This window comes from Gossypium hirsutum, chromosome D07, assembly GCF_007990345.1.
Source record: "Gossypium hirsutum isolate 1008001.06 chromosome D07, Gossypium_hirsutum_v2.1, whole genome shotgun sequence".
Lineage (NCBI taxonomy): Eukaryota > Viridiplantae > Streptophyta > Magnoliopsida > Malvales > Malvaceae > Gossypium > Gossypium hirsutum.
This window is the reverse complement of record NC_053443.1, coordinates 57033662-57105382: the sequence shown is the minus strand read 5'-3', so window position 1 is coordinate 57105382 and position 71721 is coordinate 57033662. Positions and strand designations below refer to the sequence as shown.

General features: G+C 32.9%; 6 protein-coding genes, 1 long non-coding RNA gene and 1 other non-coding gene across 13 annotated transcripts; 6 read left to right on the top strand and 2 right to left on the bottom strand.

The window, feature by feature from the left end:
* The first annotated feature begins 6134 nt into the window (after positions 1-6134).
* On the top strand, positions 6135-6241 carry LOC121219674 (small nucleolar RNA R71). The gene has a single exon (XR_005916564.1). It is a non-coding gene; the product is annotated as a small nucleolar RNA R71 (small nucleolar RNA).
* A 23444-nt stretch (positions 6242-29685) lies between these two features.
* On the top strand, positions 29686-34490 carry LOC107960786 (cingulin). 2 transcript variants are annotated; one of them, XM_041098007.1, is made up of 10 exons: positions 29686-29785; positions 29968-30137; positions 30215-30277; positions 30398-30417; positions 30499-30543; positions 30936-30997; positions 31627-31760; positions 31912-32695; positions 33572-33691; positions 33898-34490. In XM_041098007.1, the coding sequence occupies exons 1-8, from the start codon at positions 29713-29715 to the stop codon at positions 32017-32019; spliced, it is 675 nt and encodes a 224-aa protein (XP_040953941.1). In that variant the 5' UTR covers positions 29686-29712; the 3' UTR covers positions 32020-32695; positions 33572-33691; positions 33898-34490. The 2 variants fall into 2 exon arrangements, with proteins under 2 accessions (XP_040953941.1, XP_040953942.1); XM_041098008.1 differs by lacking the exon at positions 33572-33691.
* Positions 33031-36638, bottom strand: LOC107958600 (type I inositol polyphosphate 5-phosphatase 1). Of its 2 annotated transcripts, none has more exons than XM_016894416.2 (7): positions 35999-36638; positions 35825-35912; positions 35625-35735; positions 34899-35516; positions 33921-34184; positions 33471-33660; positions 33031-33322 (listed from the first exon to the last, which is right to left on the bottom strand). In XM_016894416.2, exons 1-7 carry the CDS (start codon positions 36117-36119, stop codon positions 33218-33220), a joined length of 1497 nt encoding a protein of 498 aa, XP_016749905.2. In that variant the 5' UTR covers positions 36120-36638; the 3' UTR covers positions 33031-33217. The 2 variants fall into 2 exon arrangements, with proteins under 2 accessions (XP_016749905.2, XP_016749906.2); XM_016894417.2 differs by having other exon boundaries at positions 35991-36118.
* Positions 35383-38655, top strand: LOC121219586 (uncharacterized). The gene is made up of 3 exons (XR_005916454.1): positions 35383-35522; positions 35637-35754; positions 38243-38655. It is a non-coding gene; the product is annotated as an uncharacterized lncRNA (long non-coding RNA).
* A 4178-nt stretch (positions 38656-42833) lies between these two features.
* Positions 42834-44834, bottom strand: LOC107958601 (AAA-ATPase At3g28580). Its single transcript, XM_016894418.2, has one exon. The coding sequence runs from the start codon at positions 44643-44645 to the stop codon at positions 43074-43076; it is 1572 nt and encodes a 523-aa protein (XP_016749907.2). The 5' UTR covers positions 44646-44834; the 3' UTR covers positions 42834-43073.
* A 5714-nt stretch (positions 44835-50548) lies between these two features.
* LOC107960787 (secreted RxLR effector protein 161-like) lies at positions 50549-51181 on the top strand. The gene has a single exon (XM_016897066.1). The coding sequence runs from the start codon at positions 50549-50551 to the stop codon at positions 51179-51181; it is 633 nt and encodes a 210-aa protein (XP_016752555.1).
* Positions 51182-58522: 7341 nt separating this feature from the next.
* Positions 58523-62032, top strand: LOC107958602 (putative rRNA methyltransferase YlbH). 4 transcript variants are annotated; one of them, XR_001700669.2, is made up of 10 exons: positions 58543-58809; positions 58892-58980; positions 59076-59174; positions 59562-59666; positions 59844-59948; positions 60140-60278; positions 60600-60712; positions 60798-60854; positions 61020-61213; positions 61680-62032. XR_001700669.2 is itself a non-coding variant. In XM_016894419.2 (9 exons), the coding sequence occupies exons 1-9, from the start codon at positions 58638-58640 to the stop codon at positions 61119-61121; spliced, it is 981 nt and encodes a 326-aa protein (XP_016749908.2). In that variant the 5' UTR covers positions 58523-58637; the 3' UTR covers positions 61122-61436. The 4 variants fall into 4 exon arrangements, 2 of the variants coding, with proteins under 2 accessions (XP_016749908.2, XP_016749909.2); XR_001700670.2 differs by having other exon boundaries at positions 61746-62010; XM_016894419.2 differs by lacking the exon at positions 61680-62032 and having other exon boundaries at positions 58523-58809; positions 61020-61436.
* A 7859-nt stretch (positions 62033-69891) lies between these two features.
* Positions 69892-71203, top strand: LOC107961332 (CLAVATA3/ESR (CLE)-related protein 25). Its single transcript, XM_016897492.2, has 2 exons — positions 69892-70273; positions 70655-71203. The coding sequence occupies exons 1-2, from the start codon at positions 69993-69995 to the stop codon at positions 70692-70694; spliced, it is 321 nt and encodes a 106-aa protein (XP_016752981.2). The 5' UTR covers positions 69892-69992; the 3' UTR covers positions 70695-71203.
* Positions 71204-71721: the final 518 nt, after the last annotated feature.

Genomic DNA, 71721 nt, shown 5'->3' with positions numbered 1-71721 from the left:
AAACATGTAAGTACCCCACTTGCTTCTCATTTAAAACTTAGTGCTCAATTATCTCCGAAGACTAAAGATGAAAGAGAATATATGGCGAAAGTCCCATATGCTAATGTAGTTGGGAGTTTGATGTATGCGATGGTGTGTACGAGGCCTGACATTTCACAAGCTGTTGGAGTTGTGAGCAGGTATATGCATGATCCTAGAAAAGGACATTGGCAAGCTGTGAAATGGATTCTACGGTATCTTCGAAAAACCGTAGATGTTGGTTTAATTTTTGAACAGGATAAAGCACTTGGTCAGTTTGTAGTTGGATATGTTGATTCCGACTTTGCTGGTGATTTAGATAAACGTCGTTCAACTACGGGGTATCTGTTTACTCTTGCGAAAGCCCCAGTGAGTTGGAAGTCTACCTTACAGTCTACAATAGCTGTGTCTACTACAGAGGTAGAATATATGGCAGTTACAGAAGCTGTTAAGGAGGCTATTTGGCTTAATGGACTGTTGAAAGACTTAGGAGTTGTTCAAAGTCACATAAGTTTATATTGTGACAGTCAGAGCGCTATTCATTTAGCGAAAAATCAAGTCTATCATTCAAGAACCAAGCATATCGACGTAAGATATCACTTTGTGCGGGAAGTCTTTGAAAAAGGAAAAATTCTACTTCAGAAGATTCCGACAGCAGATAATCCCGCAGATATGATGACCAAGGTGGTAACAACAATCAAGTTTAATCATTGTTTGAACTTGATTAACATCCTGAGAATTTGAGCACCTTTAGGTGTATGGCGCTCGAGAGCGCATTTGGAGGCACTACAAAAGATAGCTTTATCGAATTTGGGGAGTTGAAGGAAGTGTGTGAAGATGTGATTATCCTAATCAAATCTTCAAGGTGGAGATTGTTGAAAAGTCAAAAATGGGAGGTGCAAGTGGCACCGAAAGAAAAAAAGTGATAGGCAAGTTGTTTAAAGTTGAATGGGATAATTGCAATTTTGGTCCCTAATTTTTTAGGCCATTTGCAAGTTAGTCCCTGAACCTCAACTATAAATAGGCCTAACCATTTCTCATTTCAACCATCCCAACCAATCTTTCTCTCTTAGTTTTCTCTCTTCTCCCATTTGAGAATTCTTAAGGAATTCTATTTGTTTGTAATATTTTGGAGATAGTAAAGTTATCATCTGGTGTTAGTGCCCGAGGATGTAGGTATAATTTACCGAACCTCGTTAAATCTCTTGTGTTCTTTCTTGTCCTATTTTTCTTTCAATATTTGAGGGTATAATAGTAGTATTTAATTGTGCTATTAAATTACTATAGAAGGGATATTCTGTCTAAGGAAAGACTTGGTATTTAAGAGATCCATGTGATCCACCTCTCTTCCCTGGGAATTGAACTTTGTGTGATTTTTTAGTACAATAATTTACACGCTTCCGACCCTATTGGAACAACACAGCTGACACATGTGCAAACTATATAACAAAGATAAATATATTTGCCACTAAGTCGACATTTTCAAAGTATATTACATGTAATAAGCTGATACATATATTGTGATAAGACAAACTATAGGAGGAAGTACAAAATATATTATATTTTTCCTCGGATATAGGCTGCTAACAAGAACACCCGTTGCCTTAAATTTGTAATGGAGTATTTTGGGTAAATTATGTTGTTACTCATTTTAAATAGGGGCGTTTTTTTTTTCTTTTTTTTCTTTTTTAGTCATTTCATTGTCAAATAATAACAAAAAAAACTAATGATAACAAATTTTGAATGAGTATTTATATATTTTACCTCTGTTTATCCCCCTAATGTATTGACTTATAAATTAAGTTATAGAAGGACTTTTTTAAATATACCATTAAAAAAACAGAATTTTTGCATTGGAAACATGTATGATCATAAATTAACTTGCAATTGGACATTCTAATCAAAGATTATAATTTAAAGGTAAATTAAAATATTAGTATTTTTATACAATTTTTAGAACTATTCATAATCCCTATGCAATCTTTACATAGAAAGATAAACGCAATTGAACCCATGTCCTCCTCCACTTAGCATATTTTGTCGGTTGTTAAAATTAAATTTATGCTAATTATTTAGAGACAATTATAGATATTAAATTAGCTTGTGAGCCAATGTGTCGACCATAAAAGGTTAAATAATTAACTTTAAATAAATTCAAAATAAATTTAAATTTATTCAATAATCATTTTAAATAACTTAAAAATACTATACAAATACACGAACCTATGAAAATAACATGAATACCATACAAAAATCTATATAAAAAATATTAATGTGTAAAAATTTATATTAAAATTTATGAACACAAACATATGGATATTTTGTATATTTTTTCTTAATGTAACATAGGAAAACAATTTAAATACAATTTGAATGCAAAAATTATTAACGTATTAACATTTATTATAAGTGTTGCATAGGCTGAGAAAAAAAAATAAGATAAAAAATTAATTTGACTTATTTGGGTATAATCATTTACTTGGACCCTTTTAACTTTAAAAATTAAAAATTATTAAACAGTTAATTGTTTGTTAACTTTGCTGGTATGGCATTCCTGTGATAGTCTACATGTATGCCACGTTAACAATTATTTTTTTATTAAAATATGAAAATATATTAAAAATAATTTTTATAGTTTTTTGAATTTTTTAAGTCTAAAAAATTTAATCATTGCATCTACTTGTATGTCATGTTAATTAAGTTAACATATGTTAATTTTGTTTATCCATTTTAAAAGTGATTTGACAAACAATACAAGTTCAAGGGTCAAAAAAGACGAAAAATTAAATGAAAAACTAAAATAATTTTGTTTTATAAAATTGGAAAGCCAAACGAGTAATTATAATTTTAATTTGACGTGGTTTGGAGTGATAATTAAGCATATTTAATTTAACTTGATTTGATATTAAATTGTAAAAATTTTAAAATTACTTTAAAAATGTTAATACGAATAAACTAAGTTAAATTCCTCTGGATCTATTTTTAGTTACTTACTTTGGTTTATAGTTTATTGAAAAAATAATTTGATAAATAAAATTGTTGAGGGGTTGAATCCTTCAGAAAAAGTTTTTAAAATGCCATTTGTCAGATAATTGATCTTGGACCCCAACAATTAAAGATATTGTCCCCATGTCAAGATTTTGCCTCCAACCTCCACAAAAAATCATATACAATTCAAGGAAGGGGCACCTCGATTTGTAGCACCTACAAAACTTGGAAAAGGTATCAATATAGGGTAGGTGCCCATGGGCCGGGCTAAGCCAAGACCTGATTCCAAAAAAAATTCAAGCTTAGGCCCGTTTTCGAGCCAACTCGACCTGCCCAAAAAACCCATTATACTATTTTAAAAATAATAAATTTTAAAAATTATATTTTTAATTGATATTTTATATAATTTTTACTATTTAAATAGTAAAAATATTTTTTACAATTTAATTTAATTTTACGTATATTATATAAATAAAAAGGTGAAAACTTATTTAACTTATTTAAATAAAATAATAAAATATAGAAAATTTTTAAAAATATTTTAACCTACACAAATTATATTCGAACATGAGATAAGATTAGAGATTATAATAAAAAATTTGATCATCCCAACAAACAATTTTACGTATGGCATGACGTTAATGATCTACATGACATATGTATGTATATGTTGTGTATATATATAGTACATATACATATATAAACATTATTAATTGAAAAATAAATTGAGTTTTATAATCAATAATAAAATAGGTGTAGACAATAATGAAGGACATACATAGATATCAACTTTATAAAAATAGTACGTGGTATAAAGTTGATTTATTAGTGAGATTTATTCTTATAAAGAATTATTTGAAAAAAAAATGATGTGATAACGTACCGATAATGATTTTATTCTGCTAAATAATTATAGATTTTCATTTTCATATAATTGATTGATTTGGAAGTTTAGCAAATAGCTAATATTTGACTTTGGGAGGTTTGTTGTTTAGTGTAAACTTCTATCACACTTTACAATACCACAAAATTAACCATTATTGTAATATAGTAGTGATATGATGATATTGTGAATTTTGATGTTGATATCAAATAAAGGATTTGATTTGTAATGGAAAATTAATATTCAATTATTAGATAAATCGATTAACTTATCAAAAATATTTAACTAAACCCAATTGATTTCTTGTCAAAATCGAATAAATCGAATCGAAATTTTTCTAGTTCGGTTCGATTTTTCATTTTTTTAACCTTTTAAGAGTTATTTATTTATAAAAGAAAAAAGTTACCATTAAATAAGATTTAAAATTTTATTTTGTTGAGGCATTTTTTAAAGAGTGCTTACACTAGTGTCTAAACGAGTACCAACCGGTAGTAACAACAGTGACCACTTAGAAAAACTGCTATGTTTGTGTTGACAAATTTTGGTAATAAAGTTGTTTGGGCTATGATTTCTTTAGTTGATTGGGATATCGGTTCATTCTGGATATCCAAACTATACTGAGTAAATTATCTTGGAGATCTGTTTGGTTAGCAATTATCATCCCTTGGTTCATGAATCGAATCGAATTGGGCCATAGAAACATATCTGGATGATTTAAGCCTTATCAAATGTTGTTTAGAAGATATCATTTGTGCAAGTAGGGGTGAGCAAAATTTGATTCGACTCGATTTTTTTTAATTTCTAATTATTCAAATCGAATTAATCGAGTTAATCGGATCAACATGATTTTTTTTCTAATTTTGAGTTCAAATTCGGTTGAATTTTCGAATTTGAATAACTCAAATAATTTGAATAAACCAAATATTAAACCCTTTTACTTCCCTTTTCCCTCAACACCCCTCAAATCCTTTTACTTTTTCCCTAAAAAATTTACTTCCCCCAAATCCCCAAAAACTTTTTTTCTTTTTGATTTCCCTCAAAAGTTTTACTTCCCCCAAACCCCTAAAAATTTTTCCTTTTACTTTCTCCCTAAAACTTTTACTTCCCCAAACTCCCAAATTTTTTTTCCTTTTGCTTTCTCCCAAAACTTTTACTTCCTCCGAACCCCAAAAACTTTTTTTTCAAATTTATGTCTACTATTTATATTATTAAATTAAATTTCACATTGTGTACTATTTATATTATTGAATTGTTTAATCATGTTGACATCTGTGAAACAGGTTCAACAAAAGGTAAGTTAATATGCAATTTTTTCAAAAGTTCAAGAAATTTACCTTATATGTTTTTTATGCATTCTTTATTCAATGCTGCTTATGGAATTCGTGGTTTATATTCTCTAACCACCGACTTATGCTCTTTCTTACTTTCTTCAACCCCATCATTTTTCTTAATAACTTCTAGACTCAACTTCTTTTCAGGCTCGACTAACCTTTCCACACTTCAAATAATGATTGTGTGGACTTGCTCCTTTAGGTTAGTTTCAATGTTACTAGGTAAGCTACCTTGCTGTCTTTCTAAAACCAATTTAGTGAGCTGTCCAATCTGATTTTCAAGCCCTTGAATCGATGCTTGTTAATTTTTCAGGGCTATCTCAGTGTTTTGAAATCGAGTTTTAGACACCGAAATAAATTTAACTAACATCTCCTCAAGGTTCAATTTCTTTTCTTACTGATAAGATTGCTGAAAACCCGAAGGTGGTTGTGACCTTTGATTACCTTGTCCACCCCAAGAGAACTTTGGATGATTCTTCCATCTTGGATTATAATTATTACTATAAAAGTTGTTCTGAGGTCTAGAATTGTTACCCATAAAGTTGACTTGCTCATGCTCCATGTTAGAACCGAAGGGTAAACATTTCAGATTGATCATCCCCGCTCCAGTCGCATTACATTTCATTATAGGATTCACCTATTTAGCCAAACTTAAACCATCAATTTTCTTACCAAGAGCTTCAACCTGACTCACTAACATAGAAACTGCATCAATATAAAAAACTCCACCTGCCATGGCAGGTTTTACTCTCGTAACTTGCCATTAAAAATTGTTTAATGTCATCTCCTCAATAAAATCTTGGGCTACCTTACGTGTTTTGTTATTCAATGTTCCGCCAGCTGTTGCATCAATCATCTGTCTAGTCGAGGGGTTCAAACCATTGTAAAAAGTTTGAACTTGGAGCCATAAAAGTAGTCCATGGTGAGAACACCTTCTCACCAAATCCTTAAATCTCTCCCATGTATCATAAAGAGTCTCAATATCAATTTGAACAAAAGAAGAGATATCATTCCTGAACTTAGTTGTTTTAGTTGGTGAAAATTATTTCAACAAAAACTTCTCAGTCATCTGAGCTTAAGTAGTGATGGAACCTTATGGAAGTAAATTCAACTACTGTTTTGCTTTGCTCCTCAAAGAGGTTGGGAGCAACCGTAAGCGTATGACATCATTAGTAACACCATTAATCTTAAACGTATCACAAATATCTAGAAAGTCAGCCAAATGAGCATTCAGATCTTCATCTTGAAACTCATCAAACTGAACATATTGTTGAATCATTTGAATTGTGTTCGACTTAATCTCAAAATTGATTACAGCAATAGTCGGTCTGACGATACTTGATTCAGCCCCAATCAAAGTGAGCTTAGCATAATCATACATAGTTCGAGGAGCAGGAGCTGCTATTATTTGATTATTTTCCATCTCCACAGTAATATCCTTTTCCTCTTGATCATCTATTAAAATCTGTTGACTTTGCATTGCTTCTCTAACTTCTCTCCAATTTCTACGAGCAGTTTTCTTGATCTCACTATCATAAACTAACGGTTCCAACATGTTTCCTCTAGTCATAAGCCAAAAGAATCTATTAGAATCAAAGAAACGAAAAATTAGAATGTAAAAATTAAATTAAAAAATATTAAAATAAAAATAGATAAATTAATAGAAATAAAATTTTCCTAATTTTTTAGTCCCCGACAACAACGCCAAAAACTTGATATCCACGAAACCAACTAAAAATCTAACTAAGGCAAATGCAGATATCAGTTAATAGTATAGTTACGGTGAACACAAATATCATTCCCACAAAGACTAAAAGTACTAGTAATTACCGTATTTTTATTATTTAACCAATAGATTCGAGCGATTGATTGAAAGCTGAAATTAACTAAATTAATTAACTAACGAACATGACAAAGAACAAAACAGAAAAATAATCGATTAATAACCAAGAAGCAAAAAATTACCCAGGAAAGAATTCCTTTTGCTCCCAAATACTCTTCTAAGTATAAGAACATGAATTTAAATGATTAGGAGCATAAAATTCACCATTAACATCGAATAATCACCCAAACAGAATTAAGAATGAGATTAAAATATGTTACTTTTAGCACCTATCAATACCATACATAGGTCATATACCCAATATATAAGCTTTCAAATTTGATGCCAATTGAGCTCAAGCTTCCACTATATTAAAATATATGAGTTGCATACACATAGTTAGTTACTTAAGATTAAGGTAAGTCACACAATGAATGTCACAAGTGAATAAATCGATAAACAAATTCAAGATGAATTCAACTTAGGTCCTTCCAATGCATTATCAATCTAGACAATCACATCTATGTCTCTAGCTTATTGGGAGTCATCCATTCCGATACTCAAGACAATGTATCTCCCTAACTGGGCTTAATAAACAACATAATAGTCCTTTGCATCAATTTGCTTTATTCTAATTCTTCAGGCTATGGACCATTTGGATTTCCTACTAATATAAGTTGTCTTCTGTATCACGATTTGACCACATGATGCAACTTGATAGTAGTTAACGTTAGGTAATCAGGAACCAAATATTTACTTATACATTTTACTTTTCATGCAAAAATCATTGAGAACAAATATATAAAAGATAATAATTTTAACAATAGAATTTTATTAATCAATCTATTCTAAAATTACAAACATTAATGACGAAACAACTACACTAAATGCACCAGATCCTAACATATTACCTCATTTAGACTATTTAATGGTTTAGTTTTTTGGGTTTTGTCATTTTCTCCTTAACCCTTTTTCATTTCAACCTAACGCCTCTAGCACTGCCATTTTTGGCCTTTTTTTTATAAAAAAAATAGAATCCCGAAATAAAATGATTATGTGGCATGCTCGATTATATTTTTGTTTAGGAGAAAATAATACAGTGGCCATTTTGAGCAAATTAATTAACGTTAGTGACTAAATTGATAAAATTCTTTTGAAGTGACTAAAATAGAAAGGAGTATATTTTAAGGTGACTAACAAAATAATTTACCTTAATTAATTATAGATTAACTACTTAATGATATTTATGATTTAACTCTTAATATTTAGATTTACCCGCCAAAGATTAATTCAACTGATAAAAAGAAACAAATTAAACCCAAATAGAAGCATAGAATATTTACCCTATTTAACACATGAGCTAAATGACAATTTTCATCATATATTTCACAAAAAGATAACTGTTGTACTCTTTAAATTCCATGTGATGGCTTGATGATTATGATATTTATCACTCTAAGTGTGATCTAAATTCGTATTTATTGTTAAAAAAAATATTGTACTCTTTATACTTTTAATCAGCAAATGAGCATATGCAAGAAAAGCATCCTTCCAAGCACTTTGCCAGCTACCTAATAAAGTGTCGAGATTTTAAGGCCTCTATCAAATTATTTGAAAAGAAAAAAGAAAATTCAATCAATCAATTTTTTTTTTGTGTGTGTGTTACATAAAATCAATCTATTCTTTAACATACTTATGATCTTGACCGGGAAAGGAATATCATAAATAGCAACCACTTTGGAAATCACAAATATCTCCACTTAGTTTTTATTTAAGGGAGTTAGTATGAGAAAGCATAAATGATAATTTTGATTTTTGATATTTATTTATTTTTGTCAATTTTATTTATTTTAAATTAAATTTAGTTTTCAATCTTTTATAAATAGTTAAATTTGACAATTAATTTTTTAAAAAAGAGTCAATCTGTTATTTTTTAACGGAATATTGGCTAAAATGTTAGATTTTTAAACATGACAATCCGCATGTTAATCCATGTGTGCTCCATATTCATTTTGTGTATTTTTTTGAAATATTTTTATGATTATTAAAGTATTATTGATGTGGCATACAGACAAATAGTGTCGTATCAACATGAAGCACACATAGACTGCCACAACAACATTGTTAAAAAATTAATGTTTTAATCGGCATGCCCGTTAAAAAAACAATTTAACTACTTTTTGAAAGGTTAATAATCAAATTTAACTCTAGAATAAGGGCTAAATTGAGATTAATGACTAAATTTATCATCATGTCATATGAAAATAAAAATAAAACTCGTAGCCATTAACGCTTATAGGTAGGACTAGATTGAATTTTGGTCTGAAAATTTTGAAACTTCTTTACTCAAGTATGGTTCAAATTGGGTAAACTCGGAATCACTTTTTTATACATTAATAAAATGTTTAAAAATATTTTTATACTAATAATTTTATATTTTTAAAATTTAAGTTTCAATAAAAATATTTTTAATTTTAAATAATATTTTTGGTCGGACTAGTTTGCCTCTAGAAAAAAATATATCCAAGTTAATATAAGTATTTTCTTTTTCTTTTTCAAGTTTTTTTTTCCACATATTTGAAAAATGATAACATTGTACAGCAAAGCTGCTCCCATGGTGGTACAGATTTATGAACAAATATCCTCAATTGGAGAAGTTGATTAGGCTTATTGCTTTTATGACACCATCTGCACTTTGTTTGTTTAAAAGAATTAGAGGTCTTTGAAGTAATGATAATAAATGTCGAAAAAATTATTATGTGACAAATGTAAAATTATATTAGTTGTTTTTTAAAAAAATAGTTTAACAAATTATCCATTCAATGTAGTCATATAACTGTACTTGTTATATATGTAAAATTTATAATCAATTCGATTTTTCTATCATGTTTGCCAATAAAATTATTTTCTATCAATATAAATTAAACATTTGAAAGTTTTTTAAACTGATTAAATAGTTACTCAAAATTTGAAATATACAATGTACGTAAATAAAAATGAAATGTGCCAGTTCGATTGTTGAAATCTTAATTATTCAAAAGATTGTAAGTGTACAAAACTACTTAAGTTTTAGGGTAAACTACACTATTAATCACTAAACTATGGGTAAGTTTTTGTCTTGGTCAACTAAAAAACGTTACAATTTGGTCAATGAACTATTCAAAAGTTTTTAATTATCTAAGTCACTGGGATGTTAATTTTTTTTTTTTTTTAAAAAGTTTCACCATTGAGCTCCAAGCAACGACTTGATGATTGGTACGATGGATCAATACCTATCAATGAGTAGAAGAACATACCTTAGATCCAAGTTAATCTGACAGTTGGTGTCGAAGATCAAAGAAAAAAGTTGTTTAAATTTTGGTTCGCAGATTTGTGACATCTAAAATTGTTTTATGAAAAATAAAATTGAACTGTAAAAAAAAACAAAGAGAGAGAGGAAAGAAAACTTTCAATTGGTGAAGACAACGCTAACATAGAAAGCCATATAGCATCAATTTTAAGCTTTTAATAGCTCAATGACTTAAATAAAATTTTTTGAATAGTTCAGTGTCTAAATTATATATATTTTTAATTAAACAACTAAAGCAAAAACTTACCTATAATTTATTGATTAATAATGTAGATTACCTTTAATTTTATATAAAATTCAAGGGAAATTATTCCTCTCACACATTATTTATACATATAAAAGTTTAAACAGAAAAAGTAGAGGTCCTTGCTGGAGTATAGATGTTTGCCAGTTGGGGTTGTCTAATCTCAACTATGAGAAATCTTTGTTGAAGGAAGTTGGAGGGATTTTTATGCGTACAAGATTGATTTCATTGGAGAAAAAAGGGTGTCCTTTCCGGGGAAAATCATTAGCAGATTGATTAGGTTTTCCCTCATCTTTTTCTGTCTTGGTTGATGGCAATTTTTTAGTTGGTATCAGCCAGGATTCCCAATAAAAAGCAGCACCACTCCATCAATTTCAATGTGCTTTTATCAAGTGGTTGTAATTAACAGTGCAAATGATGTAAGCCAGAAAAATATTTTAGTAAAGTAGGAAAAAATAAATTTTGGGTAAAATGTAAATTAACCATTATAATAATTTTTTATTACCTAAAAGTTAGAAGGATTATATGATAAATTTTGCAATTTGGGGTCAAAACCATTGCGAGCCTCTCTCTCCACCTTTGTGAGTTCATGTAGTTGACCAATTGAATCGACTGAATTTGAGTGTACTAATACTTCATTGAGTAGATTGCTCAGCTAAAGTAATTTGAGCTCAAGTTTAAAGAAATCAAACATGAGAATTTATAATAAACTAATTAAAAGAATTCAATTTTTATCTTAAATCGAGCTAAGATTCAAACAAACTCATGTCTCAAAGTTTGAGTCAACTAAAGCATTTCACTGGCTCAATCACACCCTTGTAAATCTCAAAAGGCAAAAGAAAGGAGAGCAAATTGCAAAGGGATAATGTTTCACCCTTGAAATTTTTGAAGGACTATTGCATAAATAGCTGCAAAATTGTTCCATACTTTTTATGTAAGGGTTATTTGAATTTGGGTGTGAATATCGTTTACAGATATGTTCAAAATTTATATGTTATTTCATGTATCTAGAGGATCCTTAAAGACCATATCCTTATATTTACATGTCAGGCACAATTATTGAATACATGAAAATAAAATGTAAGGGTAAAAATATTATGAAGACTTTTATATTGGGAGCTAGATTGCATTTTGTCCCATTTACTATAAAAATAAGCAAATTAGTTCATGTATATTATATCAAAGAGCAAACAGATCCTTTTTGTAAAAAATTCCATCCATTTTTACTGTTAAAAACTAGTGTGGTTAACCGAATAAGATAGTTACACGCGGCATCCACATGTACTTTATTCTAAGTATAAGGAATAATTTTTAACGGTAGAAATGAATAAAATTTTAAAAGAAAGATCAATTTACTTTTTTATTTAATGTATATAAATTAACTTGCCTATTTTTATAGTAGAAGAATTAAAATGTAATCTAACTCTTTTTACGATAATTCTACCAAATGGAGGCAACATAGAATCTTAGTTTGGTTTAGTCCAGAAGAGAAACCATTATTTGGTGGGTCATTGGGGCACGTTCCTGCAAGAAAAAACTTTCTTTTATTTTTCTGATAAGGTCAAACTCTCTGCATGAATAATGGACAGGAATGTGAAAGTACTACTATCTATGTTATACCTTCTTTTTTTGTTTTAGAAACTGATGATGGTGGTGTGGTGATGGTGGGGAATGGGAATGGGAAAGAGTGGTGGTTGTGATATATATATATATATCTTGAAAGCTCAACAATCAAAAGCTAAAATTAAAAAATTAAAAATGATAGGTTTTCCTGAAAATGGGAAAAGATTCGGCCAAAATCTATGGAAGCTGTTCTTATGGATATCAGAAATCGTGATAAGAAAAAGCTGTGGTAGAGCTTTATATTTGCTTCACAATGGCCTAGCCTACTCTTGTCCCGTTCTTTTGCTTGTTGTAAAGGACCCCTACCACCACATTAACTTAATCTGGATGAATATCGATCTATCATATCGATTGTCTAATCATCACTTGAATTTTATTGGTGGAACTTTAAAAAAAAAATTTAACAACTCAATAACTTAAATAAAAACAATTTTTGAATAGTTTAGTGACTTAAATAAAAATTTTTAAATAATTCAGTGATCAAAATATAATTTTTTTTATTAAGTGATCAAAATAAAAATATATCTATAATTTAATAACTAATGTGTAGCTTACTCTTTCTTTATTTCGAATCTCTCCATGTTTAATAGTAATGAAGTATCAATTATATAAAAGTTGAGTTGGTTTTAATATAAAAGAAAGAAAAATTCTTTAAACTATGGATGACAATTTTGAACTGTTTGGATTCCGAAATGATTTGCTTTAAATGGAGCAAATTTTCTTTTTTGAAAAGTTGACGTGGGGTAATACATGATTAGTTTTTTTGGGACAGTGGGCATGGATTATAATCATTGTTTACCTCGTCTCGCACCTTTTCATTATATAAAATTATTATTTTATTTTTATATATAAACTAATAAAAGGGTAAAAATTTAATAATGTATTATTTAAAAATATATACATTTAATGTTTAAATAATTTTTGAAGAATTATATTTAAATTTTTATTTCCTTTTTAAAAGATTGAAAATAATAAAGAAAAGCAGTAAAAATAAATTGAAACAGAGCATGCTGGGTTGGAGATGGAAACGTCGAAATCCATGGAAGTGATAGTAATTTTCAAAATTATATATCCATAATGGAGCGAAGCGGGTAAAGGTGATCATGGGCTAGGCCCAAGTAAAAATTTAAGCTCATTTACTAGGCCCATGTCTGGTCCAGCCCGAAAAATGGGCCTAAAAATTTGCCCAAGCCCACCCTAGATAAAAATGCTAAAACCTGGGCCTGATCCGATCCGCCCATATTAAATTTTTTTATTATATTATTTTTATATAATTTTTAAATATATATAATACATCAAAAATATTAAAATAAATATTTTCGAACATATTAAAAATAAATTTTAAAAAATATTTATAATTAAATAATACTAAAATAAATGCAACTTAACAAGAAAATATCTCTAAAATAATAAAAAAAATTAACAATAAAACAAGTGTCATACAATATTCAAACAATAACAAAATAGTAGCAACATAATAGTGATATGGTAGCAAAATAGGGAGAAAATAACAAGAAAATATCATTAAAATAATAATAATAGATTTTTTTGTCATTTAGTGAAATCGGGTCGAGCTGGGCCAGGCTCAGGCAAAAAATGTCTTACCTAAGGCCTGATCCATTTTTAAAACTGGCATTATTTTTTTGCCCAAGCCTATTTTTCTGGTCTATATTTTTGCCCAAACCCTTTCACTTTTCGGGCGGGCCTTCGGGATGGCCGAGTGGCCCGGCCCATTAGCAGGTCTAGAGGCGGGGACTGAAGCTAAACATATGAACTATGAAACGATGGTGGATTTAAGAAAATCCACCTTGCCTTGTAAGTTTACTTCTTTTTTTCACTTATAAAATTTAAAATCGAGATCATACTTTAAAAAATGGAATTTTTATCAATAATTGGAGAGTTAATATTGTTTGAATGGGACCGAACTAGTCGATTGAACTGGTTGAATCAGGAACTGACTAAGGTGTCAGTTCGAAAAGTGGTTTTGAACCGGTTAGATTGAGAACCAGTATAGACCCATTGAATTGACTAAAAAATTGATTAACCTGATTTTTTATTTAAATTTTTAATAATTTTTAATTGAATCAAACTAACCAATTTAACTACTGGTCCGATTTGTTGTGAAGAGTAGATAATAAATTTATTTTTATAAATCGGTAAATCAGCAAAGTTGAAATGCTAAAAAAAAAAAGGGTCAACAATTTGTCAAGTGTCATAGTTATGCTAAATATGTGAATTAAAACTATGGACTTTTTAATGAGTTAGTACTTAAGAGAGAAAAAAGAAAATCATAATCAAAATACTTGAAATCTATGGGTACATTACCTAATGGACTAACGCCATTATATAAATATGTATTTGATTAATGATATTGTTAAAATAATGTAGAATTAATTATGAGTTTATATATCAACCTAATATCTAATATCTAGCAACACTTTCATTCTTTGTGACTTAATGTTCAGAACTACTCTTAGTCCCTCCCCAACTTATAAATAGGAGGATAATGCACTTTAGCGCACTCGAACCCACGTCCTCTTGCATTGGCAACAATGTCCGTGCCAATTGAGCTAATACTTAATCGACCACCACTCTTGTTTTTTTTTTAATTTTTTTTCTAGTATTTTAATTTTCATTTTTAATGTCTTTTCATCGAGGATTTTTAATTAATTGAAAGATGGAAAAATAAAAATATGAAAAATATAATTTTTCTTTCTATTACTTGTTAAAGTTGAAAAACGAAAAGAAAGGAAATAAAAAAAATTAGAAAAATGCATAATTTTGAACTAACATACACCTCTATCTCATTTTATCTCTTCTCATCATTTCAATTTGGAACAATTCATTTCTCTTATTTTCTTCCTCTCACTTTTCTTCCCAATCAACTACACTCAATTTATTTTCTTTCCACTTTTTCACTCCCTCCTCCTAGAGACATTTTTTATTTACAACTTGACCCAAAAGTTTAGAGAAATTACAAAATTACCCCACTGGTAATATTGTGGAAAATTTTCTAATTCGAAACGAGCCCAAACTCGGCAGCATGAGTTTGAAGATAGCGGAGAAGACTACTCGGTCGAAGTGTTTATCCTAGACAAATTGAAAATGTACATTTTTTATTAAGTGTTTATTACTTTAGATATCACAACCAAGTTCTAGTTTTGGAAAAACTTTTAAAACTCTATTTTTCTTTAAACTTAATTTTTGTTGCGCTTTCTAAACTCAATTTTCGAACACGGTGCTACATACCGTTTTGGTTTAAAGAACCATCAGTGAAATGGTGCAAATTGGTTCATATGTAAGGACGTTTAGAAATTATGTGTTTTGATTGTTAAGTTCAATTAAGTAAAACAATGCAGATTGGAGGAAGGCCACAGTTGTTGAGTAACAACTTGAGTAACCAACCTCCTAACCATTGTTCCATATGATATTTGAGTAAGAAATGGTTGTAGGGAATAATTATGAAAAGAAAGGAATTGAATTTGTTTTCCTCATCTTTCTCTCTCGATTTTCTTGCTCTATCTCCTTTCTCTCTTCTATTCATTTCTCATTGCTAGCTTGCTCGTATCAAAGGTATTAGATCCTCTCGATCCCCATAGCCAGTGAAGGGTTGACCATGCAACTACAAAAAGAGAAAGGCCATCTTCAAAAAGAGGTCACTCAACTCCAGGTAGAGCTCTCTCAGTAGGACACCAAGACTCTCATCTCAAGAAGCTCAAAGAAGAGTTCAGAGGGGAAATCAAATTTGAACTACAGACCTTATTTAAGCAATATCTGGGTCATCCACAATTTATGTTCACTATGACTGAATGATTTATTTTTATTTTTATTTTTGGGCTTCAAAACAGTCAAAAAATGTAAACTTATTCTTCTGATGATTTTTAAGTAATAAATATAGGATTATAAATGGATCATTTCCATTCCCATTTCTATTTCCTTTTTTGGAAACCTACATTTATTTTCAAATCATTTCATTTCTCCATTTCAGAGAGAACCATAATCATTCTTAAATGTTTTCATTTTTTCCCTATTGATTATATTCATTTCTATTCAAACGCGCAATTCATTTCTAGTTTCTACAAGCTAACAGAAGGACCGATTGGACATATGTAGTTAAGGCTCAAATAATTTATAATTAAGTTTTGGCTTTTTGCATATTAATTATAAACTCATTTAGTCATAAAGTCATTCCACTATAGTATCATGATTGAGCTTTCCCCAACGACATACCATTATGAAAATAACTACTTAGTGCTCGTCCAATGACCTTGTCATGAGTGTGTTACCTTAATAAGATATCATTGTTCTATTTGGTATAATATTCGTTCTCCCAATACGATCCTATTTTATCTCATGGTAACCATTACATCTTCCTTCATGAAAAGTCAATTACTATCAAATAGTGATCAAGTCATCCATCATAAAGATGGACGACCTGTAGCCATGTTTACTTTTCATCAACCATGTAATGCCAATGAAAGGATTTTATTTACCCATGTTTTGGGCTATGAATTTCACTGTTGTGAATTACGCTACATACTACAGAAGTCGTACACCCAACGCACCATCTTTTGGTTCATTCAAGCTTTTACTCACATCAAAGTGTATGAGTCACGCATACATAGTCTGCCATCCACTCAGAATTTAGGTATGTCACATTATGAACGTCAAAAGTGAATAAATCCATAAATGAATTTAGGATCTATTCTGATTGGGTCTTGTCCGATGTACAATCAATCCAATCAGTCACATCTACGTCTTTATCTTCTAGGAGTCATCCACTCTAATACCCAAGACAAGACATCTTCCCAATTAGACTTAATATATGTCATTTTAGTCTTTTAATCAGTTTGTTTATTTCCAACTAGACTAAGGACATGTTTAGGTTCGTCTACTAATAAAATTTGTCTTTGCATACTACGATCCGACCATGTAATATCACTTAGTATTAGTTAAACATTTAGACAACCAATGAGTAACATTTTCTTCCATTTTGCTTTGCGAACAAAAACCATGTGAGGACAATTATACAAAGTATATTAATGTAATCACTAAATTTTGTTTTATTAACTAGTTTGTTCAAAAATATTTCAAGTTTACAAACGAATATACTACACTCAAGGCACTAGATATAACAGTCAACCACTTTCCCTAGTAAAGTAGATGAGTCATATTCCACATTCTCATGCTCTCTACGTGTTTCTCAAAACTCGTAACTAGTAGAGTCTTGGTAAACGGGTTCGCAAGGTTGTCCTCCTATACGACCTTGGCTATATCCACGATTTCATCTGCAACTGCCTCCCTTATGATATGTTACTTTTAATTGATATGTTTCGTCCTCTTGCCGTTTCTCACCTTATTGATAGTAGTTATTGCCGCACTATTGTCACAATACAGTGTGATAGTTTTTGCCATACTAGGAAAGACTTCAAGATTCATGAGGAACTTTTGAAGCCATATTTCTTCATTGGTAGCCTCAGAAGCAGCCACATATCCGGCCTCCATAATGGAGTCAGCAATATAAGTTTGTTTTACATTTTTCCACACAATGAACTCGCCGCCAAAGACAAAAATACAGCCCGACACTGATTTCCTCGAACCCCAACACGTTTGGGAGTTAGAATTAGTATATCCGATAGGAGTGAGGTCTCCTCTAGAATACATAAACATATAATCCCTCGTTCTCTATAAATACTTAAGTATATGCTTAACTGCTTGCCAGTGCCTTGGTCTTGGATTTCGTTTGATATCAACTTATCAACCCCATTACAAAACAAATATCTGGGCATGTGCATAGCATAGCAAAACATACATGAAACTTCCTACTGCCGAAGGATAAGAAATATTTCTCATGTTCTCTCTTTCTTTTACTGTCTTTAGGTAGCCCTCTAAAGAGAAATGAATCCCGATACAGAGGGTTGATTTCCCTTATTCGAATCGGTCATTGCATAACGCTCCAATATCTTGTCTATGTATGAAGCCTGAGACAACGTTATCACTTTATTCTTTTGATCCCTTAGGATTTGAATACCTAGAACAAAATTAGCTTCTCCCAAGTCCTTTATGCTAAACTGTTGGGTTAGCCATAGTTTATCTGATTACAATATCCCTACATCATTCCCAATAAGTAGAATATCATCGACATATAGAACGAGAAAGACCACTTTCTCATCCCCTAAATATTTATAAACACAAGGTTCATCTATGTTTTACTCAAATCCAAAAGTCTTGATCACTTGATCGAATCTTTGATTCCATAAGCGGGACGCTTGCTTAAGCCCATATATGGATCTAAGCAGTTTGCAAACTTTATGCTCATTTCCTTTAATTATATATCTGGCGGGTTGGATCATGTAGATGCTCTTTTCAAGATAGTCATTAAAAAATAATGTCTTGACATCTATTTGCCAGATCTCGTAATCGAGAGTTGCCGCAATGGATAGTACTATGTGGTTTGACTTGGGCATGGTAACCAGAAAGAAGGTTTTTTTTTGTAATTGATGCTTTTTTTCTGAGTATAAACTTTTGCTACAAGTCTAGCCTTATAAGTTTCCAATTTTTCATCTACATTTCTTTTCCTCTTGTAGATCCACTTACACCCTATGGGTTTTATCCCTTCTGGTAAGTCTACAAGTTCCCACATTGAGTTGGAATACATAGAGTTCATCTCAACTTTCATAGTCATTTTTTAGAACTTGGAATCAACACTCTCCATTGCTTCGTCATATGTGAGTGGGTCATGATCTTCTTATTCGGTAGACTCAGTATTAAAAACACTTATGCTGGATTGAAAGAACTCATGCTGGATTGAAAGAACTCATGCCTACGAGAGACCTTCCCACTGCGACGAGGCTCTATATGTTGTTGATTGTTTGTAGGTATATTGTTAGGAGTCAGTTCTGGAACTGTTTTTGTAAGGTTTCCCGAAAGCTTCTCGAGTACCTCTTTTCTCTAAGGTTTTAAGTCATTCATGTAACTTTCTTCAAAGAAAGTAGCGTAAGCTGAGATTATAACAATTTGCTCTTTTAGGTTATAAAACAAACCACCATTTGTTCCCTTTAGATATCGTACAAACATGCACAATTCTATCCGTGAGTCCAACTTCTTTGCATCTTTATCCAATATGTGGGTCGGATATCCTCAAATTTTAAAATGATAAAGACTTGGCTTCCTGCCATGCCACAATTCGTATGGGGTTTTTGATGCTGCCTTAGTTGACACATCATTCAGAATATAGCAAGTCATTTGTACAGCATATCCAAAAAAAAAAGATTGGCAGTTTCAAATAACTTAACATCGAATGTACCATATCTAATAACGTTCAATTTCTTCTCTCTACCATACTATTCTGCTGTGGAGTGCCCAGTGTGATTAATTGGGATAAAATTTTAATCTCTATGAGGTACCCTAAGACTCATCAGATAAATATTCCCTACCTCGATCAGACTTAAGTGTCTTTATTGGTAAACCTAGTTGTTTCTCCACTTCTATACGAAACACTTTGAATTTATCAAAGGTTTCACTTTTGCAGTGTATTAGGTATACATACCCATATCTAGAATAGTCATCAATAAATGTTACATAATACTTGTAACCACCTCTTCCACTAACGTTGTAACACCCTTTAGCCTATTAGAAAGACATGACGTATATCAATCAGCCAAATAAACTACCCATCGAACCGAGGCATTACTAATAGACTCGAATCCTTTGGCTTAATTTAAGTATTTGAGAAATCAATTGTAAGGATTCTCCTTTTAGTTAAAGACCATTATTCTTGCCTTATTTAGTAACGCACCCTTAGATAAAGTAATAGGAATTAATAAAGACAATCTTTAATCATACACTATCATGTATGGAAAATACACTTAATAGAAAATGCAAGTTCGTAAAGTGCAATTCAAGGGAGTTTGGGGTGCACATGTATAATAGTAGGCAATTCCACTCTAAGACAAAACAATACGACTATGGGGTAAGAACAAAAGTTAAGTACAAAATGTATATATACACCGTCGTCCAACTAGCCATACATGATACGAATAGACAAGTGGCTCACTCGCAGATGTAACTCTGGCGTAGTCTCCTTCTACTGATCTTCTTTTACTATTCAAAAGCCTAAAAAAAAGTAACAGGGTAAGTTTAATTGAACTTAGTGAGTTCCAAATAAAAGCAGAATGATTATCAGGATACTGATAGTAATCCAAAAATAAAGACAATTTCGAGACTCAGCCATATAGACACATTATACCAAGTTGCCAGTAAAGTTGTTTAGCCATAACACTTCGCCAATATAATGCATACAATACCCCTGGCGAATACATACCGCCAACTTATACATACTTCTCTTCATCATTTATGCTTACCTATGACACAACTTGTACTAGCCTTGGACCCATATTTCAAAAATCAGAATCGCATATCAGCTATAATCATATTAGTATTCATATTTCTTGTTAAATTGAACATGTGTTCTCCCGCAAAGTTGGACCGTGATCTGCCAATCTAGTTTCTAATAAAGCTGCCATGCTAGAGGAATCACGAATAATACTTCTTTTTATATTTTCACATGTCACAGATAGTCTGGTACTGGGCTCACACACAAGGTAGGTATTTTTACCTCAACCATGGCTATGTTCATACACCCAACACTGATTTAATACACATATGTCAATACACACCACATCGACTTATCTCCAGCAAAGATAACTTACCTCACATAACCACATATCATAGAGCTTTATAACTCAAAGGAAGTAAGAAGAAACTCACCAAATACTTCAAGACAGAATCTACTCTGCTAGTCCTTTTCCTCGATTGCTTGAACCTTCACCAACTTATTGAGCTAAATAAGAAACAATCAAAATTATCAGACCATTTATCTACTAAAATTAGATTATGCATGCATAAATACAAATACATAAATTCCCTCGTCATCAACCTAAGGGTTCCCACAAATTACCAGTCAACTGGTACTTATCAATGGCATTTTGGCAAGCTTTTGGAAACCTTCATCATCTCCTCTAGTAAAGATAACTAAAAAAAATTAGAGAGGTATGGAAGAACAAAAAGTAAAAAAAGGTGAAACATGCTGGCTATAGGTATCTTTTTATAACACAGACAACAGAAAATAAGCTTAGTGTGAAGGTCAGAAATCCCACTATCACCATTGAAATCTGAGACTAAACTTGCCTAACAAAATCTGAGGTCTAATCTTTTACCAAACGCAATTACTACCATTAATCAGTGTGATAAAACATTGCATGTGCACTCAAGCAACAAACTAAATAGGTTATTCAGCTACCTAAACATATTAAATAGTCCTCTCAGTATCAAGTTCAATTCCAACTAGGTTTTAACTAGACTCTAACGATACTCATTAAGCTATCGCTTCCACATAAAGCAATTTTATAGCTCTACGAACTAGCAAGTTTGCCCAGAACATCTGGGGTTGGCGGATTATCTCATAAAAGAGTTTGCCAAACAGCAAATTTCAGCAAGGCATCGTCTAAAATGGTGTACTATCGAATTCACACAATACGCCAACTAAACATTTTAACAGATAATTTGCTAATCTAACCCTTTTACTACCCTTGGCTTAATCAATTATACGCCAATAATTTATTGGTATAATCTACGCCCGACGAGTCGTTACAACTCTCCCTCACTTAGAAAATTTCATCCTCGAAATTCTTACCTACAAATAGCTGAGGAAGTTGCTTTTTCATTAGGCTCTCTCTGTTCTAAGTGGCTTCCTCCGTATTGTGGTTCCTCTACAATACTTTTGCCAGTGGAATTATTTTATTTCTCAAATCTTTTACTTTTCTTGCCAAAATTTGAACAGACTCTTCCTCATAAGATAAGTTGGGCTCCACCTCTAGAGTTTCTATTTGTATCACATTATTTGAATTTAATCGACATCTCTTCAACATGGATACGTAGAACACGTTATGGATCTTTGACAGTTCTGGCAGTAGTGCTAATCTATACGCCACTCGACCAACTCGCTCCAATACTTCGTATGGTCCTATAAAATGCAGACTTAACTTTCCTTTTTGTCCTAATCTTATAACCTTTTTCCATGGAGAAACTTACAAAAATACATTGTCTCCTACTTCAAATGAAATATCCTTCCTTTTTTTGCTAGCATAAACCTTCTGATGATCTTGAGCAGCTTTTAAATGAGTTCGAATGACTGAAACCTTCTTTTCCATTTCTTGCACCAAGTTAGTACCAATTATTTTTCTCTCACTAAGTTCCAACCAATAGGTGGGTGATTTACACCTTCTTATTTACAGTGCCTCGAAAAGTGACATTCCCAGGCTAGCATGATGATTGTTGTTGTATGCAAACTCTGCCAAAGGAAGACATTTTTCCCAGTTAATTCCAAAACCTCGACTTGAACCTTGGATGTTGGTCTGACACTATAGACGTCGGTATACCGTGGAGGCGCACAATTTCATATATGTAGAGTTTCGCCAATCTTTCCAACCAATAGTTATGCGTAAGGAAAGAAATGGGTTGACTTAGTGAGTCGATCTACAATCACCCAGGTTGCATTCTTTTTAGTCGGATTGAGAGAAAAACCCAAAATAGAATCCATGGCAATCTTGTCCCACTTCCATTCAGGAATATCTAAAGGATATAGCTTCCCCGAGGGAACTTGATGTTCTGCCTTCACTTGCTGGCATGTCAAACAACTCAAGACATACTCTGATATCTCCTTTTTCATTTTAGGCCACCAATATAAACTTTTTAAATCGCGATACATCTTAACACTTCCTGGTTAAAGTGAGAAGGGTCCTTGATAAGCCTCATTTAATAATACTTGCCTTAAATCATTTCCTACTGGAACATACATCCTTCCCATAAATCGAAGTTTGCCATCCTTTCCCAAAATAAAGTTTGTAGTATCTCTATATGCCATTCGCCTCTCATAATCATCACGCTTTGCATCTTTTAATTGTTCCTCCAAAATCTGAGAAAGAAAGGAAGGTTGGGCAGTCAATTTTACAAGCAGCGATCTATTGTCTGTCATGCGAACACTCACTCAAAGAGATGCCAACACTGTTACAGTCTTCCTACTTAAAGCATCTGCCGCTACGTTAGCCTTTCCAATGTGGTACTTGATTGTTAAGTCATAGTCTTTCAGTAACTTCATCTAACGCCCCTTTTGTGTCATTAGGTACTTCAAGCTCTTGTGGTCCAAGAACACGCAACACTTCTCCCATAGAGATATTGTCCCTAGATCTTTACTTTTAGCACCACAGTTGCTAGCTCCAAGTTATGTGTTAGATAATTCTTCTCGCGCCGCTTGAGTTGGCGATATGCATATGCCATAACCTCACCTCTTTGCATGAGCACACATCCTAGCCCGTTTAGGGATGCGTCAATGAACAAAGTGTACTCTATGCCAGACTCTGGTTGAGCTAAAATTGAGGCCACCATTAAAACTGCTTTCAGCTTGTCAAAGCTCTTCTAACATGTCTCTGTCCACTTGAACTTTTCTTTCTTTCTTAACACACGCGTGAGAGGTGCCGCCATCATGGCAAACCCTTTTACAAACTGTCTATAGTAACCTGCCAATCCTAGGAAACTATGTACCTCAGTGACATTTATTGGCAGATTCCAATTAAGCACAACGCTGATCTTATCAAGGTCTACCTTTATGCCTTCTGCAAAAATAACATGACCTAGGAAATGAACTTCTCTTAGCCGAAATTCACATTTATTGAATTTGGTGTATAACTTGTTCTCTCACAGAGTCCTTAGCATAATTTCTAAGTGTTCTTCATGATCTTTTACGCTTTCAGAGTAGACTAAAATATCATTGATAAAGACGACTACAAAATAGTCCAAGTAGGGGTGGAAAATCCATTCATCATATCCATGAATACTGTTGGCGCATTCGTTAATCCGAACGACATTACTAAGAACTCATAATGTCTATAACATGAACGAGACGCATTTTTTGGAACATCATCACCCTTGATCTTTACTTGGTAGTAACCAGACCGCAAGTCGATCTTGGAGAAAATGGTAGCTCCACTTAGCTGGTCAAACAAGTCTTTTATCCGATGTAGCGGATATTTATTCTTCATGGTTACTTTGTTCAGTTGGCGGTAATTGATGCATAAGCGGAAAGTCTCATCTTTTTTCACGAACAAGATTGGTGCTCCCCAAGGTGAGACACTTGGTCAAATAAATAATTTATCCAAAAGATCTTGTAGTTGCTTCTTCAGTTCTTTTAACTTCAATGGCATCATCCCATACAGGGCATAAGATATGGGCGCAGCACCAGATGATACTTCAATCGAAAACTATTTAACAAAAGTTAACGAACGGATGAACAAAATGTAACAATTCAATAATGTTAATAATTATTATGTAACTTTTAAAAATTAAATGATTGAAACATAATTTTAAACAAAATTTAACAACAAGTAATGTAATATATCTATATTTAGAATCAATTTTAAATGAAGCCGAGCCCGAGGTTTAATTTTGAAATAGTTTTATCTTTTTCTAGTATAATAAGTATCACAATATCAAGATTAGAAAAAAGATTACAAAAGTTGGAAAAAAATCATAAATTTGATTGACGCATCTTAAAAGCATTAGCCCTGGATTCGAAATGACATTATAGTTATTCTCTCACTAAACATTGCATCTTTGCCATAATTGTTGGTGCCTAAAGATGCTTTCTGATCACAAGATTTTGGATCTTGAAATCTCTTTGAAGACAACAAGAATATGAAATTTCATTTCATAAAAACTGATGATGATTTAATTGACGTTGATTTCCAATTTTAGCTTAAAATATATATAATATACACCTGTTTATATACAAAAGCTTTACCAGAAAAGATTGACTGATTGAACTGCAACTACAAGTTGTCTTATTTCATCACAATATAAAAGTTGGTGGAATTCAATGTATTTTGTCATTTAAAATCCAATTGAAACTTTAATATAGTGGAAGAGTTCTTCACTTTTGCTTCTTACTGTCGGTAATGAATCATGAATTAATAATATTCCTTCTCCATTGAAAATCTGCAAAGATTTTCTTATTTCCTTTTCTTTTTCTTTTAATTATTTCTATTGTTCACTTTTTATGTTCTCCAACTAAGAACATACCGTATATTTTAGCAAAGGGTGTAACGTGATGTTGTGATTGTGATAGATTCAATTTAATCTGCAATTACATACAGTTTGGAATAATGTAATAGGAAAAGGGTTTTGATATTTCCAGATTATATGGCTTCTGGTCTGCCAATATTACAAAACTCAGATCATTTTCACCAATCAAAACTCAGATAAATATCAAGTGAGGTTTGCCATGATCACTGCAAGAGGTTTTAAGAATGGAAGAAAACTGATGAAAAAAGAGTGGAATATACAGAAAAAAGAAGAAAAAAATCTCAACACGGTGTAATATTGCACTAGAATAGCTCAAGTCGCCATCTTCCATCATTTCCTTTCATTAATTTCTCCACAAACTGAAAGAAAAGTTTGATCAAGACACAAAGTATTAGCCAAGAAAAGCTACCTCCAAGTGGTGTTTGTCGGGTTTCCAGGTGTTCCGGGTGGATCGAGTTGTCAATTAGGAGGGGAGATCCTTTTAAAATAATGCAAAATGAAAAAGAAAAAAAAAAGAGGTCACATGGAAGTTGATTTCTTTGGATGTGACAAACAAGTTCATTCCATTTAGATCACGAAGAACAGAATTTTTCTTTCTTAGCAATGCATGATATTCTTTTTAATTATTTGTAAGTTGTTTTAATGAAAAACTGATGCATGATATTTTATATAATGAGATTATTGAAAAATAATTTGATGAATTATGAGGAATGTGATGAGGATACAACCATGGAGTTATTGCTTTTAAATGCTTGCTTTTTAAGCATGCTTAATTATGCCCAAACTAGCAGCAATGTACGTTACACTCCATCACCTATATTTGCTTCAAACTTCGAATCGAGGTATAATTGCACATTTATAAGAAAATAATCGACAAATATGTAAAGTTATGATTAAGTAATTAAAAATTCAACTAAATCAAAACACTCGACATAAAAATTATTATGTCATAATCTCATAAAACATTTATAAATTTTGTTTTGAAAATAAGTTTTGAGATATACAGTAATTTAAAAAAGTTGAAAATATAACTTAAACTTTTAATGGTATAGTGGTATCGAAAATTTAAAGAAAATGTTATTATTATTTTTTGTCAAAATTGATTAACTGAATAAATTTCGAAAGTCAAAACATCTTCTTGGATCTTATAGGTTAACAATTCCAAATAGCTTACTTTAGGGTCTTATATCTCTTAGCACATGACTAATATGACCAAAATAATTATACCAGAGATCACACTACATACTTCACACTATATATAAAACAGCTACATTTTGAAACAAACCAGCACCTAAAGATTTTCAGTGAGTCAAAGTTAACTACTTAAAACTAACCAAACACACGCATCAAAAACTTCAAACAATTATTTTCTTCTAAATTATACTCAACAAAAATGGATGCCACGCATACAATAGAAAGATTTTGAAGAGCCTTTCAATTAGTACCAATAATGTTTTTAGAAACTCACTGGAAAGTCAACTAAAAATTTTAAAAGAGAAGATTGTTGAAATATATTTATGGGTTTAACACCAAACCATTCAAAACATAAAAAATCTCAAAAAAAAATCTAAGTAGATACACACCTCAATTGCTTAAATCCAAGATTGATTTGCTCTACCTTTTCCTTTCTTCTTCTTCTTTAGGGTTAGTTTCTCCCAATTTGCCAAAACCAACCTTTAAGAAATATACCATAAGTGACTCTTCTCTCCTTTTCTGTTACATTCTTTTATTTAAATACTATTGTAACATCCTTAAAGTCTCCTTGATCATAAGAATTGTAAATTTGAGAATATTTGTGTCAAGATATCTTAGAGTAAATAAATGTGAATTATATATCAATGTTAGTAGAAAAGAGTATTGGATATTGAAGGAAGTTAAAACAAGTAATATGTTGTGAGATAATGATTTGAAGCAAGGATTAAATCATAAAGAAGTGAAAAGTAATGAGGATAAATCATAAATACTCAAAACTTAAGGATTCAAAGTGAAAAGTGGAAAAAGTTCAAGGACTAAAGTTGTAATTTTTCCAAATGTGTGAATGGTGAAATTGTAAATATTAAAAAGTGTCAAGGGCAAAATAGTCATTTTGCAAGAAAGATAAAATTACTAAAATGCCCTTGAGTGTATGGATGAATCATGACCATTGGATTTACTTGAAGATTAAGGAAAGGGTATGGACCCTTGGATTATAATTATAATGTTGGTGATATTTTATTATTATTTAATTATTATTTTAGATAATATTTTATTAAGACATTTTATTATTTTAATTAATATATATGACAATTATAAAAAATAAAAGTACGAAGAAAGTTCTTCGTACTTTCAAAAAGCTCCCAACGTCCATGAAAGGGATAAGAAAAAAAAATTGTACTTTATACAATTTAGTCTTTTTCCATTAAATTCATCAAGATTTATTTAAGTTTATCTCTAGCTACTTACTAAACTTTTGAAGTTCACGCATTAGTTTTTTAAAACACATAAGTTTGGACTTATCAAGAAGTCATGGTATTGGCCTGGGAGCATCACATCATCCATCGAGATGCTAAGGTTGTAATTCAAGTGTTCAAGTACCATTTGTATTGAATTATTGGCATGTACACAAAAACTTAGATTACTAAAGCAATTGTAAAGTTAAATGATGAACTTGAGCCTTTTTCGCGTTTCTTTAAACAAATATGTATCTTTTGTTTTGGATGTGTTCGTGCTAAGTTTTCAAGCTTAAGTGAAATTAAGTTCTGATTTATAGTTACATGATTTATGTTGGAATGATAAGCTGATGTTTGAGATATGTTTTAGAGTGATTTTTAAGTGTTTTGGGTGAACTCAGTGTGTTACGCCGTGTCCATGAAGTTGCAACGTCATGACCTCGGTGCCCAACGTCACAACTTCTCTTTTCTCACGTTGCGACCTCATTAAATCAGTCAATCACGTCATGATATCAAATGCTCCACGTCGCTACATCATGCATGTTTCAGCACTACACTATTTTAAGTAGCTTTGACCTTCCGAAGCTCGTTTTGAGTTCTGGTCACCTCCATTCACTCTGAATCAATCCTAAATGATTTTAAATTATTTTGAAAACTTTAAATCTTGTCTAAAACATATTTTAATTATTTTATAAAAATGTTTTAAACTATCAATTCTTAAATAAATCTAAGATTTCTTACTTGTACATGCTTTGGTAGCATCAGTACACATCCGTATTTTGAAACGGGTTGAGGGGTGTTACACATGTACTAATTCGATCTAGGGTTTATTGCTATAAATAACACAATGCTCAATTAAAATTTTTTTTATTATTTATTTTTCACTCTCCTTTATATCACCTTTAGAAGAAGCACATGGCATGACAGAGAGCTTAAGCCATAGTTAACTCCTTCAAGTTGGAATGGTAGGAGGTGTATGATCGAGCAGGGAGCTTCGACCTCCATAGACTTCTTTAGGATGCCTTAGGATGAGGCACATTACCAGGAACGGAGCTTGGGCCGTCATTGACTCCTCTAGGTCATCTTGGGATGAGGCATATGACTCTAAGACATATTGGGATAAAGAACACGACTGGACAAGGAGCTTCTATCTATGTGGTCTCCTTTAAAATGTCTTAGGAGGAGGCACATTATCAAGTAGAGAGCTTAGGTCTCTGTAGACTTCTCTAAAATGTCTTGGGGTGAGGCACATGATTGGGCAAGGAACTTGGCCTTTGTGGATTCCTCCAAGATGATCTTACATGAATAAACACTAGTTAGTTTACATCAGAACATCTTTTTCTAAAGCATACTCCAACGATGAAGTCAACTTGACTCCAATAAGCATACTTGAAAATTTTATCTTGGAGTGAGATTTAGTTGTAAGGAACTTCTCTGTTCTCTTAACTCATTCACTAAAGGGACTCGTGATGTGTCTCCAAATGGCATCTATACAGAATTTGAAGCGTTAAGTGGCACCACGTAGCACATCCCTATCAACTACCTATGTGGCTGCCCTTCAACTACATTGTCCATCATGCACAATTGTTGCACCTGATTGAAACCCTAAAAGGCCTTTTTAGACCTACACCACATCTAATTTCGATTTCTCTAAGCTACCCTTCCGCAACACTCAACATGGTTAGATTTCTGGGTTTTTAAATTTTACATTGATATTGGGCTTCGGCCTAATATGGATGACCTTTCTACATTTTGAGCTAAGCGTTTTACTAATATAGGCCCAAGATTTCAGTCTCAAATAGATTAATATTATTTTAAAAAAAAATTTCATTGCTATATAAAAGCTTTTCAGTTTCAAAAATCTCTTCATTCCTTCAAATTAGCAAAAATGGCGGGAATTGATCCACCGAAAAATCTCCTCTCTCTAATCCGAGATTTCGCTTCTGAGAAATCTCAAGGAGGTAATCATTTTCTTTCCATTTATCTTATATGTTTCTGTTTGTTTCGTGAGAAAAATGCTGGAAATAAAATGAGAACAGAATTGAAATTTCCGGTCGAATCGAAGCTTTTTTTCACTCTTAAATTCTCTTTTCAAAGTAGACGATGATTTTGACTTGATATGTTCGGAATTTGACACGTATAGAGAGAAGAGTCGTTGGCTTGAAGAAGCAAATCGAAGAGCTCCGATCAGAGCTTGAAGCAGCTAACTCTGAGCTTGAAGAAGCGAAACGTTTAAAAGAAACAACTGAGCAAGAGCTTAAAGGCTTCGAAGTTGAATTAGCTTTGAACGAAGCTTCGATTCAAGCTCTAGAGGTTCTTGTTTGTCGCTTTATTTTTAAACTTTTATCTATTTTAAAACTTCCCTTTTTTATTTTTCAAATTACTAGCAGGCCAGGATTGCTTTGATTCAAGATGAAGTATCCAACGTTGGATCTGAAATTGAGGAGCTTAAGGTACTAAATCGACTTTGTTATTTTGATTTGTTATATCTGAAATAAATAAATAAATGTATTGTTTCTATACTTAATTAAATAAATAATTTTATTTATAAATTTTGCATGGATTATTTGAAGAATAAAGAAGCAACATCAAGGTAAAGAGATCATTTTTTTAGTTCTTTTAGCTTCTGAAAGAATAAGAATTGCTGATCCTGTTTCTTGTCAATTCTTTGCAGAGATGAGTTTATTTGCCAGATGCTTGAGTTCAATACTAAGATAAGGTTCGGTATAAATCATCTGAAACCTTTAATAAGTTATGATTATATTCTTCTCTTCATAGATATGCTGTAGCTATGATCGAGGTATTCCATGTATAGATCATCAGTAATTATGACTGTATTTATTTCTTACCATGGACTAGTATGTAGTTGTAGTTGAAAATGCCAATATGCTCATGAAATAGGTTTACCTTTTCATCTGGTATGGAAAAGAGATCAATGGAGCGCTAAAACAAGGATGGGGAGAGCCTAATAACAAAAATTTTAGTTGGGGGATTTAGAGCGTTGTTATTATAAATTGTTCATTCTTTATACCGATATTTAAGGATATTATACTTGCTTTCTTACTCCTTAAAGATGATTTATTTATGAGATGCTAAATACTTGTTACTCAGGAAATTCCAAGAGACAATAGCTTCTGGTTCTGAGAACAAGAATATTATTGGCGATGCAACAGGTTATAGCCTTTAAATTCATCCTGTTTTTTCCTCTCCCTTGTTTTCTGGACTATCTTAAAAGGTTTTCCTTTATCATTTTTTCCCATCTATACTGATCTTATTAAGGGCATCAGATTTGTTTTACCTCCATTTAGTAAAATATAAATCATATCAGTTCATGACCATGTGGCGTTAATTTGAACAGGTTGATTTTCCCTTTATAATGATGAGCTTTTATGTTTATTTTACAAAACTATAACTCTATGCTTCTTATTGCATGACCTATTTCAAGTCAATACCCAAAATCTTGTTTTATATTAGTAGTATATCAAAGATACCCATGGCTTCTTTAAGGCAGTTAAGCTTAAGCAAAATTTTGTGAAAGCTGTGTCAAACTATAAGTTCCTTATATGGATTGGTTATCTTGGCAATTCACCAACAATAGAGTGGCTGTGTTTTAGATGTAAAATTGTCATATGAACGTAAAACTACATGTTCATTGCGGGATTGCTACAAAACGAGTAGCGTGTCTCAAATTTTAACTGATCTCTCCAGCTTCTGACCTCTTTATTTTTCTCCCTGTCTTCTTTCCATGGTAGAAAAGATTGAGTAAACGTTTTCTTTTTTCCTTTTATTTCCTTTTCCCCAGAAGAGGATCATAAATTCGTAAAGGAGGCCACTGAAATTACTTCAATAAATATTAAGGATCAGTTTACCCATGTTGTTTCTCAAATAGCTAATGAGGAGGAAGAATACCTTGCTGAACAGAATATCCAAAAGCAGGTAACTAGTCTTTGGCGAACTAGAAATAGCAGTAATAAGATGCACTGTAAAAAATTTAGATGCTTTTAACTTAGTTGCTGAAATTATGGGAATCTTAGTTAAAGGTATCTGCCAAAGTTTTACTAAAAAGTATGGTCTGAAAACCATGCAGCTTCAGCTGGAATTTATTGACATTGAAAGGAAGGTGTATCTGATGGATGTCATAACGCGAGAAGCAAAAGCTTTAGAGAACTTGACAAGATATCCTAATCAAATTTGAATATGGAACTACGTATTGAAGTGTCATCAACTAAACGTTAAGTCTTGATACAAAAGAAGTATGATGTGAAAGTGAAAATGCCATGTGCATGTTTTGCAATAAATCATACATTAGCATTTCTCTACGTGTGACTAACGCATCTAAATACAGATAGGATTTTTTTTTTTTTTGAACATGAAAGACAGATTGAGTTGAGTGCTTCAGATGTCAGCAAACTATACTGCTTTCCTTACTAATTAATTCTCTGTTTCATTATCAGGAAAATAACTGGAAAGAAAAAGAAATTCTTGAAACTGATAACTTTTAGAAGTTGAAATCTTTTATTTATTTTTTACATTAGCTTAGGCTTAAGAGTCCAGTAGAATATTCATCTTTGGATCTTTCCATTGCTGGAAATATAGATTTTATAAATCTAAATACAAGCAAGGTTAGGCGAAGTATATATTTGAATATTTATGCTGGTTTTAAAATCTTTTTCATTAACATCTTCTGTGGATGAAAACTATTACTTGCAAATACCTCCTTGACTGGAAACAGGCAGGCTTCTGAACTGAACACGACGTGTGCTTCCTTCAGTGAAGAGTTGCAGAAGAGGTGTATATGTCCCAGTTGTCAATCAGTTAATGTGGAGAAATTGGATCGAATTCTTCAAGCAAATGATGCAAATTGATCTGATGTAAGTCTTTGACATGCCAACATTGCAACCATGGTGTTGATATTTCTGAATTTTACTTGCACACAAAGTTTTGGACTAAACATTTATGATAAAGTCAAGATAAGGGATGAAGACATGGTATCTGCTATTCGTTAGTGCACAAGGTGCGAAAGATTATGCCATTTTTTAACTCATTTTTACATGAAAAAATTTCATATATAACTATTTCAGCTACTTATTGACAAAATCTGAGAATGATTGCAATGTTCGAACCTTTAATATTCTCTTTCAAAAATCTCTCATTTTACTGAATAAGAGGTTTGATGTGTCGCAGTTCTTATTCAATGTTCAATTCATTAGGAACTTCTCTTTGCATTTATAGTATTATAAGCACTAGGTTACATCTCTACATCCAACTCACAGCCAATTCATATAACCATGTCTGACAAAAAGTAAGAGATGAAAGAAGATTACGAAATAATGATGCCTCCTCAAAGCCGACCTACAGTAAAACAATTTAGCTGATGGCCAGCTGAATCTAATTTAATAATTTGTATCTACTTGCATATGTGTTGAAGATGATTCTGTATCCTTTACAATCAAAGATAGTAATGTAGGTTTGCCTTCTTCATTGTTTATGCTTGGTCCCTGCAATGAAAACACTATCTATCATGCCATGATGTTATATGCAGATTTGCCAAACTTAATTCAAAACTTACTGAAGTATGCATGCATTAGCGTTACTATGTAGGAAGACATAGAATGTCATTCTATGGTAAGAATGAGGAGAACTTACAATCTGTTCTGGAGGCATAATATTATGAAAATTGGTTTCCTTGTCTAGAAATCTTGAATTGGTGGATTTCATGACTTCTATCTGTGTTGAGAATTGGGCAGAGACAGGCCGATGATCAGAAAACTTACTTTCACTGCGAAAGTAAGATAAAAGTTTCACTCCTTTTCCATACCACAGAATTCTATCACACCTGCGACCAGACACATACATCGATCATGCTAGTAAGCTTATCATAAATCCAGGTCTCATATATTATGTTACAAGAACTCTTCATTTTTCTTAACTATTCATGTCCAGCACCTATGTCTAGCAGGCATTCTTTCGACATATTCAGACGTATATGAAAAAACTTGGAAATAGCTTATATATGGTGACTATGTGCCTGATTGTCTATTGTAGTAGTGATAAGAAATCAATTCTGTAACAGGTAGTTGATTGCAAAACACATACCATGCTGGAGTCCTTTGTTTCTCTCCTGATCTGTTGGGAAGGCCACCCGAGTAACGATTGCAATTTGATGAAGAATACTTGTATGTTGGTGCAAATTTGATGTTCCCCTCTCTCCAACCTTCAAACACTCCTCCGTCTTCTTGTTCCTTTCGAAGCTGATCGAAACCCTGCAGTGCTTTCCAGTCTTGCTTCTTTATCAGATCCCTAGCTAAATTGTCTTCCAAGTCTAGCCTATAGTTGAGATCTCCGAACCAGAATATCTGACTGTCTCCACAAGAATTATGATAATTGAATTAGGATTTTTCATTTAACTAATCTGCATAAAGTTTACATAATCACCTTTATATAACTGTTTTGCATTTTGAGCCAAAGTGTACTGTAAAAACCTTGTTGAAACTAGACAAAGAAATTGTATGAAACAAGCCATTGAAGTCTTGAAATTTTAGAATATGTTAGGTGTAGGACCAATTAACTACATACAAATGGAAATTTTCTTAAGACTGAAAGGTTATCAGATTATGTAAAAGTTAGGATTATTGCTATCCGTAATGATATTAAAGGTTAGCATTATTCATTGTTGTGATGAATAATGATCCTTTGTTGGAATGCAGAATAGTTTTGAGCTATGTTACCTGGACTGGACTCTTCTTTTTTCCCTAAAGTATTCATCCAACATCTGTGCCCAATACATACATTCAGACATGGTTTAGGAATATGATTCCCTAAATATATAAAGAACTTAGAACTAATGATCGCTAGAAGATTTAGATTACTAATTGCTACTGTATAAAAATTTTCTCCTCCATAGGCCAATATCTCTCGTTCTTTTTGTGAAAGAAGTGAAGAAAACTTATTAGCATTTTTAGGGGATGATTAATATGTTGAAAATTTTGGTTAACACAGGTATCTATTAGGGCCCAGTCTCAGTCATCCTTATATTTTTTGTTATATTTTTGTTTGCCTTGTTGAAGTACTTACTCGTGTCCAAAGATGGTGAGAGGATGTCGATTGTCATCATCTTTGGCTGATCGAGGAAAAGAAGTTCGCTTAAAAATCTCTGAAACTTGACGGTTCCTTCGACCTTCATCACCGTTCTTCTCACCTGAAGCCAAGTGAGCAGCAATGAAGCAAAAGCTGGTACCTTCAATTGACATACTAACAGACACTGAACCTTTGTTTCCCAAATAGCCCATGATTCCACAGGCCACGGAACTAACTTTCACATTTGAAACACAGTATTTCTTCAGCAATTCCTTCTTCATCCATACGCTGATAAAAACTCCAACCATTTTCTTGCTTGCCATTAGCTTGTATTTGCTGCCACCAAGAACTAGTTGCTGATGGTACTGAGTTATCCACCTCCCTCTCATCAGTGTGCTATCAATTACGCCACTGAAACTTGCTCTTCTTTCACAGTCAGGAACTTTGACATACTGATAATTGTCACTTGAGACTGGATTCAACATGGGAGTCAACCAAGGGCAACCAAAGTTTTCATTAAGTGTTTTTCCTATTAACAAGTTCCAATTTGTTGCTTCAGTCGGATCTTCAACTCCGATCACGGTTCGAGTTTTCAATGGTACGATCTCTTGAAATCTGAAGGTCAGCAATTTTTTATGTCAACTTAGTGAATTAACTCTTTCTTTTGATTATGAATAGGCTATAGCATTACATGATTCTTAATTTTTCTGACTTATTTCATACCCGAGAACATAGATATCAGCAGCATCCTGGGGTTTCAACCACTCTTCTAAATCAACAGCTAAACTTCCTACAGGAGATCTTCCAGCAACATTCCAAGTTCCCACAAAAATTCTGAAACACGAAGGAAAAGGTTAGCTAATTGATCTTCAACTCTGTCTCCTTTTTTTTTTCCTTAACTACATTAAGCCTGTAAAACTCACCTTAACTCATTGGTCGAAGTGCATGGATCCATTTCAAACGAACTAATGTAAACATCTTCCATGATATAATCACCTTCATCTTCTCCATCTGCAAGAAAAACATAGCATTTGAAACTCGAATCCAATAGGAAACTCCCAAAACTAATGATGAGTAAATAGAAATTACTTAAAAACCTGAAAGTCCATCCAGGTAGTTGTAAGGATCAGGTTGCTTGTGCTTCTGCTTGTTCTTGTGCTTCCTTTTGAACCATTTTCGAAATCTCCCAGAGCTTGACTTTGGGCTCATATCATCCATTATAACTCTTAAAGAAACCAAAGGCCATAAGAAAAAAGTAAATAAAACTACAAGAAAATGGGAAGAAATGTCAATTTAGGATAGAAATTAGAAGCTTTTTATCCAACTTCTTCAAGTACTTTTTTCCAGGTTTCATCAATCTCTATAATAGAACATTAAAAAGAAAGTAGTTATTTATTTTCCGTGTTAAATATCATTGGGTTCATCGCCTGGTAGCAAGGAGATGAGCTTGAAAGAAATTTAGAACAAGGAAACAACTTAATGAAGCTTAAACATTACATAAATCGATAATCCCAAGAGATTGAAGTTCACCAGTGAGGGACAAAGAAAAAGAAAAGTACAAAGAAAAGTCAAGGTTTGGAAGGACCACGATATCTTTGAGTATATGCTTGAATTATTTCCAATCTTAATAAAAATGGGACAGATCTATAGGATTTTTTTTTTTAGTTTAACTAGGTAATAGGTGGATAATATTAAACTTCTCTTTAATGTAAAAAAAAGTCAATAAATATTAAAATATAATTAGTAAATAAACAGACAACTAAATAAACTTTTTTTTCTTTGATAATTTGAGTTGTTAGGTGGTGGTGGTGGTCACGTATGTCGTGTAATTGTTACTCGACAAGGTTACTTCAAGTCCAACTCAAACCATCTAAGTTTAATAATGTTAATTATGTCTTTTATTAAAATAGTTGAAATTACTTCAGAATAATATTAATTTTGATAATTAAAATCAGAAACAAATAAATAAGAATAGGTCGTTTACTTTTTTTGAGGGAAAGCTTCATAATATGTCATATAATGGGATCCTCGTGTATCTAAGATTAGCTTCATTGAAAATTGATCCTTAAAAGAAAAAAGAGAATAGAACTGAAAACCAATCCTCCAATTTCTTTTTACAGCCGAAATGGGGAATTGGTGATTTTCTTTTTCTTTCTTTGCTTAGCTGAGCCTAGTGCTTTTTTGACTTTTCATAGTTCATTAAGATTGATTGACTATGAACAAAGAAAATATGATGTGATGCGTTGATGCTCGATCAACTCTTAAATTTGGCTTTTATTAATGTAAAGACCACGTTTATGCATCTAGCGTGTATTTAACAACAGCTTCCACACCCCCCCCCCCGCCCAAAAAAAAAAAATTTGTGTCTCCCTTAAAAGAAAAGAATTCGTGAAAGATAGTAAGTTTAATGGCGTAAAAAGTTCTTAAATTAAAATAAAAAAATAATTAAGTTTTTTTTATTCAATTAAGCACTTAAATTTTTAAAATGTATCAAAAATACCTTCAAACTTTTTTAAGAAAGGCAATTAAACCTTTATTTTTATAATTACTTAAAAGAACTTTCGGACTATTTATAAATATTTTAAAATAAAAAATAATATGAAAAAGAATTATTGAATAAAAACATACCTCCAATATATGAAATTTGAATTTATGTAATTATTTTTATTTAATATTTTTTAAGGTTGTTTTGATTTAGTATTGAGGGAGGGTATTTATAGATTAAAAAGAAGTTTCCAAAGAAAGTCAAATCTTGTAATAATTGCTATAAGGTTGAATGGCATTGAAAAGCCATCGTAATTTTATTTTTTTACAACAATTTGATATTCTTTTTACTTTTTTATTGTAATTAATCTTTCGTTCGTAGTTTGTGTTTAAAAAATTCTGCCTAAAGCTTAATCTAGCTTCTAGTGTTTGGAACATTCTAATATTAATAAAGTATTTTTGTGTTTTTAAATATGTTTTGTAATTAAAGTTGAAGGTTTTTTTTTTAAAGTTGTTTATAAGTGCAAACAACTATAAATATATATTTACAACTATTACATATCTAATAAGTTAGAACTAGATTAAACCTAACACAGATGGAGCTGTTTGCCGAATGGAACTTACGTTGGGATTGGGGGAGTGTTTGGAGATGCTAATGTTAATTGGCTCTGAGATTTCTCACGGTTACTAGGTAAGGAAGCAATTTTTAAGATAGAAACAAGAGCTATTTTGGAGGGGCTCCGTTTAGCAATGAAGAAGGGGATTCATCAATTAGAAGTTGAGAGTGATAATGTTCTTTTGATAGAAACGATTGTAGAGGGAGTTGCAGAGGATAATCAGTTAATGGAATTACGCAGGATTCATCAAATGGTGTGTCGAGGGTGGAAGGTTTGTTTTCGACATCTTCCAAGGACTCACAATGCAGTCGTTGATCATATGGGAAAGGTTATGGCGTCAAGATTTACTGAGATTCAAGTTTTTGAGTTTCCGCCCCATTCCATGCGAGACTTAGTTCAAAAGGATTATTTCAGATCTTCAAAGGCGAATGAGCCTATTTATTAGTTTTGCTTAATGTTGTCTTTATTATATCGAAAAAAATAGAACTAGAATTAACCCAATATAAAGCATAACAAATTGAAAACAAAAATATATGTCAAACTAGACTTAGAAAATTCAAATAGGATCCATATATTATGAGACTTAAATTAGAATAATCTTAGAGAAAACCCATATATATCATTTGTGCATGGCGAGACTCAAATATAGACTATGAAAGTTACGGGGCCTTAATCTTGTAAACACAACTAATGCATCATTGATAAAATGGCGAGCCTCAAATATAGACTATGAAAGTTTGAGGGCCTTAACCTTGTAAACACAACCAAGGCTTCATTGATAAAATTAAATTATATTTTACAAATCTTTTATAATGTGAAAAAGAGCACGCAAAATATTTACATTTAGAATGATTCAAACCTCGACTATCAAGATGTTAAGACTCCAATCATGTTAACACAAGCAAAATTAATTTATATTTTACAAATCTTTTAAAATAAATTTTATTTGTACACAATAAATTTTTTTTTAATCACAAACATGCTAATAAAGTCGTAATTAAAAGGAGGAATGTGACAGTCGTCTCAATCTTGTGATAAGAATACGATATGCTGCTAACAAACCCTTCAAAAGGGTAGATAGAAATTAATAGTTTGAGAAGAGGGAAGGTATATATTTAATAGATGTGGGGAAGGATTTGATATGGAATTTGCTTTTAGAACTTATATACATAAAGAATTAGGGACAGACATAAATAGCTTTCATAGGTTGCGACATTCTAACCAGAACCATATGGAGATTCTGCTCTTTGCAAATGTCTGTCTTTCTCATTTCATTATTATTGGGTCTGAGTCTTTACCTGCCATTTCACATTCCTACCAATTTTCCTTCTTTTTTTTTCCCTTAATTTCTCAAATTATTTTAGAATTTAAGCTGATATAAAAACGATTAGATTATTCTATTTAAGCTTTAGTGTATATCTTTAGTTGTTTAAATTCCTTCTTTATTTTCTGAAATTTTAGGAGATGTGTGCGTCTGGATGTTTTATAGGGAAAATCAATTTATATTTTTAATTTTTTACTTTTTAAAATTAAATTTAGTTTCTTTAGTAAAACGGAAAAGTATGGGATTTTATGTGGAATTACTTTTGTTACAAAGAAAAACCTGAGTTTGTACATGGAATTGAGTTATAAATGAATAATTTAATTCTTTGTAAATTTTTGAGAAAAATAAAAATAATTCTAAAAAATTAAATGAGTGACCAAAATGAAAACTTATCAAAATTGGGTTACTAAAATAAGTATATGTAATGACAAATTAATGGTGGGTGACTAAAATCATAAAACAAAAAAGAAAAATATGTAATGGCAGTGCTCAATATTCAAACTTTTTATTTTTTATGCCTAAAATAAAAATTTTAAAAAAGTTAGATGTAACCAAGTTTTTTAAAAAAATAATTCTGTGGTAGTTTTTGTTTTTAATTTCATTTTGTTTTTTAACTTTTAGTTTCGTTACGTTTACTTTTAAGTTTTTAATAATTTTTATTATGTATATACAAAATTTAATAATGCCAGCAAACCGACAGATGTATTGAAAATCATTTTATTTTGATATATATATATATATATTAAGTTTCATGGGTGAATTTGAATCCAAATTCATGGTTCCAAACCTAGTATAAAAATTGAAGCCATGGTTTATCAATCATTTTCACAACTATTACTAAATCAAAATTTTGTAGTTTGGATTGTAAATCATATATTGGAGGACATAAAAAAGAAAAAGAAAAAGAAAAAGAAAAAACTATGGGGTATGGCATTTTTTGAGATTGGGATTCAAACCCTTCAATTATATACTAGAATATAGCAACAAGATGTTATACATTTTTAGTAGTAAAGGCCACATGCCATATTAATAGACCCAAAGACTCTAAACAGCAGAATCCAAACTCGTGAGTTAGGACACTTGCGGTGTCCAATATCCAAACTTAAGAATAAGACACTATTATGCACTTCATGCTTCTAAGAAAACAATGTTTGCCCTCCACAGAGGATCAGACTCCTAGATATGAGGGACCAGAATATCTAGATACAAGATTGTCACGTATATAATAAAAATAATTACATGTTATTATTTACTACAATAAAATGTTAACCCAAATTATATATTAAGATTATGGTCCTAAATTATACACATTCTTGTCTTTTCTGACATTCCACCTCGAGAAAAAAGAAAGCCAAACACTTAAAAATTTTAAGATATGGATGGATTCGAGTACATTTTTGTATTTCTAATAAGTACAGAATAAATCTTGCAGGTAACTTCTGTTGTGTAAATTATCTTGTTTTAAAATACAAAATGTTGTGTATATGTAACTTAAATTATGTTACTATTGATCGGTCTAAAGGAAGGTTAATATTTAATAAAATTACATATGCAATTGTGGTAATAAACACGTGAGGATTATTTAGTTTTATATGTTAGTAATAAATCGACCAAAGGAAGATTTATTGTTTAACATGTTCTCATTGTTAATATTTGATTACTATACCAAGATATCAATTACAAGACAATATTTTATCCAAAGATGAAATGTTAATAGAATGTCTTATATTTTGAGATAGGGTTTACCTTTATTCGAATTCATTATTTTGATTTATATTTAAAGTCTTACGTGAGCTTATTTTGTTTAATTCAGCTATTATTATACCTGATTGATTGACTGATGTATCTCACCGCAAAAAGGTCTAACATCTTGCATATTGTTAGTATTCTATCTCATTTCATGCACTGTGCAAGCAAAGTACACATAAATTTTGCAAAAGGGGTGATCAAATATGTCAAAGGAACCACCGGTTATGGTGTCTAGTTCAATAAGTGTCAAAATTTTAAGTTGCTTGGATTTTCCTACAGTAACTGGGCAGGGTTTGTAGATGACATGAAGAGTACCTATAGGTATTGTTTGTATTGGCTCAAGCATTTTCTCTTAGTGTTCCAAGAAAGGAGATCGTGACAAATCAACTATAGAAGCGAATTGATAGCTGCAACATCAACTATCAATCAAGCCTTATAGTTGAGAAAAATTATGCTTGATTGCATATGGACCAAGTTAGAAACATTAAAATGTTTGTGGGCAATCAGGCCTCAATATCCATTTCACACAGTCCACTCTTCCAAGGAAAGACTAAACGTTTCAACATTAAATTGTTTTTTTTAAGGGAGGTGCAGAAAAGTGGTGATGTTATGCTTTACTCAATATTGACAATCAAATTGCTAACATTTTAACTAAGCCAGGTCTGAGTTTCTAAGAAAGCAACTAGGTATCTACTACTTCTAATGCAATGAGTGTTGTTGCATGCATTAAGGAGCACTAATGCATGCATTTGTTAAACATGTGTTTGTGCCTTTACTTTAGGGAATAAAGACATGGTTCTCATGTCTTTTCATGGTTAACTTAGCGGGTAACTTAATTGGTAGGCATGTTATTTTAGTGGTAGTTAGTCATTTAACATGTTGATCATGAATAAATTAGTGGACCATGATGCTATTTTTAGTTATTTTTCATGTATATAAATTGAAGTATTTACTCCAATTTCAAATTTCACTTTGTTATCATATTGCTCTTCTCCATAAACAACCCCATTAGACAATAGTTTCTAAGCTAAGGTTTAAGGTATCAAGAGCAAACACATTATTGATTATAAGAAACACCTGTTAGTCCAAGTTGTATTTGATGGTTTAGGTAGATGGCTTAATCATTACAAGTGATGATTCAAATGAAATTGACATGCTGGTGAAGTAGTTGAATGATGCTTTCTCATTTAAAATATTCAGTTGACCTCAGTTTCTTCTTGGGAGTTGGAAGTTCAAAGGGTGATCCGAAGTCTAGTACTTCATCAAAAGAAGTCCATTCTTGATCTATTATCCAAGGCAAACATGATAGAGGCCAATCCAACACCTACACTAATGGTTGGGTTTTCAAAGTTGACGACACAAGGTGAGGGAGAACCATTTGTAGATGTTCATCTCTATAAACAGATATGTTTGACCAGGCCAGACATGGCATATAGTGTTAACAAAGTGAGCTAGTTTACAAAGGCTCTTTTGGACATTCATTGGAGGGTTGTGCAGTGTATACTCAAGTATTTGAAAGACAGTTGAGCATGGTTTGGTGTATAAAAAGTCAGGGTCAACCGGCTTGGAATGCTATACTGATACAATCTAGGCATCATGCCTTGAAGACAGGAAATCTACTTCTGGTTATGTCATTTTCCAAGAAGGTGTATTATATATGAGTTCAAGTATTATATATATATGAATGAATGATAGCAGGCAAATATGTGTGAAACTTGATGATCAAGAGACATATTTTACAAATAGCAAGAAAATTGGTAAGAACTAACACAACCTATTGGTAATGTATCTTATTAGTTCACTTGGAAAATTCAGAACAATAAAGATGGCCGGCCAAATAGATTGCAAATAGTCATAATAGTGAGCCAAACCTATAAGGGAATATCTTGGATACCAAAGTACCACAATTTTATTCCATTTTATGGCACCTCATAAATATGGATTTAGACCTTTTACATGTATATCGTGGCAGATCTCACCGTTTCTCGACGAGGGCTTTTAATGGATGACTCCATTGTCTTTCACTTCTTTGGCTGATATTGCATGTTGTGTGACATCCTCTTTAACAGATTGTTCCTTTTCTGCTTCTTCCTTTTCCTTCTGTTCTTTCTCTGCCTTTAAACGAGCATCTTCCTCAGCTTTCTTGCTTGCTTCGTCTTTTGCAGTCTTAAGTGCTTCAATCAAATTCTTCAAACAAGTTTCAACTTCATCATCATCATCATCATCATCATCATCAGATTTCAACATCAAGTTCTCAGCAACATCAGCAGGTGTCATATCTGTTTCTTCTAACAAATTGCCAATTTCTCCGAAAAGTGGATGAGAATCAATGTCCAAATAGTTCTTTGCTAACACCTTGAATGCTTCGAACCTACAATATGACATTTCAATGTGTTTATCCATTCTCCCTCTCCTGATTAAAGCTGGATCAAGCTTCTCAACATGGTTGGTGGTGAAAACAATGATTCTTTCACCCCCACAAGCTGACCAAATTCCATCAATGAAGTTCAGCAGCCCTGATAGTGTTACCTCACTCTCTTTTCTCTCCTCATTTTTCGACATTGCACTAATTGGATCCCCCTCTTCGTTCTTATCATCTTTCTTCTTCTTCTTCTTCTTTTCTTCCCTTTGGCCTGTAAGATCAAGAGAACAATCAATGTCCTCTATCACTATGATAGACTTGTTTGATGTCTCAATCAAAAGCCTTCTCAATTCCACATTGTTCTTAACTGTTGTAAGCTCAAGATCATACACATCATAGTTCAAAAAGTTAGCCATGACAGCAACCATGGTGGATTTGCCAGTTCCTGGAGGACCATAAAGTAGATAACCACGTTTCCAAGCTTTCCCAATCTTAGCATAATACTCTTTCCCATTACTGAATTTCACTAGATCTTTCTTAATCTCCCTTTTCTTCTTTTCATCCATTGCTAATGTATCAAATGTTGCTGGATGTTCAAAAGCCACATGTGTCCATGTTGTGCTACTTCGGTTACCAAGCCAGCCTTGGCCTGCACCGTTCGAGTAGAGCTTCCGTTGCCGGTTATCTGCAGCGATAGCCTTCCCCTGTTTTAACACATGGCTAAGATAAATTCCGGTGATGACTTGCCGGTCTCGTTTATGGAACTTGAGAGTGTAAAACCTCTTCTCATCTGCGCCTGGATAAAATGAAAACTGTTGTGTTTTGGGAGTAGTTCGTTTAGCAGACCACCAAAGCTTGACTCCATTAAACTCATCGGTGATTTCTTCGTTATAATCCATGCTAAGAACTAAAGACTGACTATCTTTAACAACATCAGCCTTGAGTCGCTTAGCGCTTGCAGAAGATTTGTCACTGAGATAGTTCTGAATTGCTGAGAAGGCTTCACTTTTCTTCATCCTCTCGCCGATGAATTCATCGAAGGTTACATGAATGTAAGGATACATGAAATTCGACAGCTTTTTACCATATCGAAAGATATAGTCCTGAAGTTGTGGAGGGAAATACTGTCGCAACATGGCATACACGAACATAATGGCCGCCATCTTTGAGCCTAGATTAGACCACTGTTCTCCCTTCATCATCACCATTTTGGCTCAATTTCTCTCTAATTTTTTTTCCCACAGAATTTTTGTGATAGAAAAGTGGGAAGTTATAGAGAAGAGATGACTGTTAGTTGAAACTTCTAACTAGCTTCCATGATCGCTATTTTGATACTTTTTTCTATGTTTTTTCTTATTTAAAAACTGAAGAGCCGGTGCAATTCTTCTTTCCATGCTTCAATAATGATAGTGAGAAAGACTAAAAAGTTGGATCATTGACTTGTACGAAGCCTAACTTGTCGGCGAGCTTGCTCATTAAGTAATGAGATTGACGTCACAATATGTGGAAATCGACCAAGTGTTTCTATCGCACGATGGAACTTGAAAGGTAGTGGATACAATCCCAATTTTAAAAAATAATCATTTTCTTTATATGCCTCCTTTGATTCATGGGGTTGTTAGATGAAAAATTTTTTATTACAATAATTAAACATAAGATAAATAATAATTAGTACGAAATTAAACTTAAAATTAAAAAATAATAATATTTTTTATAAAAAATAATACGTCTTAATAAATAAAATTCCTTTCTCTTTACTAAAAATAAGTTATATGAGTGGTTAAATATTACCAATTAAATTAATTTATTATTTATTCATGTACAATATTTTTTTATTAGATGGATGTTTGTGTCTAACAACCATGCTTTAAATACCTCAAGAGATTTCAATGCCATAAAAGAAAAAAAATAGACTTAATTTCAAGAAATGCAATCAAAGGTCTTCCTTTATTTAGTTTTGGTCTTCTTTGGAGTTGTCAGTTTCCTATGCATGGAAAACTTTTAAGAAGGTCCCAACTCCCAGCTCTCGACTCTCAACCCCCAACTTATATTTTATACAATTTAGCTATAATTTATGACATCATGCTAACCTTAATTGGGCCACTAGGCCTTTAGATGACTCAAGTTGTTGGGCTTTTAGAGAAATATAAGGCACCTTTAGGATGCTTTTTGACGCCTAAAGACAACGTTCTTTATAAATATACCACTTACACCACGTTTGGTTGGGAGAATGGAATAAAACTGTAATGGAATATGATTATAATTGAATAGAGTTGTAATAGAAGTGATCATGAGTTGAGCTGCCCGGTCCGCCCGAAAAATGGGAGGGTTCGGGTAAAAATATAGGCCCGAAATATGAGTTTGGGCAAAAAAAACGAAGTCCGTTTAGAAAACGGGCCGGGTCTCGAGTAAAACTTTTTCTCGGGCTCGGCCCACCAGGGTTATATATTAAATATATATTTTTATTTTTAAACAAATATATATTATATATATTTAATTTAGGCCGGGCCCGGGCTTAGTAATTTTCTTTCGGGTAGGGCTTGGACAAATTTTTAGGCCCATCTTTCGGGCCGGGCTCGGGCCTAGAAAACGGGCCTAAAATTTTGTCTTAACTCAGCCCGAACCTGGCTCGGTCCAACCCATGATCACCTCTAAGCTGTAATAATAATTCAATTGTTTGGTTGAATAACAATGGAATAGAACTGTAAGTATTCTTGTGTTTAGTTGAATGGAATAGATATAATAGCATAAGACTTAAATGACCAAAATACCCTTAGCATAATTTCTTTTAAGTAAATGATTATTGTTATTATTATTAGATTCTAATAGGATTATTATTAAATTGTATAATAAATAATAAATAATTTAATTATATTTTAATATAATTATTATTAAATAAAATTTAATAACAATAAAATATATAATTTAATAACATTCTTAATATAATTATTATTAAAATATGAATTAATAATATATAATATATAATATTAGAAAAATAATATACAACCTACATTATTATTTTTAAACTACAATGCATATATAATGTGCTAGAATATTAGTAGCGAAACAAATAATTTAATTATCCTCTAAACTAAAAAAGCAAAAGTAATAAATAACTTGAGAATTATATTTTATATCCAAACATAATTTCATACATTAATAAAAAGTTACATGATGTCATTAACTTATACGTCATAATCTATATGTTAAATTTTACAGCATCAAAAAGTTACACAGGATGTCGGCTAGTGAAGTTAAGTGATACTTCAAAAGTTGGATTGCCTCCTTTATGCCATGATTATGCAAGTCAAGCAACATTTCTTCTTCTATCTCGGTGTTCCTAAAAAATACAATCGAGAAAACAATAATAGAGAGTGAGAGCGAATGAAAGAACCAACAAGGTTCTTCTGCAAACATGGTCGAAGAACAAGAAGCTAACCGAGTTTCAAAACTCTTTTGATTGGATTCTTCATCTGCTTGGTGAGCCTATTGAAGTTGGCTTGTATGTAGACAAGAAGCAAAGAAGCTGCCCAAGCCAAGCAGTTGCAGCTGAAGTTCATGCTGCTGTTCATTTTATTACTTTCAAATGATATTTTGTAACTTAGTTAGATTAGAACTAAGTTGTTAATGTACTTGATGTAATTTGTTGATGTTTGAGCTGATAAATCAGCTTTACCAAGTGTGCAAGTTTTATTTAACAAGTTACAATGCTACTTAGTGGAGTTAGGTAGATGTTTAGGTAACTTTGTTTCATGTTGACCAGCTTATTGACCGGTATATGTATTGGCATTATGCCTCAATGCAAAGCTAATGAAATTATTCATAATTCTTCTTCATTTTTCTGGATTTACTACTCAAGTAATTTGTTCAAAGTTCTTAACTGTATTTCTTGTTTGTTCATCAAGCCATCGAGCCTTAAAGCTCAAGCTTCTGTCATTTTTCATTCATCTTTGTTCTTAGTTCCAACAATTGGTATCAAGAGCTTATTTCTTAGTGGACTTGTCATTCTTCAAGTCTAAAAATCATGTCTTCATCTGGATTTTCTCCAGCTCTACCACTAGTGTTCAATGGTGAAGGCTACTACATTTGGGTAGTGAAAATGAAGACCTACCTGTAGGCATTCGATTTGTGAGAGGTTGTTAACTCGGATGTTGAACCAGCACCTCTAAGAGCCAATGCCACAGTGTCTCAGATTAGGCAGCATACAGATGAAAGAACCAAGAGACACAAGGTCATGTCTTGTATCCAAAATAGTGTGTCTGATGTGAATTTCACAAGGACAACAGCTTGTGAGTCTCTAAAACAAGCCTGGGATAAACTCAATGAGGAGTTTCAAGGTATTGAAAGAATAAGGCAGCAACAACTCTTGAATTTGAGAAGGGACTTTAAAAATTTGAAGATGAAAGAAAAAGAAACAGTGAAGCAATATTCAGACAGAATCATGGCTATTGTAAACAACATCAGATTGCTTGGGGACCAGTTTAGTAAAGCAACAATTGTAGAGAATGTTATCTCAACTTTGCCTGAGAGATATGAAGCCAAGATTTCTTCCCTTGAAGACTCGAGAGATTTGACTAACATCTCTTTGACTGAACTAATCAATGTTCTTTATGCTCAAGAGCAAAGAAGGGTCAGCAGGCAGGAGGAACATCAAGAATGTGCCTTCTAATCCAATAGCAGACCTACCTTGAGCTCCTCTGGCTACAAAGGGAAGAAAGCTTAGTTTGACAAGCCTAGAAGAGATCGAGCAAGAAGAAGGTATCCACCTTGCCCACATTGCAAAAGGTTCAGTCATCCAAAAGCAAACTGTTGGTTCAGGCCTGATGTGTAGTGCAAAGTCTGCAAAAAGATGGGCCATGATAAGAAAGTTTGCAGAAACAAATGCAAGCTGAGACAAAACCAACCTCAACAGCCAAAAGCTGAAGCTCAAGTGGCAGAAGAAGGTAGTGACTAGGAAGAGCAAGTCTTTGTAGTCTCTTGCTCAGCTGCTAAAGGAAAAGCCACAAAAGGATGGCTGATAGACAGTGGTTGCACAAACCACATGACCCCTAATGCTGCTATCTTCAAGAACACTGATAGAAGCTTCAAAACAAGGGTGAAAGTTGGAAATGGACACTTCATCAAAGTAGAAGGCAAAGGAGATGTGATGATAGTCACTCCTATAGGTAACAAACTTGTCTCTAATGTCTTGTTTGTGCCTGAAATTGACAGAAATCTACTCAGTTTAGCTCAGTTGCTAGAAAAGGGCTATTCAATAGTATTTAAAGGCAAATAATGCCTGATCAGTTATCCAACTGGATCCAAATTCGTGTCAGTGACCATGGTTGACAGAAGTTTTGTAGTGGATTGGAACAAAAGCTCTAATAGTGCCTACACAGCTATTTTAGAAGAATCTAAGCTGTGGCACAAGAGGTTAGGCCATGTCAACTACAAGTCACTAGCTCAGCTAACCAAAGAAGACTTGGTTGAAAACTTCTCCAAATCAGTTGAGAAAGAAGATGTTTGTGAGGTGAGTCAGCTAGGAAAGCAAGTCAGACTGCCATTTCCTTCAAACAAGGCTTGGAGAGTTTCTAAAAGGTTGCAGCTAGTCCACACTGATGTGTGTCCCCCTATGAAGACACAGTCTTTGAATGTCAACAGGTATTTTATCCTTTTCATTGATGACTACTCGAGATATTGCTGGATTTACTTCTTAAAGCATAAATCAGAAGTGGCCTCAATATTATGGAAGTTTAAGGCTGCAGCAGAAACAGAAATTGGTTCCAAGCTGAAGACATTTAGGTTAGATAATGGGACAGAGTATACCTCAGCTATGTTTCAGGGATTTTGTGATGAAGCAGGCATCAAGCACCAACTCACTAACACCTACACACCTTAACAGAATGGTGTTAGTGAAAGAAATAATAGAAGATCGATGGATATGGCAAGATGTCTATTGTTTGAAAGGAATTTGCCCAAGACCTTGTGGGCTGAGGCAGTTAACACTACTGTATATCTTCAAAACAGGTCACTAACCAAGGCATTGGTTTATAAAACTCCATTCGAGGCCTGGTTTGGGTTCAAACCATCAGTGGCTCACCTGAGGGTCTTTGGTTGCACATGTATGCATATGTTCCAGCAGTGAAAAGAGACAACCTGGCCAAGAAAGCTCAACCTGGCATCCTGGTAGGATACAACAGTATGAAAAAAGGCTATAGGATTTTGGATCCTTCGTCTAATAGGGTCTTTATGAGCAGGGATGTAGTCTTTGATGAGAAATCAAGCCGGGGCTGAGATAAGAATGAACCAGAATGTGCTGCTGAAGATCTAATGATGGATTAGACTGAAGCTGATCAAAATGGTCTTGAAATGGACATTGACCATGAGCCAGTCAGGGGAACTAGACCTTTGAGTGAGATATATGATAGGGCTGAAGTGGCTACTATTGAACCAAGCTGCTTTGAAGAAGCTAAAGCTCAACAAGAATGGAAACAGGCTATGCTCGATCAAATGAGCATGATTGACAAGAACCAAACCTGGGAGCTAGTTGCAAGACCAGCCAACAGGAAGGTCATATGAGTGAAATGGGTGTTTTGAGCTAAGTATAATGCTGATGAAACTTTGAACAAGCCAAAAGCAAGACTGGTAGTGAAGGGATTCAATCAGAAGTATGACATTGACTACTTTGAGACATTTGCACCAGTGGCCAGGCTTGACACAATCAGGCTGCTGGTTGCTTTGGCTGCACAGAAGTAATGAAAAATACATCAACTCGATGTAAAGTCAGCCTTCTTCAATGGTTTTCTTGATGAGGAACTCTATGTTGAATAGCATGAAGGTTTCAAAGTAGCAGGCAAGGAAGATAATGTATACAAGTTGAAGAAAGCCTTCTATGGCTTAAAACAAGCACCAAGAGCCTAGTATGACAAAATTAACAACTACCTAGCTAGCTTGGGATTTGAAAGAAGCATCAGTGAGCCAACCTTGTATATGAAGAAGAAAGGTAATGAAACTCAGCTCATAGTGTCCTTGGTATGTTGATAACCTGCCAGTGACAGGAGAAAATTATGCAATGCTTGCTGATTTCAAAGGCAAAATGAAAAAAATGTTTGAGATGTTTGATTTGGGACAAATGTCTTACTTCATTGGCATGGAAGTGTCTCAAAATCAACAAGGGATCTTCCTAAGTCAAAAGGCATTTGCCTTGAAGATTCTGAACAAATTCTCCATGCTGAACTGTAAGGCAACAAGCACACCTGTTGCTATTGGAGAGAAGCTGTCAAGCCAAGGTGATTTCGAGAAGATTTATGAAATAACCTACAGAAGTTTGCTCGAATGTTTGCTCTATTTGACAACTAATAGACCAAACATTATGTTTGCTGTAAGTCTGCTATCAAGATTCATGTATTGTTATAATGTGAAGCATTTACAAGCTGTCAAAACAGTTCTCAGGTACATCAAAGGTACACTGAGCTTTAGAATGATGTTCAGCAAAATTGATAGCATAAAGCTACTTGGTTATGCTGATAGTGACTGGGCTGGATTGATAGATGATATGAAGAGCACCTTAGGGTATTTGTTTACCCTTGGTTCAGCCATTTTTTGTTGGAGTTCAAAGAAACAAAGTGTTGTTGCTCAATCAACTACTGAAGCTGAGTATGTAGCAGCTGCAAGTGCTGTTAATCAAGCCATTTGGCTAAGAAAAATTATGGCAGATTTGAATATACACCAAAAGGAAGCAACAAATATCAAATGTGACAACTAGTCTGCTGTTACAATTGCAAAGAATCCAGTATTCCATGGGAGAACAAAACACTTCAAGATTAAGTTTCATTTTGTCAGAGAAATGGAACAATATCAAGAGGTGAAACTGATTCATTGCAGTTCTGAAGATCAGCTTGTTGATATCTTGACAAAATCTCTTTGTGTGTCAAGGTTCAATTGTTTGAAAGCCAAAATGGGAGTTTGCAGCATGCAAGCCAAGGAGGAGTGTTGAAGCTAGCCTGCATGTAGACAAGAAGCAGAAAAGCTGCCCAAGCCAAGCGGTTGCAGCTGAAGTTCAAGCTGCTGTTCATTTTATTACTTTCAAATGATATTTTGTAACTTAGTTAGATTAGAACTAAGTTGTTAATGTACTTGATGTAATTTGTTGATGTTTGAGCTGATAAATCAGCTTTACCAAGTGTGCAAGTTTTGTTTAACAAGTTACAATGCTACTTAGTGGAGTTAGGTAGATGTTTAGGTAACTTTGTTTCATGTTGACCAGCTTATTGACTGGTATATGTATTGGCATTATGCCTCAATTCAAATCTAATGAAATTATTCATAATTCTTCTTCATTTTTCTGGATTTACTACTCAAGTAATTTGTTCAAAGTTCCCAACTGAATTTCTTGTTTGTTCATCAATCCATCGAGCCTTAAAGCTCAAGCTTCAGTCATTTTTCATTCATCTTTGTTCTTAGTTCCAACAAAACATTTTCTTGAAAAAATTGTCTATACCGCACCAAAATCCTTCATTGGAGTCATTCAACTTGTATATTAACACCCAATTACCTAACACCAAATGCCTATCGAAACTCGTATTTTTAAGTTTAAATTAAAAAACAAAGCTCCTACAACCAGATACACATTGCTAACAAAGTTGAACACCTGACACCAAAGCTTAGCATTGGAAAAACTTTCTTTCACTCGGTTTACTACTCTTTATCTACATTATCCGTAAGTTCCCAAGAAATATAAGTTAATTTAACTTGTATCTCGATTCTTTTAGAAGTAAAGAGTATCTACAAAACACGCATATATGTTACCTGTTCGAGAATTTTGTTTGCTTGATCTTGATCCCCATTAGCAAAAGCATCAACAACCTGGCAAAGAACATATAAAAGTTAAGAATATAAAAGGGATTGATATTGTATAAACAACACCAGACATTTGAGAAAAATGGCATTGTGCAAATACAAAGGACTGACATTTTGAAAACTCAAGACTTACAATTTTATAATATTCCTTCATGTAGCCCTATATTCCTTCACGGCTCTTCGAAGAAATTGGAAACTATCTTATTATTCTTTTTCATCTTCATATGCAAGTAAACATCGAAACAAGGTAAACTAAAATTCACATATAAAGTAAACATTGACTGGTCAAGAAGCTTCTCCATGCTCTTATAAGTCAAGAAAGAGGAAAGGAATATCCATTAGTTCTAACAAGTTTAAACATACCATAGTAAATAGAGAAATGTCATTCACAACCATTAATAAAACCTTTAGGATTATCATATTTCGCAATGTAAGCCACCATTTAAAGGCTAATGAACAATAATAAAATAATAATAGAAACTTAATTTTCCCAAATAATGCATGATAAATTGCACTAACAAAGCTTAGTAATTGCATATCTATTTAATACGAACTTAAGATTCTCTAAAACGAGGACATTGTTCATAGTTCTATACCTTTTGCATGTTGTATCAACATTTATCTACATATAAAAAAATAAAACTTGATTAGCAGTTAAACAAATGTAATATTGACTCAAAATTCAATTAACAATGGTATATGATTTTGTATGAAGGTTTACTGAGAACTTCTTGAATCGCATCCCTTTCCAATCGAAATTCCTCTCTTAGCATCTTAAAAAGAAAATCTTCTATATCCTTGTACATACGGTCCTCGTTTCGACTATTGGATTTGAATTCTTCACCCCAAGATAAAGATATTAGCATCTTATTTGAGTCTGCTTTCATAGGTTTGGTTCACGGATATGAACCATTAGCTAAATGACAAATTTCATAAGCCCCTTTCCTAGCATACTCGAAATAGTGCCTCCTGAAACCGGTCTTGCCTTTTGCTTCAGAGATATTAAATCCTCATTTGTTTGACAAAAACTCTGAAAACTATTACAAGATGATTCCATAGGTTCATACTTTTTCCCATTGGCACTACACTCATCAATAGCGGCTGAAACTGGTTGATCCATTGTAAAAACATCACATGCTTGTGAATACTTTTTTAAACTTTTAACATAACTTGATCTTGAAGTTTCATCATTTTTCACCTTGTTGTTAGATTGATCAGTGGAAACTAAAGGAGGGATCCCTCGCATTTCACATAGAATTAAACCAGCCAAATATGGATTTAGGTCGACCTCACAGTAAGCATAAGCGATGTCATTAAGAGAAAAAAATAGATTCGAAAGCATCAAGCAAATTTTTTAATGCATTCTCCTAATTATTTTGCAATCCATTCAAGTTAAAAACCTCTATTAACTGGAAATAAAAAAGGATTCAATGACAAGATTTATATATTTAAACAAAAAATAGAAACCTTCATTTACTGGAAATAAAAAAAGGATTCAATGACAAGATTTATATATTTAAACAAAGAATTTGTCCTCCATGATCAGCATTAGAACATTATTGAAAAGAACATGGATTTGCAACATACATGAATTACTGAAATCACTAGAAAAGTAAAATCAAAACATAGAAAGGAAAAAAAGAAAGAAGAAACAACCCTTTTATTTGAGTTAATAGTAAAAGAAAGTTAAAATTTCAATTGGGAAAAAAATTTTAGAAATCCAAATCAAACCCATTGAATTTTTTTTTTTAGAAATCCAAATCAAACCCAAGCATCAAAGACTTATATTTTTCAATTTTCAAGTTCTTGAATTTTACTTATGGAAATTGATGTTTACCTAGAGATGAATTTAACGTTCTGAGCTTTCCTTTCCCTCAATTTAATAGAAAGATGAAAAGTGAAAGTTTGGAAGAAAATGGTGAAAGAAAGCCGTCTCAGATTTTTGCCAAATAAACTTGTAAATTTGTGGTTTTTGATGGGTACGCTGAGAAGAAAAAAATTTAAGTGGTTCCTTGAATTACTGAATAACCATTGCAATGGTTTACTGTTGAATGGTTTTTCAGCATTTTCAACGAATAGTGAGGGAATGAAAATTAGGTATTCTGTGAGATGAATTAAACCAAACAATGGAATGATGATCCCTCAGAATTTAGACGTAACTGTATAGCAATTCCCTTAAACCAAACATATTGTTAAGGTTTATAATATACCTTGAACTGCCTATTTATGTTTTCTTTTTAGTGGGAGGATGAATTGTGGGGGCTATATGTCATTGTTTGTCCTTGGCAGTACGGGGTTTCTCTTTTCATCTCAATCATTTGTTTTTTATTTTTTATATTCACAAGTGTCCTCGTTCGTTTTTCAATCTAAGTATGGTCTTATTTGGGTTAAGGATGGTAATCAAGTAAATCATTTCCAACAATGTCAACTCTTAGTTAAGAAAAGGAAATTTCTCCAATAGAGGAAGATGAAGGGTCAATTGCTAATGTCACGGGCCGCAGTTCAAAACCCATGACCATCATACACAATGCATCCCATGGAGGTCTATCATTGACATGGGGATCATTTGGCCCATAAGAACTGGTCTGATTCAAAGAGCTATTGGAGAAGCCAATTAGATTGAAGCCTGGATGACCCAATGATATAGATATAGCAACATAGGCTACATTGGTAAATATGTGAACTAATCTTAGAAGATTGAAGGGAATCATATCTTGTAAGATTATATTTGATTTGATTATGTAATCTTGAAAATTCCTAGATTTAAAGGATAGGCTAATCTCATCCGTCGATAAAACTTGATCTAGACAGTTAGTTTTTGAGGAGCTCAACTATAAATAAAGAGCCTCCCTTTCACTTGTAACTCACTTCATTCATCTATTGTATCTTGCATTTTTAATAGTAATAGAATACTTTGAGAGCATTTACTCAAACACCTCTTATGCATTGTTTTCTATGGCCTTCTGTTCTTTTGTGCCTTCTTTTAGCTAAGTTGTTTTCGCTATATAAGTTGGTGTATTGAAGGAATTATTTGGGAATCCTCAATTGTTTGGTGGTTAGGCTGACTTAGGCGTGTTTGCAAGAAAGGATCGTCTAAGGCCTCATGGAACACGAGACTAAAGTTCTAGCCACGTGACACTAAGAGGTTGATGGGGTGGTGATATTTTGTCTCATTTTCTTATTTTTTTAACACATTTAAAATTAAGACCAAGCCAGATGATCAAAGTTGAAATCAAATTATGTAGAATGTGTGGTCCACATTTATTTTTGAAGCTAAAAACACATCCAACGGCTCATATTCAACCAAAACATATATTTTCTCATTAAAATAATATTTGCATCAAAATTTTCATACAAAATGATCAAAATGTCCTTATGTGGAAAATTTATAGTTTGACCCATTTTTACCGTTTATTTTCATCATAACACATTGACACTTATCAAACTCAAACTTCATAAATCAAATTTATACTCTAATATATTTCCATAGGTGGCAAAAAATTACACTTATTCCCTTTCACGGTAAAAATAAAAAATTTACAATTTGATCCTTATACTTTTCCATCTTTCCAATTTAGCCCCAAAAATGATCTCTATCATACTAATACATATTTCAAGTCATTCTCATATAAAATAATCATTAATAACTTGTATTTCCTCAATTTGATCAAATTACATTTTAGTATTCCAACTTTTCAAACTTTACTATTGGGTCCATTTTCCACATTTCCACATTCACAATTTTCTACATTGATTTCCATCTCCAATATCAATTTAATTCTTATAGATTTTATTTTTCTGCCACATTTCTAAGTCTCCTCAAAATTCATTAAATATGATGTAACAACCCACTTTCAATAATGTCGAAAACAGTTGCTTTGAAACCACAATTCTGGCAAAAGAGTAAATATTTATTATTTATTATTTATTTAATATTTATGAGTATTTATTATAGTTGTATTAAAATTTGGTTAAGAAATTTTAACGTTTAAATAGTTAATTAAGTGAAAATGACTAATTCGTAAAAGTTTCAAAGTAAGTTACTATTAGTTAAAGATGTCAAATGGCTAGGGAAGGATAAATAATTTGACCTAAACGGTAAATGTACCATTTAGTATTATAGTGGACGGTTTCGGTGGCTAATTGCATGAAGTTTGATTAGATTTTAAAGGACAAAATGGTAATTAAATAAATTAATAACATAAACAAAACTAAAACAAATGTTGTCATATTCTTTGAGAAAATTCATAGCAAAATCACCGTTGGAGGGCATTTGAGGTTCGACCAAGCTTCTTCCCTGCATGCATATGTTTTTGAAGTCTATTTTTAGTGATTTTTACGTTTTTGTTATCGTTTTAGCTTAATCTAGCTGACTCGAGGGTCAATTCGTAAAACTATTAAAATTTTAGGGACTTACCATAAATTAATTGGGTTTGTTTGTGAACTTAGTTGATAGAATATTAAACTTGGTTGATAAATAAGTTTATTTTGTTAAGTGATTTTAGGTAATTTTAATGTTTAGGGATTAAATTGTTTAAATAGTAAAATTTAATGGAATTGTTGTGAAATGATGAAAAATATGGGTTGTAATAGGTCCTTAGGAAATTCGGCTAGCATGAATGGAGGGTAAAAGTGGTTAAATTGCAAGTTTCATGTTTAGGGTCTAAATTGCATAATGGTTAAAATGTTGGGGTAATTTTGTAAATTCACATTGATAAGGGTTATAAGTTTGAGTTGATATTTTAAGTTATTTGAATGGTTTAATTGAATGAAAATTATTATCTAGATCAAGAAATGAACCAATCGGATTTAAATCGAGGAAAAGCTAAAGTTTCGAACTAGTCGTTGGTTTTGTTGTTGCAATCGTTTTTAGTAGAGGTAAGTTCGTAAGTTAATTTAGTAGTTAATTGATTGATGTTTTGTAATTTAATGCTTATCTATAAATGATTGGTTCATCAAATTCCTTGGATCGAGAAACGAGAAAGACCATGATTGAAACATATCATGGCATCTTACCCGAAATGAGAAAGACTATAGTTGAAAGATACTATGATATTAAATCGGAATGAATAAGACTATAGTTGAAAGATACTACGGCACTAAACTGGAAATGTGTAAGACCGTAGTTGAAAGATACTATGGCATTAAATCTGATACGAATAAGACCATAGTTGAAAGATATTATGGCATCACATGGATAATGATCAATACCATAGTTGAAAGATACTGTGACACTACTTCAGAAATGCATAAGACCATGGTTGGAATATATCATTACATCATTTGAAACGATAAATTATTAGGAAATGTACACTATTAGAGTGGATACTTCATCGAACTATCAAGGTATGTTGTATGAAAATGAATAAAATGAACATATAGATGCTTTATGACTCAATGCATAATTAAGTTAAATAATCTTGACTTAGCAAATTATGTTCTATTCTATACGAGCTTACTAATCATACTTTGCTTACATTGCCTGTATTTTTTTCTTGTAGATCTTGAAAAGCTTTGACAGTTGGAAGATTGAGTCGGAGCACACACATTATCCGTTCATCATCTCGGTAGATGTTTTGATCTTTTGATGTTATGCCTGCGTCCTAACCTAGTGGGTTATCTGAAAAGATGGAAAATAAAAAGAAGCGAGTTATGAAGCTATAATCAGTGCAACAGTTTAACATACATAATCACATCACATATAAAAATTCGCAATAACAGATTCGGAATATTGGATTAACAGATCAACATCATACACATAAATATATGCATACATATATATACCATCTTAGAAATCTTAGAATCGTTTGCACATACTTATGTGAATGTGACATAGTTTTGGATTTAACAGAAAAGATCCTACCCCAACAATGAACGAGCTATGAGATAGATTCTTTCAATTTTAGACTAAAATGATAATTTATTACATAAAATTTTTAGGGTTTATACCTCATTTAAATTAAATTAAAAGTTTGAGGGACTAAAATGATAAATATTTTAATGAATAACAGTGACATGGATTTAACTTTAGTTACATGGAAAATTAAAATTTAAAAGAAAAATGCCATGTCAATTTCGTTAGAATTTTTAACGGTGACTAAAATGAATAAACGCCTAAATTGTAATACCTAAAATAATTTTTTTTTATAGTTACCCTTTATTTTGATTATTAGCCACATGCTAAGAATATTTCTTTTATCTAATTTTTCAAAAAAGAAAAAAGAAAGAAAATTCTAAAAATTGCCAAAGCTTGCTAATTTCCACGATACCCGGGATAAAAAAAAATGGTAAACCTTGCTTGTCCCCTTGGAACCCATAGTCAGTGACTATTGAAACTGAAACCTCAAAGCACCAAAAAGGAAATGGCTGTTTCATCCTCTCTAATTCTCTCTCCATTACACTTCAACTTCATCGCTAACAACAAAGACATCAACAAAAACCTCTCTTTTCTATCTGCAAATCCTCTTATCTTCAACATCTCCTCCAAACCCACCAACATCAATAAGGGCTCCTCCATTGTCCTCTGTTCTTACAGTTAAAAGAAACCCAAATTTTCTTTTATGCTCTTCCTTTAACAAATAAACTTGACTTAACCTTGGTTGTTTTATTTATGCAGAATCTGGAAGTGGTTTGACAGCTGAAGACAAGAGAGTTTTGCGTGAAAGATATGGTTTTGATCCCAATGAGTACATCTCTGAGGCAAAGGTGGGGTTTTTTTTTTCCCTTTGTTTTCAATTGGGTTGTTTAACAATTGATTAATTCTTGTAAAGATTTTTATTGTTTTTAATTGGGTATTATAGAATGAAAGGATAAAGGAAGGGAAAAAGCAAGGAAAAGGAAAGGAAGTAGTAGCAGAGGAGGCAGCTAAGGTCCATAGAACCACTCATAAGTTGCTTCAGGTACCAATTTCATGCCATTGTTCTAATCATGATTTGATTTGGGTTTGGATTTTTATGTAAAGGATGAAAACACTGATTTTAGACGTTATTCGACTCTTGCAAAACTGTAATCTTTCTTTGACACAAAGGCATTACACAAATGGTTGTATATGTTGGTGATTTGATGCTGTTTGATTAGAATTTAGAATCAATTTGAATGTCACCATTTGAGGAGCAGTCAAAGTCTTTATGGTTCTATAGGATTTCTTATGGAATTTGAGTGTGAAAATGGTGTTCCAGTTGAAGCTAGTTTTATAGGCTCTATATGTTTATATAATCGTTTGCTTGTCCATTTTAGCTGGACTAATCCTAGATAGTTAATTCAAACAAGCATACTGAACGTTGTAGGTTCTCGGAGGAAAGGCTAAAAGAAAGAAGTTGCTCTCACCTAAAGGCATGGATGTTAGACCAATGATGGAAGTTGTAAAAGGTGCTGCCTTTGATATACTGCAGGTTGTATATCTTATTTTTAATTTCCTAAATCCTATTCATTTGCTTCTATATATAGCTTAAGTTGTTCCGATGCATTTTCTTCTGTTGATGCTTTATGATGATTGTAGATTAGATTTTAGGGAATTTTAAGGTTTTCCCTGATATTTTGAAAGAATGATTTATTCTAGTGTAATTTAGGCAGCTGATGGCTGTCCTGCCTCTTTACGCCCGGGTCGCTGGTTAGACCTTTACAGTGGTACAGGCTCTGTCGGTATTGAAGCTATCAGCCGAGGATGTTCTGAGGTGCAATTTTTGACTTGTTACACTTTATCTTGTTCTATTGTTAGCATTGAATATTTTTAAGCTGAGAAAGCCTGAAAAAGACTTCGATTTGACATTTTTGTCTAGACTTAAGAATATGCTACAGTAAGTAATATTTTTCATTTTTATGATGTATATTTTCTTAATATAAAGCTTCATTTGTGATTTTATAGGCGCATTTTGTTGAGATGGATCCTTGGGTTGTTTCAAATGTTCTGCGACCAAACCTGGAATGGACTGGATTTCTTGATGCCTCAGTTATACATCCTGTTCGTGTCGAAACTTTCTTAGAACAGGCAGACCGATTTGCAGGTATGTTTTATTCTTTGATTTCTTATGATGAACTCTAGGTAATTAAAATTTCAATGTGGTTACTAATTTGCAAATCGAACTCTGTATGTAACTAAGAGGAGAGACATCCAAGAATTCGATTCTGCAGAACTCTGTATGTCAATGTAGAGACATAAAACCGATATATTTCAAACGAATGGATGCCAATTTTCTTGCAAAAGCTTGACACTGAAAGGACATATAAGTCAACTGTGTATTCATGATAGTGTCTTATCTTTCTACTGGTTAATGGTTTCCTTTCGTTTCAGATGTTAGAAACTAACCTTTTTGATTATTTTATAGGTAATGGACCATTTGATTACATTAGTGTAACACCTCCATACACACAAGTTGATTATGGAATGCTAATGTCTCAAATTTCGAAATCACCTCTTGTTGGAGAAAACACCTTTATTGTGAGTGGCAATTTGTTGTTTGTTCAAAGATCAGGTTTATATGAGTGCCATTTGCCTTGTTTCTCAACATATTTTCATGGTCTAGGTAGTGGAATATCCTTTGAGGACGGACATGCTGGATTCCTGTGGATGCCTTGTAAAGGTATTTCCATTAATTACTTGGTTGTTACTTTGCATTGAGCTTCCTGTAAGAAGTGGAAGTTAATGAACCTCCGGTCTGAGTTACTACAGATTTTAGCATGCCAAGCAATTTAAGGGCAGCACATCAGCAAGTCTTATTTTACTTATTTGTTAATATAAAATGCAGATCAAGGATAGAAGATTTGGTCGGACACATTTAGCAATATATGGACCCAAATGGGCACAGAAGAAAAGAAAATCTGACAAGACCCTTCAAAATACAACATAGAAAGTTTAGCTACCAGTTTACTAGTCGAAGGTGGAATGTCTTTCAATTATCTCCAAGTTTTGTCATCATCAAGATATATCTGAGTGTTCAAGGTAATTTTCTGTATAACCAATGCCATCATTTGTCAAATGCCTGCATATGCATTTGAATCATTTGTATCGCTCTGCAGTTTCTGAAGGGTTGTATGTTCAAATTGCTAATTTATTGCTTCAGTGGTATTGTCATGCTTCGTTTACTGCTTGATCAGTGTGAGTCAAATCTCATGTATATAAATCAAAGTTGATCATATATATAAATCTTGCAGTTTGAAGTTGATTTGGTTCTGCTTGTTGCTTTGACTGCCCAGTTTTATATGTATTTTGCACATATCCTTGTAGTTGCTCTTATACCATGTTACTCGGGTTTAGGTGGGAGTGTTGGACCATACCTATGTCCAACACTGGTGTGAGGGTCCTTAGAGGATCATGTCTCTATGCTCGTTTTTTCCATTTTTTATGCATCAGAACGAATATTTCAAAAAAGAAATGAAGAAAGTGATGGAATGGTTCCTCATTGCAGTTTTCCATTAAAAAGCAGATTCAAAGCATCTCAACTTTACCCTACATGTACTTTTTCAATGTTTAGGAGCTTTGGTTAAAGCACATATTATTTTTGAACCTAGAATCTGTTGGTCTCTCCAGCATGGATCCCCATAAAGAGAAGCCATTTTTTATTCAACAGTGAAAGTGTGGTCCACTGTATTGCTCCCACTTTTCATTTTGTCTGAAATATTTGTGTCCAACACGCTTCGAGTGTAAGAATGTAAGTTATAACTTTTCAAGATGCATGAAAGAATTGAACATACCTGTATTAAACTTATTATTTTATTCAATACTTACAACCAGCTTGAAAATCATAGAAGGTGGTCTAATTCAAAGATGGTGTGTTCTTTCTTTACCTTTTATCATTTTTAAAGGAAGATGATTATTTTGAAGGGGTAAGTATTTGCAACACAAGCATGCATCATGGAAATGAAAACATCGTAAAGGGAATAATCTTATACAAGATAGATGTATTCACAAAATCATTTTTGTGCCTACTGAAAATGACAGCATTGCCATTGATTGATGTTCCCTTTGACTAAAGTTACTAATGTGACTTTCAAAAATCCAATCTTCAAAAAATCCAATCTTCAAAGGGAAGTGCTAGTGTCACGGACTTAGATTTTTCCCACGCGATCCGTGCGGCCTTAGGTAGCTTCTTTGCTTCCAAAAACACCTAAGTCAGCCTAATTCGCAATGATAAAGAATTCAATAGAATTCCCTCAAGGCACCACGAAGAACAACAGAAGAACGAAGTAGAAACGAACGTTAAAAGATGAACGAAAGCCACAGAAAAACAAGAACACTTGAGAGAAAAGTTTGATTGAACACTCTCCAAATTCTTATTGATAACTGAATGAATTACAATGAGCAAAGAGGTCTCCATTTATAGTTGAGCCTCAAAGTACATCAAGGGCTACAATTAAAAGCTGTATACAATTTGAACTCTAAGACACAATTAGAAGCTGTATACAATTAGAACTTTAAGATTACATAATCATATCTTTTTGGATCACTTTCCATATTTGTCAGGCTCTTGGGATGGGCTTTTAATCTCTCCAAGCATCGGGCCAGTTTGGTTGGGCCAAATGACCTCCTTTAAATACGATGGATCACATAAATTTGTTATGGTTGCATGCTCCCATGCGCAACCCATAACACTAGTACTTGCATTACTTTGAATGTCATGCATTAGGAGCTATATTATTTTTTTATATTTAATTTATTTTAAATATTTGTGTTTGATATTATAGGAAAATATTTTTAAGGATTTTTAAATACATAAAAGAATTTGAGAATATGAAATATTCATGTCAGGCACATACTTGTACCTAATACTTACACATAACTAGGTTGTATTTAATCATTCTTATTAAAACCATTACATATAACTAAATAAAGTCATTAAAAAAAAACAGTTTGAAGCAACATATGATTACCAGTCAAGAGAATGTTTGTTTTTGAGCAATGTGGATAACATAAAGTTTTGTGATAATTGGGCAATGGTGATTTTCAATATGACTGGCTTCCCTTTGCAACAAAGCAGGGAGCAGGATGTCCTTAATGGTCCAGATTTAGAATTAATAAAGCAAAATAAACTCTTCTTAATTCTCTAATTGCCTCTTTCTCTTCTTTCTTTGCTATTATACTATATTTTAGTGGGATTCTCAAGACCTTTACTATTTAAAAGCAATTCAAATACATTGCATTTTGGAGGATAGTTTGTTCTTTGTAGTTTTTTTTTTAAATATTTGAATTTTATTTAAGATATTTTTGGAAATAAATTGAGTTTAAATATGGGTTTAAATAATACCCGAATTTGAATCAATCATTTACAATAATAAAATAAATTAAGAGATTTAATATTTGAATCTGTTGTGCCTACATGTTAACTTCACTTTCAACATATAGTTATTACATTACCATACATTATTCATGTCTAAGATATACGTTTTTCTTGTACAACTGAGAATCAAACACATGTTATTCTTGAAGAAATGAAGACCGGTTGATAGGCTACAACTTGAAATTTATCAAGAAACTACGACATCTCCTAATTATTGTAATAATGATCATTAAAATAAGACTCAATCAACAATAATATTTCCAACTTAATTAAAATTGAGATACTTAAAAGAGTAAGGAAACCCTTTTAATACATTTAGTTACTTATATAATCTTCTTTACTTAGATTCTTCCATTTTCTTTTGTTTTTCTATATGGTTTTGAGAGCACTTTTTTTCTGATTTAATGGAAAAGCTCACACATGATAATAAGTCCCTTTGTTGCTCTCATTTTATATAATTTGGGTTAAATAACCATTTGGGCTTAAACTCTTTTCATTTAAATTAGGCTTTGAATTTGACAATTGTTTTTATATTGAATTTGATAGGCCTTAAACTTGTAATTATTCCAATACTGGGGTTTGATCTTTTTTTTTCCAAGTTGACCATTGAAAACCTTAAAGTTCAGGTCCTAATATAAGAACAATTCCCAAGTTCAAGCCCCAATATAAGAATTGTTGTTCCAATAGGGTCGGAAGCGTGTAAATTATTGTACTAAAAAATCACACAAAGTTCAATTCCCAGGGAAGAGAGGTGGATCACATGGATCTCTTAAATACCAAGTCTTTCCTTAGACAGAATATCCCTTCTATAGTAATTTAATAGCACAATTAAATACTACTATTATACCCTCAGATATTGAAAGAAAAATAGGACAAGAAAGAACACAAGAGATTTAACGAGGTTCGGTAAATTATACCTACGTCCTCGGGCACTAACACCAGATGATAACTTTACTATCTCCAAAATATTACAAACAAATAGAATTCCTTAAGAATTCTCAAATGGGAGAAGAGAGAAAACTAAGAGAGAAAGATTGGTTGGGATGGTTGAAATGAGAAATGGTTAGGCCTATTTATAGTTGAGGTTCAGGGACTAACTTGCAAATGGCCTAAAAAATTAGGGACCAAAATTGCAATTATCCCATTCAACTTTAAACAACTTGCCTATCACTTTTTTTCTTTCGATGCCACTTGCACCTCCCATTTTTGACTTTTCAACAATCTCCACCTTGAAGATTTGATTAGGATAATCACATCTTCACACACTTCCTTCAACTCCCCAAATTCGATAAAGCTATCTTTTGTAGTGCCTCCAAATGCGCTCTCGAGCGCCATACACCTAAAGGTGCTTAAATTCTCAGGATATTAATCAATTTCAAACAATGATTAAACTTGATTGTTGTTACCACCTTGGTCATCATATCTGCGAGATTATCTGCTGTCGGAATCTTCTGAAGTAGAATTTTTCCTTTTTCAAAGACTTCCCGCACAAAGTGATATCTTACGTCGATATGCTTGGTTCTTGAATGATAGACTTGATTTTTCGCTAAATGAATAGCGCTCTGACTGTCACAATATAAACTTATATGACTTTGAACAACTCCTAAGTCTTTCAACAATCCATTAAGCCAAATAGCCTCCTTAACAGCTTCTGTAACTGCCATATATTCTGCCTTTGTAGTAGACACAGCTACTGTAGACTGTAAGGTAGACTTCCAACTCACTGGGGCTTTCGCAAGAGTAAACAGATACCCCGTAGTTGAACGACGTTTATCTAAATCACCAGCAAAGTCGGAATCAACATATCCAACTACAAACTGACCAAGTGCTTTATCCTGTTCAAAAATTAAACCAACATCTACGGTTTTTCGAAGATACCGTAGAATCCATTTCACAGCTTGCCAATGTCCTTTTCCAGGATCATGCATATACCTGCTCACAACTCCAACAGCTTGTGAAATGTCAGGCCTCGTACACACCATCGCATACATCAAACTCCCAACTGCATTAGCATATGGGACTTTCGCCATATATTCTCTTTCATCTTCAGTCTTCGGAGATAATTGAGCACTAAGTTTCAAATGAGAAGCAAGTGGGGTACTTACATGTTTTGTGTTTTCATTTACACCAAAACATTGTAATACCTTTTTCAGATATTGCTTCTGATTTAAACAGAGCTTGCCTCTCGGTCTATCTCTACTTATCTCCATGCCGAGAATCTTCTTGGCCTCACCTAGATCTTTCATCTCGAACTCTTGATTCAACTGAGCCTTCAGCTTATCTATCTCATTTTGGCTCTTTGAAGCGATTAACATATCATTAACATACAAGAGTAGATAAATGAAAGATCCGTCATGCAGCTTCTGCAAATATACACAATTGTCATATTTGCTTCTTGTGTACTTCTGCCTTCTCATAAAGCTATCAAATCGCTTGTACCACTGCCTCGGGGGTTGCTTCAATCCATATAGCGATTTGTTAAGCTTACAAACCCAGTTTCTACCACCAGCATCTGTGTATCCTTCGGGCTGAGTCATATAGATCTCCTCTTCTAACTCACCATGCAAAAAAGCCGTCTTAACATCAAGTTGAGCTAGCTCCAAATTCAACTGTGCTACCAAGGCCAACAAAATTCTAATAGAGGAATGCTTCACAACAGGGGAAAATACATCATTGTAGTCAATTCCCTCCTTCTGAGCGTAGCCTTTAGCTACCAATCTTGCCTTGTAGCGAATATCCTTCTTGCTAGGAGATCCATCTTTCTTTGCGAATACCCACTTGCATCCGATTGCCCTTTTACCTTTCGGTAATTGCGCCAATTCCCAAGTATTATTCTTCAGGAGAGACTGCATTTCTTCATCCATGGCGCTTTTCCATTTATCACTTTCTAAGCTTTGTATTGCTTCTTGATAAGTGATAGGAATATAATCAACAACGGGAAGGGCGTAGGCCACCATATCAGTAAATCGAGCAGGTTTACGAATTTCTCTCCGTGGCCTTGCAACTGCAACTGGTTCTGGTGTACTTAGTGGTTCTTAGGTCAGAACCTCTTCAACCTCTAATTCCTCCATTGTGGCTGGAGAATTAGACTTATTAACTGGGCAAATCCCCATCTGCTCAAACTCCACCTGTTTTGGAGTACACTCTACCTGCTGTGGAGTATTGCTCGTCTGAATATCTTTATCTGCTACCTTTTTCAATGTGTCAGATTCATCAAAGGTAACATCTCTGCTACAGATCATTTTCTTTGTGCTTAAACACCAAAGACGAAATCCCTTCACTCCAGAAGTGATTCCCATAAAGAGAGCTTTCTTTGCCCTCGGATCTAACTTTGACTCCTTCACATGGTAAAATGCAGTGGTTCCAAACACATGTAAGGAATCATAATCTGTAGCCGGTTTTCCAGACCATACCTCCATAGGAGTTTTTCTTTCTAATGCAGATGATGGCAAACGATTAACAAGATGGCCAGCGTATGTCACAGCCTCAGCCCAAAATTGCTTGCCCAACCCAGCATTGGACAACATACATCGAACTTTCTCCAGCAATGTTCGATTCATACGCTCTGCCAATCCATTCTGCTGTGGTGTATCCCTAACTGTGAAGTGTCGAACAATACCATACTCTTGGCACACATCGAAGAACGGATCACTTTTATATTCCCCTCCATTGTCCGTCCTAAGCCGCTTGATTTTCTTGCCAGTCTGGTTTTCGATCATAGTTTTCCATTTAAGAAAAACTCTAAGCACTTCATCCTTAGTTCTCATGGTATACACCCAAACTCTTCTGGAAAAGTCATCAACAAAAGTAACAAAGTAGTGTTTTCCTCCCAATGAAGGTGTCTTGGAAGGCCCCCACACATCTGAGTGAACATATTCCAAAATACCTTTTGTATTATGGATAGCAGTACTGAATTTCACTCTCTTTTGCTTTCCCAGAACACAATGCTCGCAAAATTTTAATTTGCAAGCCTTTGCACCTTTCAACAATCCTTGCTTTGCTAGAATTTGCAAGGATTTTTCGCTGGCATGTCCCAACTTCATATGCCACAACTGTATTGAGTCCAATTCTTTGTTGCCGGAAGCTGCAGCGACTGCTCCAATAACTGTACTACCTTGGTAGTAATACAAGTTATTTTTCCTGATGCCCTTCAATATCACAAGTGCGCCAGATGTCACTTTCAAAACCCCATCTCTCATAGTAACAACTGAACCATTGGATTCCAAGGCTCCCAATGAGATGAGATTTTTCTTCAAACTGGGCACGTACCGAACATCAGTCAGAACTCTGGTTGATCCATCTTTATTCTTTAATTGGATTGAACCTATCCCAACAGTTTTACAGGCATTGTCATTGCCCATATAAACAACTCCTCCATTTAGTTCTACTAAATCAGAGAACCACTCCCGGTTAGGGGACATATGATAGGTACAACCCGAATCCAATATCCACTCATCTGAATGGAACGACGATGATGATGCAACCAGTGATAGTTCAGAGTCACTAGTATCATGCTTAGCAACACAAGCATCTACAGCAGCTTTTCCCTTATTCTTCAGCTTTGGACAATTTTTCTTCCAGTGGCCTTTCTCATGACAAAAAGCACATTCATCTTTCCCGAGTCTGGACTTTGACTTTGATCTCCCCTTTTGAGTTTTCTTCCGAGTGTATGAACGACCTCGGACTACTAAAGCTTCTGTATCTCTGATTGAGTTTTTCTGTTTGTCCTTCTTTCTCTGTTCATAACTGTATAAGGCCGCACAGACTTCGCTCAGAGATATATCACTCCTGCCATGAAGTAGAGTAGTTTCTAGGAACTCAAACTCCTCAGGAAGTGACCCCAACAGCATCAAAGCCAAATCTTCATCTTTGAATGTCTCATCCATATTCAGCAAATCAGTGACTAACTGATTAAATTTGGTGATGTGATCATTCATTGTGGTACTTGGGACGTATGTGAAGCGAAACAGTCTTTTCTTCAAGTGGAGCTTATTTTGACTGTTTTTCTTCAAAAAAATTTCTTCAAGTGCCACCCACAACTTATTTGCAGAAGTCTCCTTTGAAAAAGCATACCTTTGCTCTCGAGAAAGGCATGATCGAATTGTGCCACATGCCAACCGATTGATCGCCTTCCAATCTTTCTCCTGTACATCATCTGGTTTCTCTTCATCAATGGCAATGTCTAGACCCTGCTGAAAAAGGGCATCTAGAACCTCACTTTGCCACATACCAAAATGGCCTGTGCCATCAAAGATCTCCACGGCCAGTCTTGCATTTGCAATTGTCGGTCTTGTCCACATGGACAATGTTGAAGCTCCTACACCGACCGTTTTCTCCATAATCTTTCAATATACCTAAGGAAATCTTTTCTGATGTGGAAGATCAGTTTAAACTGCAACCACAGAGCATACTACGATTAACCTTCGGCTCTTGATACCACTTGTTGTTCCAATAGGGTCGGAAGCGTGTAAATTATTGTACTAAAAAATCACACAAAGTTCAATTCCCAGGGAAGAGAGGTGGATCACATGGATCTCTTAAATACCAAGTCTTTCCTTAGACAGAATATCCCTTCTATAGTAATTTAATAGCACAATTAAATACTACTATTATACCCTCAAATATTGAAAGAAAAATAGGACAAGAAAGAACACAAGAGATTTAACGAGGTTCGGTAAATTATACCTACGTCCTCGGGCACTAACACCAGATGATAACTTTACTATCTCCAAAATATTACAAACAAATAGAATTCCTTAAGAATTCCCAAATGGGAGAAGAGAGAAAACTAAGAGAGAAAGATTGGTTGGGATGGTTGAAATGAGAAATGGTTAGGCCTATTTATAGTTGAGGTTCAGGGACTAACTTGCAAATGGCCTAAAAAATTAGGGACCAAAATTGCAATTATCCCATTCAACTTTAAACAACTTGCCTATCACTTTTTTTCTTTCGGTGCCACTTGCACCTCCCATTTTTGACTTTTCAACAAGAATAATTGTCAAATTCAATGACTAACTTAGAAAAAAATTCAAATCCCAATGTGGGAACAATTGCCTAGTCCAGACACGAATGTGGGAATAATTGCCAACTTTAAAGCCTAACTTGGATAAAAAAAAAATTTCAAACCCCTGAGAATTGTTTACAAAGTTAGGCTTCAAATATTTAACCCTTTTAATTTTAAGCATCCCTATCCTACACTCATATCCGAGAATTTGACTTGTTGCATGAAAATCCACGAAAACAAAGCAAAGAAAGAGAGCTCCCATGGGCCCATTTCAATATAAAGCAACAATGGCAAGACAATGACCTTTTCTGTTTTTAATTCTCCAAAACACACTGTTGCTTTGATCTTTTAAATATCACAAAAATTGCTTCTTAAACCATTTGCTGCCTTCTCACCCCTTCCCTTGAACCTCAACATGTTTGCTCTTAGTTCTCTATTCAATGGCTTCCAATTCTTTGTTCAAAACTTTTAAACACAATAGAAAGATTATGGGGAAGAGTGGTAGAGCTTTGAGGTGTTTCTTTGCAGTCGCCGTGCTTGTGGGAGTTGTTTGGTTATTGTTTGTTAGTATTGTAGCCAACCGAGCAACCGTCACGACGAAATCGACAACGGTTTCCTCAACCGGAGATTTGAAACATTGGGAATTTGTTGTCGACGATTTCCATTTTAATTATGTCAGCAAGAGAAGAGTTCCTAATGGACCTGATCCCATTCACAACAGGTATATGTTCTTGTCTCAAATAAGATGAACTCCATATCTATGATTTTGGGACTCTTTTTTTTTCATTTTTCTTACGTACCAATGTGAGACAGAGATTCTGTGTTTCATACTCCCAATCGAGTTCGAGTATACATATAGTTAGTAATCTAATCGTAGTTCAATTGACTCTTATAAAATGCATGAAAGCTGGTGATGGTGTGTTATTCTTTTAGAAAAGCTTCTTAATTTAAACCAATCTTTCTCTTATTTTGATAAGGAAACAAAAATAAAAAGACATAGGGTGAAGCACGAAACATGCATTTGGCAGTCCACTCTCATTTACAATCAATTCCAATTTTAGTATATACTTTTAAATTTTATGTTGAAATTTATATGTTTCAGGAGAGTATCAAAGTCTAGGCAACCACCAGGACGAGCCTAATTGTGAAAGGCCTCAAGCTTTCTGCTGATGATCGTCATTGTAGAAATTTGTTTGCATATGTGTTCCTTTTTACATGTTTTTCAATGAGAATTTCATAAACCATGAACTTCAAAATTTTCTGAAAAAAAATTCAATTTTCTTAGTGTTTTTTCTGTTTTGCTGCTATTTGAATTTGTCTTCGGGGTTTTGTAGAGTTCAAATGAGGAAACTTTAAAGAATGTGTAGATACAAGAGCGATAATTTCGAATTATGCTTATGGTCATGTAGGTACCCTGAAATTTTTTTACTAAAAGTTAGATTGTATTTTGTCATCGCTACTAAAAAAAGCAAACTAGTCATCGTATGTTAAATCAAAGGGCAAATTGATTATTTTGTTAAAATTTTTATCTATTTCTACGGTTAAAAATTGATCTCTGCACGTCATCATAAGGTACACGTCACATGTCATGTATCACTATCTAGTCCACGTATCACTATTTAATCCATGTTAGTTTTTAATAATACAAACTATTTGAACTAACATAAAAAGGACTAATTTATCTAATTTTAAATAAAAAAATACAAAATATAATCTAACTTTTAATACATAAATCTCTACGATACTTTTACCTTGTAAAGGTTAGTTTCTCGTTACTTTTGGAAAGAGCTTATCAAAAGTGCTTTTGAAAAGCTTGATTTAAAATTTGAGTCTTTAGTATTAATGCTAAAAACTGTTTTTTAAAAATAAAATGTCTATTTTAGACATAAGATTGTGAAGTAAAAAATATACATTTTAAATGTTCAAATTTATTAATATTATGATATTTTAGTAAAAATATAAAAACAATTTATTGTAATTCATTATTAATTATTTAACATATGAAATATAAATTTGGAATATAATTTTATATATTTGAAATAAATTTCAATAACAAATATACTTAATATAAATATTACATAAAATATATTAGTATAAATAAAGATTAAAGATATCATTTCGATTCTAAAAGTGCTTTTGAAAAGCTAAAGCTAAAAAATTTGCTTTTAT

Bases quoted from the DNA above. Each gene is read 5' to 3' on its own strand.
- LOC107961332 (XM_016897492.2), top strand. From the start codon at position 69,993: ATGGCTTCCAATTCTTTGTTCAAAACTTTTAAACACAATAGAAAGATT. The intron at 70,274-70,654 runs GTATATGTTCTT...TATATGTTTCAG, and splicing joins CCTGATCCCATTCACAACAG to GAGAGTATCAAAGTCTAGGC.
- LOC107958600 (XM_016894416.2), bottom strand. From the start codon at position 36,119: ATGGATGATATGAGCCCAAAGTCAAGCTCTGGGAGATTTCGAAAATGG. The intron at 35,736-35,824 runs GTGAGTTTTACA...TTCGTGTTTCAG, and splicing joins ACTTCGACCAATGAGTTAAG to AATTTTTGTGGGAACTTGGA. The intron at 33,661-33,920 runs GTATGTGTTTTG...GTCTGGTCGCAG, and splicing joins AAACAAAGGACTCCAGCATG to GTGTGATAGAATTCTGTGGT.
- LOC107958601 (XM_016894418.2), bottom strand. From the start codon at position 44,645: ATGGTGATGATGAAGGGAGAACAGTGGTCTAATCTAGGCTCAAAGATG.
- LOC107960787 (XM_016897066.1), top strand. From the start codon at position 50,549: ATGTCTTACTTCATTGGCATGGAAGTGTCTCAAAATCAACAAGGGATC.
- LOC107960786 (XM_041098008.1), top strand. From the start codon at position 29,713: ATGGCGGGAATTGATCCACCGAAAAATCTCCTCTCTCTAATCCGAGAT. The intron at 30,544-30,935 runs GTTCGGTATAAA...CTTGTTACTCAG, and splicing joins GAGTTCAATACTAAGATAAG to GAAATTCCAAGAGACAATAG. The intron at 30,998-31,626 runs GTTATAGCCTTT...CCTTTTCCCCAG, and splicing joins TATTATTGGCGATGCAACAG to AAGAGGATCATAAATTCGTA.
- LOC107958602 (XM_016894419.2), top strand. From the start codon at position 58,638: ATGGCTGTTTCATCCTCTCTAATTCTCTCTCCATTACACTTCAACTTC. The intron at 59,667-59,843 runs GTTGTATATCTT...AGTGTAATTTAG, and splicing joins CTGCCTTTGATATACTGCAG to GCAGCTGATGGCTGTCCTGC. The intron at 60,855-61,019 runs GTATTTCCATTA...TATAAAATGCAG, and splicing joins CCTGTGGATGCCTTGTAAAG to ATCAAGGATAGAAGATTTGG.